Raw genomic sequence first — 72,089 nt, 5'->3', positions numbered from 1 at the left:
CACTATGTAAATACAAGTACTGAGGCTCAGTGCTCAGCAGCACTACCCACTATGTAAATACAAGTACTGAGGCTCGGTGCTCAGCAGCACTACCCACTATGTAAATACAAGTACTGAGGCTCGGTGTTCAGTAGCACTACCCACTATGTAAATACAAGTACTGAGGCTCGGTGCTCAGCAGCACTACCCACTATGTAAATACAGGTATTGAGGCTCAGTGCTCAGCAGCACTGCCCACTATGTAAATACAAGTACTGAGGCTCGGTGCTCAGAAGCACTACCCACTATGTAAATACACGTACTGAGGCTTGGCGCTCAGCAGCACTACCCACTATGTAAGTACAAGTACTGAGGCTCGGTGTTCAGTAGCACTACCCACTATGTAAATACAAGTACTGAGGCTCGGTGCTCAGCAGCACTACCCACTATGTAAATACAAGTACTGAGGCTCGGTGTTCAGTAGCACTACCCACTATGTAAATACAAGTACTGAGGCTTGGTGCTCAGCAGCACTGCCCATTATGTAAATACAAGTACTGAGGCTCTGTGCTCAGTAGCACTACCCACTATGTAAATACAAGTACTGAGGCTCGGTGCTCAGCAGTACTACCCACTATGTAAATACAAGTACTGAGGCTCCGTGCTCAGCAGCACTACCCACTATGTAAATACAAGTACTGAGGCTCGGTGCTCAGTAGCACTACCCACTATGTAAATACAAGTACTGAGGCTCGGTGCTCAGCAGCACTACCCACTATGTAAATACAAGTACTGAGGCTTGGTGCTCAGAAGCACTATCCACTATGTAAATACAAGTACTGAGGCTTGGTGCTCAGAAGCACTACCCACTATGTAAATACAAGTACTGAGGCTCGGTGCTCAGTAGCACTACCCACTATGTAAATACAAGTACTGAGGCTCGGTGCTCAGCAGCACTACCCACTATGTAAATACAAGTACTGAGGCTCGGTGCTCAGTAGCACTACCCACTATGTAAATACATGTACTGAGGCTCCGTGCTCAGCAGCACTACCCACTATGTAAATACAAGTACTGAGGCTCGGTGCTCAGTAGCACTACCCACTATGTAAATACATGTACTGAGGCTCCGTGCTCAGCAGCACTACCCACTATGTAAATAATGTACTGAGGCTCTGTGCGTTGTCAGTCAAGAAAACAAAATAACCAGTGAAAAACCAAATGACATCAGAAGCCAAGATACCAATGACCTGCAGTAGTTTAGCTTTCACTTAGCTCTAACCACTACTAATTAAATCCAGGATGGGCAAACACCATGTCAAACAGATTATATGAAGCAGGTTTACTCACAGCAAAAAATAGAATGCAGAAACATAAAACATAACAGGCATTGAAGAAAGCGGTTTTAAATAACTTTTATCAGTTAGGCAGCTAAGGTGCAGATACAAAATAAGAACATAAATTACTTTCCTGGATTCTTCGATTTCAGAAGGTAGTCAAACACAGAGTGCATGTGTTGCAGGCCTCGAGTCTTGTCAGAATAGAAGGCAGAACTGCACTCTGTGCAGTATCAATCAAGACAACAAAATAAATGAAAAAAACAAGGGAAATCTGAAGCTCAAGTGCTAAAAGCTATGCAAAACCTGGCAGTGTGGAAAATCTTAAAGGAATAATCCATGTGTTGAGTCAGAAGCATTTCATGCTGAACAGCAATCAGTTTGTTGGCTGATATACTTGCTATGTCTTCTAAAGTCTCTGATTTTTATAGTACAATGAATGCAAAACAACCTTATTTGTAAATTCTACCTGCTATGTGGAAATGCTGCTCAAAATACATTTTCTGATGTTTGCACTTGAACAGAATGTTTTGGGTGTGAGTTTATAGCTGAAACTATTTTTAAATTAAATAGCTCATCCAATTTTGCACACATTTTGGAACAATTTTATCAACATTTTCACTAAATCGTCTGGTTCAGAATTTGAAATGTTTTTTTAGGAAGTGAGAAAAAATCTACATGTGCAAATATGCAAATTAGCCTGTGTCTCTACAACACATCTATTATTATTTGTGACAGTCATATAAATATATTTAAAAAAGAGAAATGGGAAACTTAACTCTACAGACCTTGAGCTTGTGTTAGAAATATACTGTTTCTGGTTGCCAACTCTGATTCCAAGGATCAGTGCTATATGCATAAATAACTGTACCTTATGTTTTTATTGTGTGTCTGCATCTCCAGCGTGATTAATCACTGTTTCTGCTGAATTTTATTCTAAGATAACCCCAAATCAATCTCTTCATCTCACTATTTTGTTAATTAAAAAAAAAAAAAAAAAAAAGAGAGAGAGAGAGAGAAAGAAAAATGAGAGAATGCATTCTGTAAAGTGCTCACCTCCTGATGACATTCTGTCTTAAAAGGGCCATGGGAAAAGGAAAGTGGATCATTTTGCTTCCTTTGTTACAGAGGAGGATTCTTCTGTGCCCATATAGTTGGCTCACTGCATTGTCATCACTGCAGCAGAAGGTCTTTGCCTAATGCTGCAAAGGGCAACTTCACTACACCAGAGGAATGATTGTTCTCAGTGCATACTTTAGGAACATATGTGCAGACACCTTTTGTGCGAGTGCCACATGGTCATCCATCCACGCTTTCTCCAAATAGTGGATCCTGGATTTTCATTCCATGAGTAGGATGTTCTTTGAAAGTACCATTTTTCATGGTATTCTAATTCGTCTGTTCCTTAAACTTGTCTGTACTACCTACCTTGACATTTTTTCACTAGGGTTAATCCATTACAAGAAGTCACTGCATGGTAACATATTACAAATATGTTAGTAATCGCCATATCATTTGATTGCCGATTGGACTATCTACACTTGGTATTTTTCCATTCCTTCTGTTTCTCTTTTGTGATGCCTCACCACAGCTATTTCAGCCTTGGATGCAGGAGAGTATAAATCTTAAGTTTATTTAATTTTTGCACTTCCGTTGTATGTGCTCAAGGGAGGGCCAAAGAAGGGAACATTAAGAAGTGCAGACTTCATAGCCCCAAAGTAGAGATGCTGACATTTGATGAAATGCTCACCCCATGGGTAGATCTTGAAAAAAATGTGAATATTCTTAGAGGAAGGATTTTGGAAGAATTAAGCCAAAACAGAGGTTGCTTTCAAAGATCTGAAGACATGGTGACTGCTTGTGTATCTGTTGTCAGAGATCTGAAGACGTGGTGACTACTTGTGTATCTGCTATGTTGGCAGCCATAGCTACAGGAGTTCAGCATAATAGTTTATGATGTTACTTTACGAATAGATAATGCAAAAATTATTTAAATGTGGAGCGGGTGAGTCTTGAAAATGAAAGCAAAATCTCTTTGGTAGAAAGTTTCGGGTCTATATTAGAACACCGAACATTCAAAATTTCGAGTGTTCTAATATCGACCCGTTTTCAGCGAACGCTGAAAATATCGAAGAAACAGAAAACCAAATTTTTTCCTTGGGAAAGAATTCGGTTGTCCGTTTCTGTTGCTTCGGTATTATCAACGCTGTGGTGGAAAGTTACAGGTCGGGTTCAGGTAAGTGTGTGATTGTGTGGATGTGAGGGTTAGGGTGGGTTAGGTGAGTTAGGGTTAGGGCGCGGGTCAGGTAAGTGTGTGATTGTGTGGATGTGAGGGTTAGGGTGGGGTAGGTGAGTTAGGGCTAGAGCGTGGGTGAGGTGACTGTGTGATAGTGACGGACCTTAGGGTTAGGGTTTGGGTTAAATTAAATGGATAGTTAGTGGTGTATGTATAGTTTAGTGTAGGGTTAGGTGTAAGAGTTTAGGTGTATGTGTGTGGATTGCTGTTTGTCTGGTGTGCTTGTGTTGTGTGTATGTGTTTTGGAAAAGCAAATTTTTTTCCCTAGGAAAAAATTTGCTCTTCTGTATGTTCGATGTTTTAAATTTTCGATTGATAGGGTTTGATATTAGAACACTCGAAATTTTGAAAGTTCGGTGTTCTATTATAGACCCGAAAGTTTCATTTGAACTGAAATAAAAGCAAAAATAAATGAAAGTTATCAAACTGCTATGAAAAAATGGTCATATTGTATACATAAGCAGTAATCTGTGAGTGTGAGTAGGAGTATCACCCCCCCCCCCAATCAAATCACAACTGGGGGTATATCCTGATATACCCACAAACAGGAGAGGATTCTTGCTATTATACAATTATATTATTTAAGAAAGAAATTGCTTACCTTTCTTAAATAATCCATTTGCATAAGGGCACTTCTGTCTTCTGTCTTGTCTTTGCTGTCCTGTTGCACTGCACATGCATATGGGACATACTTCATGCTTGCACTGTACATGAGTGCAAGAGAAGTGATGGAGAAAACAGAATCTCTATTGTTGTTTGTTTGTGTATTTATTTTTTATTGTTAAAAATAGACATTTTATAATGAAAGTACCAAAATATGAAGAAAATTAGTTATGTTTCTGGTTTAGCTTTGCAAACTACACCTGACTTTTCTCATATTTTGGTGCATCCTCCATAGCATATGCCAATAGAAAAGTCTGTCCACTCAATGGTACTTCAGTGGCTCAACTTTTTTTCTATTGGTTTATGCTCTATTTACAATGGGCATGCTGGTTGGGCTGTCCAATCAGCGTGGTCATCTTTGAACAGAAATGAAATGTTATTGTATAATTTGGTATAACTATTGAATATTGCTAATGTTACAAAAATGCATTTGTCAAATTAAACAGTTATAACTTCATTTTTTTCTTTTCTTTTTTCTTTTTTTATTAGTGTCATCCCCTAACTTCACCATTGCACTTTTGTTATGTACTTCGTGAATGCAGAGGGCAAACATTTAACACAGAAGGTGGTTTTCCAAAATGAAAGCAGTCTTCTTTTGGAGGTTACAAAAATGTACTTTTTAATACATTTGAGATGAACAGAGGGGAAAATTAACTATATTGCAAAACTTGTTGAGAACATATTAATTATTATCAAAAATACTTAGCCATGTTTATCATATTAAATACAACAGTTTATCTTCAGCAGCTATCATTGTCTTAGCTCATATTTTAGTATGTCCATGAAACATCTTGTCAATTAGAATGCTAGCTACAGTGAATTATTGCCTGGAAGACGATTTTATATATGGGCTATGAAAAAAAAAACTTTTGGGCAGAGTTTCTCAATGGCCATTCTATATTTCATAACATGGGCACCCACAGATGTTAGATTAAAGTGTTAGGCCAAAATATCATGACCAGGTGTGTCCATTTGTTGAAATGCCTGCAACATTATGCTGTTATTGTAGACACAAACCTTAGATTATTTCAGCAGCCAAGAGGTGAATCCCTATACTCAGGAAAGAAAATCCTATAACTTCAGATGTTAAACATTGCCGTTGGCCATATGGGAAGGCAGGTATGCAGTGGGAAGAATTTTCGGTAGGACAGTGTGAGACAACAATGAACTTTTTTTCTTTGCTACAAGGTGAAGAGATTACTTTTTTTTTTTTTTCTTCCCCTTCCAGAGACATACTGGAAATGGGGGGGATACGGGAAGGGATGAGAAGTGGATTAGACACTTTCAGCATAATTGTAAAAAAATCATTGTGTGGGTAGAAAAGTGCCATGTGTGGATGGGGGGGGGGGGGTAATTCTCCTCAGAAAGTTGTTTTTATATCAGGAGCTGATACCAACTTACCTGATGCCTCTAATATCCCTTGAGAAATCATCACTAACACCACAGTACTGGCTGCAAAGGGATGCTGGTAGATGAGAATTTTTCTTTGTTTAAATACTGAACATGCAAATACATACGATGTTTATACCCTACAGGTCTTGACTTGCTCTGAGTAATCTCACTTTACCAGCTGCTGAAATCTCTTTGTTGTATAGTAAGAAGTAATTTGATCATACACGCTGTTACAACTTTATTGCATAATTATTGCATACACAGTATTAAAAGCAACGCTGATGCTAGTTTTATTAAGTTTACTTTGCCTGATTGACCTGGTGATGCCTGAAAAGGGTTCCATTTTCTTGATATTAATATAATGAAGCAGGATAGTGACCTGCAAACTAAGATTTATGTAAAGGAGGTAAAGAAAAACACACATTTGCAGACATCAAGTATGTACCCTATGCATGTATTTGATAATGTAACTAGGGGTCAGATGTTACGTAGAGCTAGAATAAATACAGAAGATGAAGTACTCAAGGAACAGATGGGAAGACCTTATTATAGATTTTAAAGTGAGGGGCTATAATGCATTGGACTTAATAAGAATGAAATTATGAGGGAGCGATCCACTATAAGTAAACTGTTCTTCTCAAGGAAGGGACAGTATACTAGTAATGGAAAAATTAATTCAACTAGTAGAATAAGGTTCCCTATATCTTATTTTACATGCACTGACATGGTTAAAAATGTCATAAACAAGTACTGGCATATTCTTAGAAGTATGGAAAAGTTGCATGAACATATAGGAGACAGACCTGAATTTACCTATAAAAAAGGTATGAATTTAAAGCAAAAGCTATGTTACAAGGAATTAGATCAAATGGATGTAAGATGAATAAGTCAATGAAAAGGGACTTTTCCTTGTAATAATTGTAGTTTTTGCAAATTTATATATAGAAATAATACATTTGTGCATACAGTTACGAAACATACCTATAAAAGTTCTGCTTACTCAGACTGCAATTCTCTGAATTTGGTATACATTGCCTTATGTAATTCCTGTCCAGCTTTCGATATTGGTAAAACTAACAGGAAATTAAAAGAAAGAATTAATGACCATCTATCTGAAATACAGAGAAAGAAGGACAGTAATGCCATTTATAAGCATATAAGTGATTTTGATGATACACATTATTTTAAGTTCATGGTGTTACAATTATATACCATCTAAATTTAGAGGAGGTGATATAATAACCAAAACTGAAGATATAGAATACCACTGGATAAATGAACTAAGGGCAAATAAAAGTCCTGGAGCCAGATTCAATAATGCCTATGCATGTACATATGTATTCAAGAACATCCCTACCACATTTTCACTAGGTATACATGTAGTCTACACTTTGTGGTAACCTTTATGAATCCCTGTGAATATTTAAAGCTGCAAGAAGATCAGTAGGAAAACTAAAATTAGGCGGAAGAAGGTATGAGTTATGCCTGTGTTGTCTGTTCACTCACTTAGTGTATGGTTAGTGTAGGCGTTATTGAATCCTGGAGTTGGATTAAATATTGCTGTGGTGTCCCCACTCTGGGCCAGTAATCAAGGAGCCTGAATCCTCAGCACTGACACTGGAGATGGATGTTCATTTGGAATACAAATGGCTACACTCAGTATTTCCAGATGTAGACCTCTCTGCATCAAGCACAATTTCCCTTAAACGCACACAGGGAACACACTCAGTCCAGGGTCTGGATATGTCTATCTGTCTCCTTCCAGGTCCCCGGTTAGACTACCCACTGGTACAGCTGCAGAGTTAACACCTTGGCCGAGTGCCCAAGCCAAGTCCTTCACCACTATCTCTGTGAAACCAATGCTTCATGTCCCTGCTCCAAGTAGCTGACACACATACTCTTTGAGATTTAATTTTCACACACACACACACACACACACACACACACACACACACACACACACACACACACACACACACACACACACAGCCCTAGGAAAGGCTGCCACAGATTACCCGGTTTACCAACTTTGCCCAGACTATAAGGTAGATTCATTGCCACCAGTCAGTTACTATAAGGCTCCTAAAAGGGTATCCATTTATGCTGAGTGAAGTTAATATTCATACAAATGGTAAAGTTGACCAAACAGCAAGGCTTTCAGGAGTGGTCAGAGCTGTAACCAAATAAATATAGGCAGGTACTCTCAAAACTTAAATATTTTTCTAAAAAGACCAGACACAATGAGAAGTTTAAATATATTTAATAATAAATAATAGAAGTACATGAAAATACTAAATATCTATTATAGTAAACACCAGAATTTCAGTCATAGGGAATATTAAAAATAACACTGATGAAAAGTTTCACGCAGTTTTAGAAAACAGTATTTAACTAATCTCACTATCTATTCCTGATTGACTAAAAAAGTTACTCTTCCTACTTAATGAATAGAGCAAGCCAAGATAATTTGGGTGAATGGTCCTTGTTGTCAGATCCAAGACATAATACAGAATGCTGAGCAATCTAAATATTATTTCTGGCTTTCAGAATGACATCGCACATCTGGTCATCTGTCTCTGTTTCCCATGCTATTACCAACACTAGAAGCTGACAGGATTTTAGCACCTGCTCATCTGCTCAGATCACCTGGAAGTCATAAAACCATATCACTCTTCCTACAGGAGCTACAACCCATTCTCTAGAACAGACATTGTGTCTCTGCCTCCATTCAAAATTGTGGGATGACATCTTTATGGCCTAACCCATAAAGTAATTTAATTTCAGATATATTTTAAAGTTTTCTGCAGTTGGATTGTGATTAACCTCTGCTCTGCCGGTATCCTCTGTTAAAACATATACATTTAATTCAGTTGCAATAATGCATGTACATTTCTTTTCTTTCCAGCAGGGCACACTGTTGATACATTTTAACACAAGCAACTTTACAAATACAATTTAAAAAAAAAGCATTTCTACAAATTGGTTTGCTTCACAAAAATACATAATTCTTTTAAAAAATTCCAGCTAGCTGTGCTGGCATATGTTACAAATTCACTTCCCTATTTCTCCTGGCATGGCTGGCAGTACCTCCTACTGTCACAGCAGTAAACAATGTTAAACCAATTTTAAAGATGAAACATTTTAGTTAGTTAGCTTTAACTATGTGCTTGATTGATTAATTGGTGCACAATTATTGCAAATATTTAAATGAAGAGCTGTTGCACTGATGTTTCTTATAACTCGAAAAAACATTTGCAAAAGCCTGCTGGCTTGTTGTCTTCAATAAAAGTGTTCTGCGTGGTTCTTTAAGCTGTTTTTTTTTTGTTCTAGGATGCCTGAAAAGGGTGCTTGGACTGTTTCATGCATCCAGTAAAATAAATTAATAAAAATAAATTAAACATATTTATGGTTCACAGAGGATGGCTTTATTTCAGGGAGTAGGTACTAACTGTTGTCCTCTTAGGGAAACCTGTATCTTGGTGTTTGAGATCCTCGGGGTTATTCCAGAAGGGTGTGTAAAGATTGAGTTAGACTGTACAGTAGGTGGTAGTATGTGTGTGTAATCTATATGTCTGTGTGTGTTTCAATATGTATTTTGGTGAATTAGCCGGAAGAAGAGTGAAACAGGATGGATTGGTTGTTTGAAGAACAGAGAGGAGGACTCGCATGTCTTTTAAACTAAAATACATTTGCAGATGAAAATGTAAGAAAGGTACTGACATGTTTTTTATGTATCTGTGTTCAGAAAACAGCCAGAGAAGCTGAAATCTAAGATAGAGAAATCTTGTAATTTTCTACATATACATATTTAACTAAAGCAGTTGATTTAAAAAAAAAATCAGTTAACCACATGGAGCTACTTGTAAATTAAAGAAACAGACAGGAACCTACTTCACTTATATGTACTTACAAAGTAGAAAATAGCCACAGACATATATTGTGGATTGCATACTTTTCAACTTCTTTGCTCAACAATAATAGACAAAGCCAAAAATAATGTGAATGGGGGGGGGGGGGTGAAGACCCAAAATTTGGGACACTTTTTAAGCATTACTCCAATTCACTAAAATGTTAATAGAACAGCAGGCTGTGCATCAACATATATTTTCAGGACAATAAAAAGTATGAAATTCTGATGTCTATCATTATTGCCTGATTGTAATCCTTAGTGATGTCTCAGAAAATCAAAACATTTTAAGGGGAACAAGACAGAAATATGAAGCAAAATCAGGAACATTCAAGAGGTATGATGACGTGATTAGGGGATTATCCATCAGGGTGTTAACTGTGTCACACTAATGAGTTTATTTATGTTTCTAGACTATTAGGATAGGGAAAGTGTTTTACTGTGAATCAAAAAGTAAAATGCAATAGATGCACGCATGTCTTATCTACAAATTATTCATCTGGCAAAGAATGAGGACAGCAAACTTTTGCCTTTTATTTCAACTTTACTGTTTGGTTGCCCAGTCTTATCAAAAGTCTCCATCTACTGACTGCAGTTTAGTATTGCACATCCATTGTTAAAACTTCACTGTGGAATATTCTGAATTCACTACATAGTGACACATTAATATTTTATTTTCTAATGATCATTCTGACTCTTGGCTTTGCATTTACAGTTTTTATGTGATCAATAGATTGTCAGTGAAATATCAAAACAGTAAAGCCATATATTATGAACACACAGTCAATTGGCTAACAGATTGGAAGAACTAGAGCCTAACTACTGTACTAAAGTTAAGATTTTAAGCCCTGTAAATCCTGTCGCGAATCTAGGACTAAAGCAGCGGTTGCAGTGTAGATTGTTGAATATATGCAAATAGCAGCATAAAGTTTTTTTTTTAAGAACTAACTTAATGGGTGAACTGGTAAATGCATTAGCAGGCTATAATTCATACCACACCTTTCGGCCACCTAACCTGGAGCGAAACACTAAAGGTGGAGACGTGCCCATATTCATTAAGGATATCCACACCTCCAGGCTAGTTGCTCAGCATAATGCATCCGAGATTATCCAAGTGCAACTAACTCTGGACAAGACTGCAATCCAAATTGTAGCTTGCTACAGATCCCCGACCATGCCCCAGGATTCTCACTCCTCATTTCTTGATACACTGGAAAATATTATGGTACAACCTAACACCCTAATAATGGGCGATTTCAACTATCCCAACATTAAATGGGAAAACTAGTCATGTACCCGCTCTTTTGCTCAATGTTTTCTGGAATTCATAAATTCTAACGCCTTGGATCAACTTATCCAGACGCCCACCAGGGGCAGCAATATCCTAGACCTGGTCATTACCAATATGGGCGAACGGTGTTCCACACCAGAGGTCAATTCCTCGTTGGTCAGATCCGACCACAAGCTAATCACCCTAGACATCCACATCCCACCCTCACCCTGCATTAGGGAAACCACCGTAAGACATTTCTCCAAAGCGAACTTCACACTTCTTAAGACAGCAGTGGCAAACATCACGACACCATTGCAGATGGAGAATAGAGGTATGACTGTTGAATCCTACACAAATGCACTTTATAAGCACTTGCACGAGTGCATGGATTGTGCTATCCCTAACAAAACCAAGATGCTATCCTCCTAAAAAAGGAAGCTAATCTGGTGGTCCCCTGCCATAAACAAACTCTACAACAGAAGAAAGAAACTTTTGCATAAAAGAGTAAAATCCCATGATTGGAGGAACTCCCTGGTCAGCCTCAGTAAGAAGCTGAGATCCCTCATAAAATCCTCCAAAGCTAGTTACAAAAACAAAATCGTCACTGTTTCTAAAGACAACCACAAAGCATTCTATAGCTATGTCAAGAATCTCAGTGGCAACACTCAGATCTGCTCTGAGTTGCAGTACAATAACACTAAATATACAGAACCAACTGATATTGCCAACATCCTGGCAGATAGGTTCTTTGCTAACTTTACCCCCTCTCACCCCCTAAAGGGCCCATCTCTATACCAAAAGAATGCAAAGTTCCTGTAACTATGACTGCACAGATAAAAACCACACTCTCCAAAGCCAAGAACACAGCATCCATGGGACCTGACAACATCCCAGGCTGTGTTCTACACGAACTATGGAATGAACTGGCACCCCACCTAAGTACCCTGTTCAATCATAGCCTCACATCAGGCTTTGGGCACACTTAATGGTGCACAGTGACAGTTATCCCACTCCACAAAGGGGGATCCACCACGAACCCCAAGAACTAACGATCCCTTAGCCTGACGAGCCTGGTCTGCAAGGCCATGGAACATATCATCATGGAACTTATAAACAAGGACAGTGGTAATCTCCAAACTCTGGACCCCACCTAGTTCGGGTTTGTAAAAGGCCGATCATGTCTCCTAAACCTGATAGACTTATTTGAAGCAGTCACCAAAGCCATAGATGAGGGTAAGGTGGTTCACACAACCTATCTAGATCTCACCAAGGCTTTCAACACCATCCACCACTCTGGAATTATAGATAAACTCACTAAACTAAGTATAAATCCCTATGTCACAAGATGGGTTGCCAACTGGCTTACTGACAGAACCCACACTGTGAAAGTAGCAGACTCCAAATCCGACTTCAAACCAGTGTCAAGTGGAGTAACACAGGGTTCAATCCTGGGTCCTCTCCTGTTTGGTATCTACTTCCCTGAAGTACAGGTTAACACAGAAGGTCTTTGGCTAATGAAGTTCACAGATGACTGCAAACTAGGAGCCATAATCAAAACTCCTAATGAAGTGGACATCCTACAAAAGGGCCTCACTGAGACAGATACCTGGTGTCAAAGCCATGGCCTCAAGCTCAATGCCAAAAAGTGCATTGTCAACCCTTTTGGGAAAAACTCTGTACCCATGAACTCCCACATAGGCGGCAGTCTACTTAACACTGAAATTGTGATAAGAGACCTTGGGACACAGGTGGACAGTAGTCTCTCCTTTGATAATCACATCACCACAGTAGTCAGGAAATCCTTCTATGTGGCACACCTCATCACAAAAGCTTTCTCATCCAGGAAAAAAAAGGTAATTGTTCCCCTCTACTCATCACTCATTAGACCCATTATAGAGTACAATGCCCCTTTTGGTCTGTACCTCAAAAGACATCTACAACAACTGGAAAGGCTGCAGAAATACCTCATAAAGAGGATTACCAGCCTCAGACAGATGCCCTACGCAGATTGTCTCAAAAAACTCCAGGTTTACTCTGTCGGATACCGCCTACTCAGAGGTGATCTCTGCCTAACATACAAAGCTATGTCAAACCCAGAACTGTTGGACATGCTCCACTTAAAGAAATTCCAGTCCCTCTGAGCTACACACTCTAGGGACCTAAACCTTGTCACCACAATAAACAGAACATGCTGGAGGGATAGATTCCTGTCCCAGAGACTTCCCATACTCTGGAACAAACTGCCTATCTATATCAAACAAAACTACTCATTAGCACTCTTCAAGAAAAATCTTGATGATTGGATGGGAAATAGAAAATTCACCCCGGGGATCACTTCTGTGGCTCTGCTTGACAGGGGCACAGGAAAATAATTTTCTTGGGTGGCAAAAGCCAGGGTACCTTTTTGGCTAGGCTTATATAGGTCCTAGGGCCAATAGCCTAGTACCTCCCTATGAACCTATATATATTGTATCTTAAAATCCAAATTTGTACAAGCCTGTGATACATCCATTGCTGTTTTTCTTCCTCACATCATTAAAATCTCTGTATAAACTATGATCTTTTCAGAGTTGTGCAACTAAGCATATATTATACTTGAGCTGAAACCTGAGGTCATGAGACTGAACAATGTGATCAAAACACAAAGGCCGGTTTCTCTACTTTGCTAGGCAATATCATTAAAATGACATCAAGGCTTTTATGACAAACACATTGACCTTTGAGCCTCAGCTTAATCTCTGGAAAGGTCACAAGAAATGTGCAGTGCTTTTGTCCCGTACAGACTCCGTAGTAAGAGCCATGAACTATCAGAAACTAACAAATGTTGTCTTTACAGCTCTAACTAAAGCATTTCAGTTCTGCTACCAAGAAACTACTTTTTAGATGCTTCAGTCTTTGACCTGGAGGGCAGATCATTTAAGGTAGTTAAAAACTTTTTATTCATAACATTAAAAATAACTGGTGCCTCAGCTTCATAACTTCATAAGGTTCAAATGCACAAATACACATTTAGAACCTTGTGAAACCATGAAGCTGTGGTGCTAGTTCTTTTTAATGTTATGACTAAAGAGTAAGTTTTTAACAACTATCCGGTCAAATTTGTGTGTGATTGAATTTGGAAGACATTGATTATGGTTGATTTATCCAGTGGTATTGTGCAAAGACAGATCCTTTCAGGTACTAATTGATCAAACCCAATCTTCAGTGTAACCAGTAAGAAGAGGGACTCCATAAGGCTCTTTCCTGGGGCCTGTACTATTATCACTGTTTGCAACTGAACTTCTTGTATGCATTAACAAAATTATAATATTTTGTATGTTGATGATGGCTTGGCCCAGGGGCATGGCTGGGGTGAGGGAAAGGGACAGACAACCTGGGTGTAAGGTGTCAAGTGGCACTATTGGGAGGTAATGCACTACTGGCATTCAGAAATGAATAACAACAGAGTATTATCAGTCAGGGCTGAAGTGCTTCATTGTTCTGTGTATAGTAGTTAGACTGTAGCATAGCACTTGTTACATTTGTAGCACTTGACTTATTACAGTTTAAAGCAAACAACTCCTCTTTTTTATTGTTTGTTCCTTCATTTGAAGGTGAACAAGCTGAAGACTGCTTTGAATTAGGGAGGGGCAGATAAGAAAAATGCACAAGGCATCAAAAAGCTAGGCACAGCTCTGGCATGTCCTCACCATATCCAGAAGAGATCAACACAAAAATTGTCTTACCAGCCATGTAGGTCATGTTTGTCATGCAGCCTGATATTATCATTTAATTTTGTGGAAACAAAGACCATGCTATTTGAAAATCATAAAACACTAGTTGTATTAAGAAAGAATAGTTTCTCTGTGTCAAAAGAGGCTCAAACAGAAGCAATGGAGGCCTAAAAATATCTGGGAGTGTGGTTAGGCAAATCACTCACTGTATCCCTGCATATAAGTAAAGTAGCCTCTGAAGTCTAGGCATTATTGTATAGACTCGAAAGTCTATGTATTTCTGCATAGAGAAGTTTGTGGACTCATTACATATTAAATAGGAATGTGTGGTGGAAAATAAATCCATTGACGTATTCAAAACATATGGGGCAATTGGAGAAATGGTAAGGAGGAAGGTATGGAAAGGAGACAGAATGATAAATGTACTTAAAGGTCAAACTAGACAGGCAGGCATGGTGTCTCTTTCTGCTGTAGAGCAAATACAGTATAATCTCTAATGCAACAAAGAGGATGGAATAGTACTGGCAAAGAAAGTTACCACTACTACCCTGGAGTATGCTCTACCATTCTTGGTACTGGCCAAGAGCGTTACCACTACCACCCTGGAGTATGCTCTACCATTCTTGGTACTGGCAAAGAAAGTTACCACTACTACCCTGGAGTATGCTCTACCATTTTTGGTACTGGCAAAGAAAGTTACCACTACTACCCTGGAGTATGCTCTACCTTTCTTGGTACTGGCAAAGAAAGTTACCACTACTACCCTGGAGTATGCTCTACCATTCTTGGTACTGGCAAAGAAAGTTACCACTACCACCCTGGAGTATGCTCTACCATTCTTGGTACTGGCCAAGAGCGTTACCACTACCACCCTGGAGTATGCTCTACCATTCTTGGTACTGGCAAAGAAAGTTACCACTACCACCCTGGAGTATGCTCTACCATTCTTGGCACTGGCCAAGAGAGTTACCACTACCACCGTGGAGTATGCACTACCATTCTTGGTACTGGCAAAGAAAGTTACCACTACCACCCTGGAGTATGCTCTACCATTCTTGGCACTGGCCAAGAGAGTTACCACTACCACCCTGGAGTATGCTCTACCATTCTTGGTACTGGCCAAGAGAGTTACCACTACCACCCTGGAGTATGCTCTACCATTCTTGGTACTGGCCAAGAGAGTTACCACTACCACCCTGGAGTATGCTCTACCATTTTTGGTACTGGCCAAGAAAGTTACCACTACCACCCTGGAGTATGCTGTACCATTCTTGGTACTGGCCAAGAGAGTTACCACTACCACCCTGGAGTATGCTCTACCATTCTTGGTACTGGCCAAGAGAGTTACCACTACCACCCTGGAGCATGCTCTACCATTCTTGGCACTGGCCAACAGAGTTACCACTGCCACCCTGGAGTATGCTCTACCATTCTTGGTACTGGCCAAGAGAGTTACCACTACCACCCTGGAGTATGCTCTACCATTCTTGGTACTGGCCAAGAGAGTTACCACTACCACCCTGGAGTATGCTCTACCATTCTTGGTACTGGCCAAGAGAGTTACCACTACCACCCTGGAGTATGCTCTACCATTCTTGGTACTGGCCGAGAGAGTTACCACTACCACCCTGGAGTATGCTCTACCATTCTTGGTACTGGCCAAGAGAGTTACTACTACCACCCTGGAGTATGCTCTACCATTCTTGGTACTGGCCAAAAGAGTTACCACTACCACCCTGGAGTATGCTCTACCATTCTTGGTACTGGCCAAGAGAGTTACCACTACCACCCTGGAGTATGCTCTAGCATTCTTGGTACTGGCCAAGAGCGTTACCACTACCACCCTGGAGTATGCTCTACCATTCTTGGTACTGGCCAAGAGAGTTACCACTACCACCCTGGAGTATGCTCTAGCATTCTTGGTACTGGCCAAAAGAGTTACCACTACCACCCTGGTGTATGCGCTACTATTCTTGGTACTGGCCAAAAGATTTACCACTGCCAACCTGGAGTATGCTGTACCATTGTTGGCAGAATACTCTACAAACATTTTAAATAAAATACAGATTACAGGGAATAAAATCCATTATTTCATCATAGTTGGCCATAGACAAGAGCACCACTTCCGCATGATGCCTGGGAGGTCAAGATGGCTTTTAGGCTTGTCACAGTACCAGTAACTTTGTATGCACTCTGATCTGTAGAATCATAAACCGTGATCAGTATAGGCCACCACTTGTGGTTCTGAAAGTAAAAACAATAACCAGAACAGTTGGGCCCAGTAATTCAATGTGTGTGGTGGGGCAGGCCTAAACATCTCCCAGTAACTACTGATGCAAACATTTAAAACTTTCTCTGCCTAAGGAAGTTAAATTTAGAATTATCTTCTCTACAAAGTGTAGTCCTCAGCCATGCTGTATGGCTTTACAATATCAGTGAAAGTATTTCTGAAACGTAGCACAATTGATTGCTTATTTAGACAGCTTGGAAGTGTTGGAGTAGGATGATAAGTATTTTTTTTAGCTGTTGCAAAGGGCATTAAATTATGTCACCTTGCAGTAAGTTAAGTATTCCTAGCACCATATGCACATAACTTTAATATCATAAAGTATGTTTGCTTCTTTTCTTTTCTCTCTCTCTCCCCTTTCTTTTTTCCTTATGTTTTGTAATACTTCAGCACTAAAAAGAAGCCATAGTATTCCATTTCACTTACCTGTACAAATCCATAAATAAATAAAATAAAACTAAATAAACCTTATTTACATTAATTTTGCCAGAAAATTATGTTAAAAAGAGCTGAAAGGTTAGATGAAAGAACATTAGGCTATAATATTGAAAGTAAAACTGTGAAATAGAATCATGCACTTAAAATCTACAAATAATTCACTTTCAGACATTTCTCAGCCTTATGAAGCTGAAAGGCCCTTAGCAAATTCTCAATAACTGACTTTTTCAAACCCCCCCCCCCCCAAACAAACAAACAAAAAAAAATCATATCACTTTCCACTTAGGATGAAGTCCAATTAAAGTCATCATCTTCTGAATGTAAGATTTTTGACGTATTTGATGGGCTAGGAGCATTGTAGTTTTGTTAAACTTTCTGATTTGTGGATATTTTATAGATTGAAGCTCTTAGTAATAAAGACCCATATATTTTTATAAGAAGAGAAGGATGAATGGTGCATACTGATCCAGTGGTCTACCATCACCAAACATTTTAATTTACCCTTCATCAGTTGGTATATTTGTCTTTAGGTGGATGTCTACTCTTTGCCTGTACAAACTGATGTTTGATGAGAAGGAAGAAAAAGTGAGATTATGCAGATGAGATGGGAAGATTAACCACTAAGAGACTGCTTTTGCTTGTTCACATATCTGTGAAATAAATGTATGTAATGTTAATTCAAAATCCCACCTGAATTGTCAGCTGTAATAACAGATACCTATTACTAAAATCACTGCTGAGTACTTTCACACCAGTTCCTAATGTCATGAAAGCATCATTCCAGCAGTAATGACTTCACTGCGGGACTGCAGAGTATAACCCCATTCCTCGTCAGCAGTCAGGATAAGTCGGTCATAAAAAAAAATCCACTGAAACTCTGGGCAACATTAGTTATCAAGCATTTTTTTTGCAGGGGGAGAATCCATCTTACAGTCCCCTGTTAGGGTGGGGGAACTTTGCACAAACACCCTCACTTATATACGCTAATTGTGGTTGTACAACTGCTGGGAAAACAAAAACACCCTGCATGACTGACAAATGTCTCACACAAATGTGATATTGTAATAACACTAATAAATGTAAAAATGTTCTGGAACGTGCAAATTTGGGGAGTTGGGACTGGGGACAGTATGTTTCTGTATTTTAACATTCATTAAGTGACTCCCCCTGAAATAGCCTACAACAAGCAAGAGTTCTTCTGTCCTCACAACCTGTGAACAAAGGCTCCAAGAACTGGATATCATAAGCAAGAACACCAGGTGCCACCAGTCTTCTGAGGTTGGGGGTTTTATATTTACGTTACAGTATAATTATATTGTTCTCATTCTGTTTGTTCATGTGTGGCTTGCACTCCAAGCTGAGTTTGCAATTGATCAGTTTTGATCAGTGCTCTACCCCGCTAAGTAAGTAAGTAAGTAAGTAAATAAATAAATAAACATAAGTTAATGTTTTACCCAGGCTATTAATGGATAGAAGTCTGCTCATGGATGGTAAATAGACTCCAGAGGATTTTATTTATTTTGTATTTATTTATTTATTTTACTGTTTTTGTACTGGGTAAGACCTACTAGATGCAATTATCTGGCTTCAGGATGCCTCTGAGAAATGTGCTCTGATCAAATGACTATTTTAAAGTTGCATACTTCGAATGCTGATGGTGTATGATGTAAGCTGACAGTTGTAGATTGTGTGTTTTTTTCACAGTTCCTTACATTAATCACTAAGCATTCCTAACAACAAAATTGGTTACAGACGTTACCTGTATAGTATTAGACTTGTGAAGCATCAGTTATCGCTTGTCCGGTCAGGATAAAACAGACAAGCGGTTGTGGATTCAGTTCAAGCAGATTTATTACACACAAACACATCAGGAATGAGGCTTTGTAACTAAAACTTAAATAAACTTATAAACAAACTGACTCCCACACTAATACATCTTAACACTCTGGCTGTTCTCTCAAAATGGCACTGCTGCCTGTGCATGCCCACTATTTATATGCATGTGCTTACATTTGGAAATGCTTCTTAAAGGTACATACACACTCTCTGTTCTACAGCCTCCATTTTGAGAAATAGACCATATACTAAATGACAGTATTCAATGACATGCAATATACACAGAAATGATCTTTTGACATGCAGTTTTACAGAACTAATTATTTGACATGCAATCATACAAAATCAGACACACATGAAAAAATCATGTCCAGATTGCTGTCTATTTTACACTAGGTCTAGGAATACGACCTGATCATTTAACATAAAGGTCTGAATTGGATCTAGCAATGGGGACTGTCTTCAAGGAATGTTCAGCTTTGGGGACAACTGGGACATCATCAGGCATGGGAATGGATACTGAGACATGCTCTTTGGTATGACCATTGTCAAAGTTGCTCTGAAATCTAGAGTCTGTATCACAGGTATGATGCTACGATATCATTTCTGCTACAGGAAGAAGATGTCTGCATTTTCTCCTGTATTCTATACCCTCAGATTCCACTAAGTAGGATCTTGGCTTGGCACATATACCTCTCACTTGACCAATTCGATCAAAGCCTTTCACCGTTTGTACCCTCACTGTCTCTCCTTCCTTTAACGGGTGAAGAAATCTGCTCATTTTATCATAGCTGGACTTTTGAGAAGATCGCTTCTTAAAATGTTAGGGTTTGATTTCTCTGTTGTTTTTAACATTAGGCACCAACAAACTATAACTGATAGGCAAGGTTCTGATTTGCCTGGATAGAAGTTTCTGAGAAGACGAACTAAGTAGGTTGTCATGGAGTATATTTCTGAGATTAAGTAAATTCAAGAAGATATCAGTATTGTCACGCTTTGAAGTCTCTAGTAATTGCTTTGCACTCTGTACTGCACGTTCAGCAAGGCCGTTTGACTGTGGGTATTCAGGACTACTAGTTATATGGATAAAGTCTCACTCTTTTGCAAATCTCTGAAACAATTGACTGGTAAACTGAGAACCATCGTCAGAAATAACTGTGTGAATTACCATGGACTGAGAAATGATGTTTCATCTTAGTAATAAAATCATTGGATGTCAGGTTATGTAGTAAATCGATCTCAGTTTGAATAATAATCTACCAAGACTAAGTAATGCGGACTGTTCCACCCAAATATGTCAGTGGCTACTGCTGACCAAGGTAGTTCAAGAATTTGGCTTAGCTGAAGTGGCTCTTTTTGCAAATCGGCTTAGTACTGTTGCACACTGAACAAGAAGAAAGCACTTTATCAATGTCCTTTGATAGAAAAGGCCAAAATACTAGTTGTCTTGCACTTCTTTTGGTAGAATCAGAACCTCAGTGGCCACGATGCAAAATCTGAATGCATTTGTGTTGTAAGGAAGCAGGAACAATAATTTTTGGACCTTTGAAATTGATATGATCTTTGATCAGCATCTCGTCTCTGTATGGAAAATAAGGTTGTACTTCTGGCGGTACACAGGATTGTTTTGAGGGCCAACCTACATTGATGAAGTAGTTGAGCTTTTGCAAAATTGGATCAGTCTTTGTATGATCTCTCAGTTCCCGTGGTAGAAAAATTATGCACTTCCATGACATCAAAGTCAAAATTCTCTGCATCAAGCTGTTCTCTGGTATTTCTGGGAAATTTGGATAAGGCATCAGCTAGATAAAGAAGTTTGCCTTTTGTATAGACCAGTTTGAAATTACACTTTTGCAATTTAAGCATCATTCGTTGTAGTCTTGCTAGAGCTGAATGCATAGGCTTCTTTAAAATAGTGACTAGAGGTTGATGGTCAGTTTCTGGATAGCTCAGTCATAAATATAATCATGGAACTATGAACATGCAAACACAATTGCCAAAAGTTCCTTCTCAATTTGAGCATGCTGCATCTCAGTTTGGGTAAGAGTTCTAGATGCATAGCTAACAGGCCTGCCTTCTTAAAGAATAACTTCACCAAGACCGAAATTTGAAGCATCACAGGAAAGAACTACTGGTTTGTGGACATCATAGTACCTTAATGTAGGCAGGTTGGCAATTTGCTGTTTGAGGTTATCAAATGCTCTCTGTTGTTGTTCTAACCATGACCAGGCAATACTTTTGCATGTCATCTGTCTTAAAGGTGCTGATAACTCACTAAAGTTAGGTATAAATTTGCCCAAATAGTTAATCATACCAAGAAAATGCTGTAAAGCTTGGACATTGTCTGGAGCTGGCATTTCAAGAATGGTTGCTTTTTAGATGGATCTGGTTGTAGGCCTGTACTGGCAAATAAATGACCTACATAAGTAACTTCTGGTAGTCTGAATTTACATTTCAGAGGATTGAGCTTTAAATTCACTTCACACACTTTGTCCAGAACCTTCCTGAGGTTTCTGTCATTCTCTGCTTCACTATTACCTCCAACCAGTAAATCATCAGATATTATTGCACACTGGTAGCCTGAAAAAAATTGCTCCATTGCACGCTGAAAGACTTCACTAGCAGAATTTATTCCAAAAATTATCCTGAGGAATCTGTATCTATCAAATGGGGTACAGAATGTAGTCAGTAGTGAAGATTTACGATCAAGTATTACTTGCCAAAATGAACTCTTTGCATCTAAGACAGAAAAAACAGTGACATTTGGCATGAAGGTGGCAATCTTATTGACCATATGCATAGGATGATGAGGTCTTTTTAATGCCTTGTTCAAGTCTGTTGGGTCAATGCATATTCTGATTTCCTCCGAATTTTTCTTATGAGCAGCAACCATGGAAGACACCCACTCAGTTGGTGCTGGACAAATCACACCTTGCTGAACCATTTTGTCTAACTGGACCTTGACTTTGTCCTGCATAGCTATTAGAACTCTCCTCACTGGTCTGACCACTGGATTGACCTCTGGGACTACTTTCATGGAATACACGACTGGAAGTTTGCCTAGCTTGTCATCGAAAACATCAGCATACTCTGAGAAAATAGCATCAGTAAAGCTAGAACTGGGACATGTGCTTACATGATGAACTTCTTTGGTAAAAGAAAGCAGTTTCATTCTCAAACTGTCTCTGAGACCTAATAATGACCACACAGGTCTTCTGACTACAAAAAATTGCAAGCTGTAACTGTTCCCAGCCAGATAGCATGAAAGCACTACTGAGCCATTGGTTTGAATCTCTTCACCTTCATAAGCAACAAGCTTCGCACAATTGGCCAAATTAAGTTGCTCACCAGCCCTCACTTTAGCAAATATTTCTGCTGACATTACATTACACTTTGAACCATTGTCTGCTTTGAGCTCTGTGGGTTTACCATTGATCAGGACAATACAAAATACTTCATTCTTTGCCATCAAATCTACTGCATTAACCTTTTCACCGACCACTGATACATCACACCATCTACATAGAAAGTAGGGTTGCAGCTCTCTATATGATCAACTTGATTTTTTGAGTGACCTTTCCTAATAAGTGAACGATGCTTGCTTGATTTACAAAACGTTTGAAAGTGATTCCATTTTTTACACTTGTGGCATTGCTGACCAAATGCTAGGCACTTCTCTCTTTTAGACTCAGGACTGGCACCACAGTTACGACAGTTAACAATAGGACTTGACTTGGGTTATGCTGACTCACCCTTATACTGCACTGAGCATGATAGTTCTGAACATTTTGTTTAATTAATAATGCATTTTATGCCTTTCGTTTAATAATACATTTTGTGCTACTCATTTGATTAATAATGAATTTTGTGCCTTACAAATGCTCCATTTCATTTTCTTTGCCAAATAAATAATTTGTGCAAGTTTTGGTTACCTTGATTTTGTTTCTAGCCCTTTTTTGTTTGTCTGAGCTCTTTGCCTTCAACTCTGCACCTCATGGCTTGAAGAAGTTTTTCTCTTAATCCCGGTTCTGGCACCATGTCACTCGTCCGGTCAGGATAAAACAGACAAGTGGTTGAGGGTTTAGTTCAACCAGCTTCATTACATGCAAACACATCAGGAATGAGACTTTGTAACTTAAATAAACTTATAAACAGACTGACTACCACACTCATACATGTTAACACTCTGGCTGTTCTCTCAAAATGGTACTGCTGCCGGCACATGCTCACTATTTATATGCACGTGCTTACATCTGGAAATGCTTCTTAAAGGTACATACACATGCTCTGTTCTACATTAGTTTCATGCAACAATAGGTAATGGTGATCCTATTTCCAAAATGAAGGCACCATTTCTGATGGTAGTTTCCTTGTTTGACTGTAAACTACTGATCTGCCTCATAAGACACTAACTGTACTGACTTTATTTGTGTAATTGTGAGCAGTAGGAAAGTGACTGAATTAAAATGGAAAAAAAAATATATATATATATATATATATATATATATATATATATATATATATATATATAAAGAAAAATCCCGATGAGGCAAGCCAATAAAATCCCAGCAGCAATCAAAATGATAAATCCCAACCTGGAAGGTAAACGCTGACTGCAACTGATATAAAAAATCTATTATTGCAAAATGGGACTGCTCACTTCTGGTTCCATTTTGCAATAAAAGACTTTTTACATCAGTTGCTGTAAGCGTTTACCTTTCTGGTTGGGATTTTTCATATATATATATATATATATATATATTATTTTTTTTTAACATCACCAAAGAAAGTCCCTCTACATCCTGTAAGCCATAAGGAAATAGGAGAATGAGTTGCTACCTCCAACAGTGCTTACTCTGTATCTTTCCATACACATGAGTGTAGACTTTGATGGCAGTTGAAGACATGTATAAAACAAAAAAGAAGCCAGCACCTATGATGAATGAGAAGTAATTTATTGGAACTAGACCGGTTTCAGCAAGTAACTTTCATCAGTAGTGTAATCACAGGCAGCAGGAAAAGACCTCGCAATAAATACCTGTTCCAATCAAAAACTTTGACATCATTTCCTGTTTTGGAATGATAACAAAAACAAGATAATGTTATAGATGTACAATGCCTAAATAATTATTATATTAGGCATAATAAAATAAGCATGTCAATTCATAAATACCATACCCACAAGTGTATGAGGCACAAATACAAAATGAAAGAAATATTACAATTTATCATTGAGTCCAGGGGAAAAAAGACAACCTGGTTGACCTAGCCTGCACATTTCCCTAAGCTGATGTTCCTGGACAGCCAACTGCTTCCTCACCCCTTTCAACAATCATCATGTTTATCGTGGGCATTATTGGGATTCATAGTTGTTTTGACCTCCTTTCCATCCATAAGAACATTGTTCCATCACTAATGCACTGCAAAAAATCTTCCATGTATTATACAAGGTTTCTACTTTTTGTTTTCTGATTTTGCTGTTTTATTCTCATACAACTTCTTAAATTCTTGTGATTTCTCTTGAGGTATTTACAAGGTAATAATTTAATAATTTCTGCCTCTTCAGTCCTATCATATGTGCCCAAGCAAGATCAAAGTCTTTTTGTCTGGCTTCAGTTTGCTTTCCAGCAGTGCCTTCCATGCCCCACCTTATTGCCCCTTAGATACTGACTATCTGACATCTAGTAACCAGCCTGGGAGTTGTGCCTGACATCCAAACTGCATATTGAGTCCTCATTTAGGTTTGCAATTGCAAGCCAACTGAAGGGTGAACATTTGCAGATGGTATTTTATCTGAGAAGCTAGAAATTTTCTGTCCAATGTTTTACTATTGTGGATAACTATAAGTCCTTACTGTGAAAATTATTATATTTATTATTACAAAACTGATTAGTTCCTGTATCATGAGGACTGTTTCAAGTGCAGCTGTTTTTGGGAGAATAGCGGACAGAAAAAGTGCTGAACTGGCAACCTAATTTATCAGACTAAAACATCAGTCATTTCATTGATGTTCATCGTGCATACAGCTGCAGTCATAACAGATGGGTTCTCCTGCCGTCAGGCAGGTCCTTGGTCAGCCGAATTCCAAAGTCTAGGTCCGGCGTTGGTTGTCGTCGCTTTCTTTCCTGACGTCAGTGCGACAGGGGTATATAAGACACAGCCGACGCCATTTTCTTCAGTCTTTTTGCCGCGGTGCAAGCAGAAGCAGTTTGCAAGTGCCGGACGGCCAGCTCCTGAAATTACGAAAATTTGGAAACCGAAGTCTTCTTTAAAGCTAAGTACCCTGTTGGGGAAACTTTTCTTGCCTCAGACCGATGTAAGACAAAGTTAACAATTGTATTTCTTGTGGGAAGCAAATACCGCATAAGGATTTCCATTCCCTCTGTATACCTTGTTTAGGACCAGACCACGACGTCTCGGGCTGTCGCTTTTGTGCTACTTTCAATAAACGCACTATTAAGCATCGGGTGGAGTTCACCCAGCACCTTTTTGGTAAAGCTTTTGATTATAAAATGTCGTCGGAAACTCCGACTACCATTTTGTCCAAAAAACGCAAGGACAAAGACCGACAGGCGAGGTCCGCGGTCTCCACCGACACCACGCCAAAACCGACTACACGTGGTCCGGTTCTCAGCGAGGCGCCTACGCAGCCCCTGACTACCGACGACACTTCTCTGGCGGTGTCTTCTGTAACCGAGACCGCAGGTGCCTTGGCCCATACCCTGACTACAGCTACCAAAGCCACTGTGAGTGTTGAGCAGATGCTCAAAATGGCTGAGGATTTAATTACTCTTATCAGGGGTTCCCAACCCCCTCCGGACAAGAAAACCAGAGTGGAGGAAGATTCTCCCTCTTCTGACCAGGTCTCCATTATTTCAGAACATTCTGATGAAGAGGAACACTCGTACTCCCCTTTTGAAGATTCTGATGCAGAGCAGTCCATTCCTTCTGTATCTCCCCCAGAGGATTTTTCTTTCGGGGAAACCTTGCATACCTTGAGGGAACACTTCCATTGGGAAGGCCAAGATTTTTCGGATTCCAAGAAAAGACTTAGGGAATTTCTTTTGCTACCTCAGCACAGACCTCTGGCGATTCCTCCTGTCTTGGACATACTTGATGATGTTTACTCGGAGGCTTGCCTTAATTCGGATTCCTGCCTCCTGCCCCAGTCAAGCCTGATAGGTACTACAGAGTTCCTAACTCACACCAGTTTCTTTACAAAAGCCATAATGCTGACCCTGAAACCATTTCTCAAGGCCCCAAGGGAATGAAGGCCTCTACTGCTAAGAATCCATTACCTTCTGAAAGAGAGTCTAGATCCTTAGAAAGGTGGGGAAAAAAGGTATATACCTCGGCCACCCTAGCCATGAGGGCCTTAAATTGTCAGTTCCATATGCTTAAATATCAGCAGTTTCTGTTATCACAATTAAGGAATAAAATGTCACAACCTGAACAACCAGATTTGAAGGAGTTGCAGGATATGATGCATAGTGCAGAACAAGTGGGTAAGCACACCTTACAATGTGGCTATGATGCTCTAGAGGCCTCAAGTAGAGCTGCTGTTACAGGATCAGTCATTTGTAGACATGCCTGGCTTAGGGAACAAACCTTGCCGGATCATGTTAAAGCTAAACTACTAGATGCTCCTTTACAAAAGGATGTATTATTTGGTACTAATGCTGAGGAGATACTACGGAAAATGGAAGAAAAAGCTAAATCTATGCAAACAGTCAAAGCTTTTCTACAGGTACAACCACCACGTTTTAGCAGAAATTGGCCTTCAAAAAACTAGTCCTTTCCAGCCACGGACAAGCCCCAAAGAGGTAGATGCAGGCGCACAAGGGGCAGAGGACAATCTCAAGGATCATATAGAGGCAGACAATGGCAAACTCCTGCACCAAGAGGTGGCGAAGATAGTGCACAACAATACAGGAAACAAACCCAATGACTTTCCCCTTTGCATGCCAAGCAAGTCTCAGCTGGCAGCACCCTTGGGAGGAAAGCTGACATTATTTTCAAAAAATTGGCATATTATCACAACAGACAAATGGATCCTGGACATTATAAACAGAGGCTACAGATTTCATTTTCACACTCTTCCAAAATGAGAGGCATGCCGAACCTGCCACACAATCAAAGGGCAGAGGCTACAATACAAATTTCAAAGCTCATGGACATGAAAGCTATTCAAGAGGTACCTACTCACGAACAAGGTCAAGGTTTTTATTCCAGACTATTCCTGGTACCAAGGAAGGGAACTGATTGGAGACCCATTTTGGACTTATCCATCCTAAACACATTTCTACTGTACCAAAATTCAAGATGCTCACCTTACAGCAGCTTCTTCCCATGCTGAGCAAGGAGTCTTGGCTGGTAACATTGGACCTCAAGGAGGCATACCTGCATGTCCCAATCAGACAAAGCTGCAGAAGATACCTCAGATTTCTTGCAGGTTCAATCCACTATCAATTCTCTGCATTGCCCTTTGGCTTATCTACTGCACCCAGAGTATTCACGAAATGCCTGGCATCAGTAATTGCCTACTGCAGACTTCAAGGGATACAAATTTACCCTTATTTGGATGACTGCCTGATCCAAGCGGACAGCAAACACATACTTCTGGAACATCTGGCTTATGTAACACGGTTATTGAATTCTCTGGGATACACAGTCAACAAAGAGAAATCCAGGCTAACACCATCTCAGAAAATAATTTTCCTGGGTGCCAACTTGGACACAAACACCCAGATGGCCTATCTTACGCCAGAAAAACAGGGGCAACTAACTCAGTACTTCAAAATACTAGCAAATTGTACCAGGCTAACTGCAAGGAAAATCCTGCAGGCTCTGGGCTTCATGGCATCTTGCATTCTTCTAATCCCATGTGCAAAGTTGCATATGAGGAAACTTCAATGGTACCTAAAAAACCTATGGTCTCAACACAGCCACAGTTTGGAAACAATAATACCACTAATCCCATGTTTGCAAAAGGAATTTCTATGGTGGGCCCAAGCATGCCAAACAAACACAGGTCTACCATTCTGCAAGCCTCAAGCAAATCAAGTCATCAGAGCAGACGCCTCAGACTACGCCTGGGGAGCACACATGACAGACAGGTGCATTCAGGGAAAATGGTCCCAAAAGAAAAAGCACCTTCACATCAATCAAAAGGAAATGCTAGCAGTGATAAATGCAATTACAGCTTTCAAGGACCTCCTGCATCCAGGGCAATTATTGATAAGAACAGACAACACCACAGTAATGTGGTACATAAACAAACAAGGAGGAACACATTCATACCCCCTGTGTAGGCTGGCCATGTCACTTTGGAACTTGGCTCTGGAATGGCAAATCGAACTTCAAGCACAGTACCTGCCAGGTTTGGAAAACTCACTGGCAGACAATCTAAGCAGAAATATCACAGACCCGCACGAATGGAGGTTGCATCCTCAAGTGTTTACAAATATAATCCAAGCATGGGGAAGGCCAGACATAGATCTCTTTGCCTCCCACAGGAATCATCAATTGACAAAATTCTGCTCAAGGACATTCCACCCAAAGGCCTGGAGAGTGGACGCCCTTTCTTTCAGTTGGGCAGCACGGACAGTTTACGCCTTCCCACCATTGCCTCTTCTGCCCAAGGTGCTCTTGAAAGCAAGAGCAGACAGACCGAAGATGATACTGATTGCTCAAGACTGGCCAAGACAACACTGGTACCCACTCCTGAGGAGCCTAACACATTCTCCTCCCTGGGCCCTACCTCTAATGCCTCTTTTACTGACTCAGCACAGCTACAAAACTCTTCACAGTCAGCTGAAAACACTCAATCTGGCTGCATGGAAAATTCCTTAGCACCACAACAGACCCTACTATCCAAGGAGGTGCAGGATGTCATTTTGGAGGCCAGAAGGCCATCTACTAGAAAGGCTTACTCCGCAAAATGGAAACGGTTTTGCGCTTGGAATGAGAAAAAGGCCAGGATCCTAGAAAACTGAATTTGCCTCAGATATTACAGTATCTAGCTGAGCTGTTGAACAGTGGACTTTCATTTTCCTCCATCAAAATCCATGCCTCAGCCATTTCTGCAGAATACAACACTGATCCACCCTTATTCTCTCACCCACTCTTAAGACAGTTCCTCAGAGGGGCTAAGAATATAAGACCTCCAAGGAAACAACCAATTCCAGCCTGGGATCTTAATTACATTCTAGAAAAATTAACATTGCCTCCCTTTGAACCAGCTGCCTCAACAGATTTGCAATATTTGTCCTGGAAAACAGCTTTCCTTCTGGCCATTACCTCAGCTCGTAGGGTTTCGGAACTACAAGCCCTCATGGCTGTGCAGCCCTTTCTTATCTTCCATCAGGACAGGGTTTCCCTACGAACCAACCCATCATTTATGCCTAAGGTACTATCCAGGGTAGCTTTAAATCAGGCCATACACTTACCTACCTTTACCCCAATCCTCAAAACAAAGGGGAAAGGCTGCTACATTCCTTAGACATCCATAGACAGCTACGTTACTATTTGGACAGAACAAAGCCTTTCAGGAAATCAGAACAACTCTTTGTGTCCTATGCTGTAGGAGCTCAAGGGAAGCCAATTTCCAAACAGACAATTTCAAAATGGATAGGCCACTGCATACGGTTTTGTTACTCCTTTCATGGTAAATCTGTACCTGCAGGCATCAGATCCCACTCCACAAGGGCCACAGCTACCTCTGCAGCCTTCCTTAGAGGAGTCCCTACCAAAGATATTTTGGAGGCAGCCACTTGGAGTTCTGTGCATACCTTCACTAAACACTACCACCTACCTTTATACTCCAAAACTAGAGCAGGCTTTGCCACTGCTGTGTTGCAGGGCATTCTGGCTCCTCCCAGTTCCACCTAGTGCCTACCACCCTGTGCGTAGCTTTGGGATTCTACCCATCTGTTATGACTGCAGCTGTATGCACGATGAACATAGTACAGTTTTGTACCTACCATAAATGTAGATGTTCGAGTGCTAATACAGCTGCAGTCCAGTTTTCCCTCCCACCTTCCCCTCTGGGTACAGACCTAGTGGCTAACACCTTATCTTACATTTTGATTGGGTTATCCTTCTATGATGTATTTGCTTGCAACTACTGTTTTTTGATTATATTGCAATGCATGATTATATATATATATATATATATATATATATATATATATATATATTTATATATATTGTCTTCCTTATGGGGGCACCTGACATCTGGGGCAAGAAAGACTGAAGGAAAATGGCGTCGGCTGTGTCTTATATACCCCTGTCGCACTGACGTCAGGAAAGAAAGCGACGACAACCGACGCCGGACCTAGACTTTGGAATTCGGCCGACCGAGGACCTGCCTGACGGCAGGAGAACCCATCTGTTATGACTGCAGCTGTATTAGCACTCGAACATCTACATTTATGGTAGGTACAAAACTGTACTTTCTGTTTGGTCTTAGGACAGAAGTTGTAGTTAAAATAAAGTTGTGGGACTCTAGTATCTTATATGGAGATACAAAGGGAGTGATTAGAAGGAGTCCTCGAGTTTCAATTGGTTTTGGATAAGTTCTAGACATAGATACTAAAAGAACTTTTAGTCAGAAGGTAGGACTTGAAATTTTTTTTTTATCTGAAACTGTCTTACAAGAAAAATGATTTGAACTTGACAATCTTCTCTAACTGTGATGACAATATGCATATTTAAATATCTCTACCATGTCTGATCTTAATATAAAAAGAAAAATAACTTTCATCATAACTGAAAATGAAGTGGTTTTAGAAGACGTTTTAGCCATGGACTTAGGAAATTTTAATAAGTCTTCCAGGGAATGTACTGAGCAATGCTTTCTTTTTTGAAATGTTGTGTTTTTCATTAAAGGTTAAAAATCAGATAAAATGCAATCTTTAGAAACTTCAGTTTAAGTGCATCTGCCGATGAGGTTCATTTTGGAAAAAAAGCCAGTGAGATTTAGACTTGTAGATTAATTTGGCTGCAATTTCTTCCTTAAAAGGATAGTCCGAAAGACAAAGAAATTCACTGCTTTCCCCTTCTTCGGCAGTTGATTCCAACAATTTTAAAGAAAAAATGTTTTGAAGATGAGGCACTTGGCAATGAGGAAGGAGATGCTGCCCCTCAAGGCCTTAACCTTATTTCTTATAAAATTAATGACTGAGCAATTTAGTCTGGGAAAGAGATGTTATTTGAAAAATTAAGGTGTTTTATGAATTGATTCCTTTACTTCTTTCTTTTGCTTCTGTGGCTTGCCACTTTTTTAAAGGAAGCTTGAAAAGTCCTTAAACATTAAGCATGGCTGTCTTAAATAGTATGATATTACTCCCAGGGTTTTTTTTTACTCTCTTAGAAAGGTTTCATTTTTTATTAAGATAGTTAAAGTCACTGATTTAAATCCCTCTTTCCTGATTTAGGTTAAAATGTTTAAGCTACTAAAAATGAGGAGAAATTCTGTATTCAGTAGTAATGTGTCTCTAGGCAGGTGTAACTACGGTATTTAATATATTGGGACAGAAAAGGTACTGTTTTGTTTCAATGGGGTTAGGGCTGTGAATTTGTTAGCATTCACGAGTGTACCAAAATAACATGGCACATCAATATGATACTATGCCAAAGGATATGTCTAAGTGAAAATGGGAAAAGGTTATTAATACTTTATTAATATTTTGAATAGTGTCTAAAGTGTGCCTTTCCTGTATGTACCTATGCTTATAGTCTGTTTTGATTTAATATTTGCATTTTATGGCATTATATCTAGGATGCTGGTGTTGCTTAGGGGGCAGTGTTACTTTGATAATGTGATTGCAAAATTTTAACAACCTATTTCTTCATGCAGCCTGTTTTTGCCTTTAAATATGGGGTTTATGGCACTGTGTCTGTGATGTTAATATGGTATAAAAGTCAATCTTAATCTGACTATGTGATTGTAAAAGTTGAGAAGCTATTTATTCGGTGATTCTCTTTGAGACAGAAACAAATGTGTCGCTTTCTGAGTGATCATACTTAAAGGAGGCATGCCCTTTGATATTTATTTTCATTTTACTTTGGATATTTCTGCCACAGGAACTCAAGGTAAGAAGTATCCAGTTTATAATAACAGACTGTATTGCCAGCAGTCCTTTTTCAAGGGTCAGTCTTTCCAAGGCATATTGTTTGAGGAGGAAGAGTCTTTCATTACTAGGTAGCAGCTGGTAGCATACCTTGCAACTGTCCAGATATTCACACCCTGTCCAGATTTTTACTTCATATTTTTGGTCTATTTCTCATATCATTATGGTTTTCTGGCAAATCAATGGCTTATCATTGAGGATTAAACTCAGAAAATAATGACAGACATTTGATTTTTAGATTCTGTACCCTTCAGAAATTTGATGTTAATGTAAAACATGTTATTCTATCAACTTTCTAAGTTTGTAAGAGCAATATTAAAAATCGTTCCTGTTTTGGGGCCTTTGTCCCATGATTATTCATGGCTTTGTCCAGATTTCTTGCTCTAAGAGGTTGAAAGATATGACAAGTAGTTGAGGGCTTTCTAGAAACTACACATTCTCTGACTCCAGCACCCCCTTTACAAACTGAGATAATTCCAGTAAATGGTTGTTGAGCCCTTAATTCCTTTAGAATGAGGGACTCCCACTTTCTCTCAACATTTGTCTCCCCATATAAAAATGGTAGCAAAGGAAAGACATAACATTTTTCACCTTCTGTGAAGACAGATCCACATATCTGTTTCTGGAAGAAGTGCTGGGAGGAAACTGCAAGATAGTTTTCATCCAGCCCTCATTCTCAAATTATACAGAAGGCATCCAACATATTCCTTCAAAGGAACAGGCCAACTTATTGTGTTGTTAAAAAGAAAGGTCACAAAAAAGTTCTTATTCTGGATTTGTTTTCATTCTAAAGAAAATAGATTAGTGGATGCTGGGAATAACTTTACAGGTTCACAGACAATTGGATAAAGCGAAGTTTGATTAAAACCTTTTGGACAAATTTAATGTGTATAAATGTTACACTGACTGAAGTTAGGACTTAGGGTCTGTTAAGCTTGGGGGTGTGAGACCTTTGCTTTCCATGTTAAATATTGTGATTAGGTATGTATATTGTAGTTTATGCATTTTGGGAAAGCTGGATTTAGAAAACGTAGTTTCTGAATTTTTGATTTGAAGCTGATTGCACTTGATAACATTAATTCCAATTACCTTCTCTTCAGATAAGTGATGCAGGTCTCTGGAGAACAAGCCTGAATGGCTCTGTCCTTGTCAAGTATATAAAATATAAGGTTCAGGTGCTTGATTCCCTTCCATTAGTGGACATCTAAGATGATCACCCTGGAGCTGGATGTTTTTAGACTTCACAGAAAAATCTTCAAGTTTCAAATTAGGGTAGCAAGATTTTAATTTTGCTCCTCTTTGCAGTAGTCTGCTAACTGTTGCCATGGTCTTTTATGAAGTGTCTAGTATTAGCAGAAGAACATCCTTATGTACCCATATCTGCCTTACCATGTAAAGTTACAGGAGAATTGGATCCATTTGCTGTTGGTCAGAACTTCTATGGTTGCCTTTGAGAATCAAAACTGAAAGTCACTGGATCTGTGTCTCTCCCAAAAGAAAGTATTTTTGAAAGCTCAGCACATTTGGTGAAGCAGAACTTTTTTTTTGTATCTGGACTGGGCACAGGAAACAGTGATCCTGTTTCAGTGCCACGCCAACAACCATAGTCTATTTTGCATACTGGGTCACGTGTCCTCAGAAGTAATGATTGTCTACAACACCAGATTACACATGAGGCACTTTCATTACTATTTGAGATGTTTGTGTAACCAGTCAAAACATACTTGAATGTTCCTGTGATTCATTCATTCTTTCTTTCACTAGGGAATGTCTGTGGTGGGTTTCAGCAGCCCAGGTGACTGTGGACAGGCCCTTTAACTCACTCTTCTCAGCTATCTCCTAATGAATTTTGTGTCAGATATGGGGTGGGGGTGTACCTGGATTCATGGATAATGCAGTATATCTGGTCCTGCTCCATATTGGTGCAAAAAAAAAAAAAAAAAAAAAAAAAGATCTTGACAGTCATCCTTGCCATAACAGCATTCAAGAATTGCCTGAATAAAGGGGCCTTAATGTGATTATAGACAATTCCACCATGCTGTGGTACATAAACAGTGAAGCATTCTCTACTACTAGTCATGCCAGATAGGCATGGAATTATGGGAATTTACTTTCCCCTTCATTCTTTAACTGACAATATTTAATCTGTCAGGGGACTGAATTTTACCAACATACTACTTAAGTCTTTTTTTCCAGGCTCATGAGTGTTTCTAAATCCTGAGATATTTTCTGTTCATACTTTGGTCTGTGGAGTTCTGGGCAGGGACCACTTTACCTCCCAGTGAAATGCCCAGCTCCTTACACTCTGAATGAAAATACAAGACAATTGCCCAAGACTGTGAACATGAAATCTTCTTAGTGTATTCCAAATCCATTCATCTTGTTTAAACAGTTCTCATAAAGACACAAAGAGAAGAAATTGGCTTGATTCTGGGAGACCCTTTGTTGGTCAAGACAGATATGATTCTCTCTTATACTGGGAAGTGTAATCTGAGTTCATCACTTGCCCCGAGTGACATTTTGATAGTTTAGCAACAACACAAGGGCCTGCAGCCTTCCTTTACTCTATCTGATAACTCAGCAGATGATGTTCTAATTCCATACAAGGAATTATATTTCTCAGAGGCCATACACGTTATTAAGGTAGGCTGAAAATCTACCTTTAACAGTATTATTTGTTGAAATGGAAGAGATTTTGTTTTGTCTGGTGCCAAAAGGAAAAGGTGTTCCCACTTCAAGTGGTCCTGTCTCCACTGCTTAACTATAGTGAAAACTTTTATAGGCCTAGGCTTTTCTTATTCATTCAGTATGGCTTATTGCTCTATTTTATTAGCTTCTCTTCCATGAAAGCTTTCCCAAACATTTATGCCTACTGCTCAGGTTTTCGTTAAAGATGGCTTAGATTCTAACATTTCCAGCAAGGTTATTCCTCCTTTATGAGGTTTACATTTTGTGCCATATTAGCTGCCTATGCTGCTTTTTAAGTATGCAGAGTATAAGTCATCCAAACAAAAACATCCAGCCTGAAGTCAAATGGTGTGATATATAAACAATCAAGATAAAACAAATCACACAGCAGTTGTGTGAAAAATATTTCAGCAGAAAATTATTAAATATGGCTTTTCTTTGGCGGTGGTGGTGGCGGGGTTGTCCCTATGTAGAATGGCTGTAGCTCTTACATGGTAATAATTTTGAGGGCACTGCAAACTAGGAAAAAGAAATTTCCCAGATACAGGGGCCTGCCTATCAGAACCTCAGACTACTATACATTAACAACACTTTCCATGTACACATATTATTTGTATAGTATAGCAACAATTATATAGACAATCTTACAATTAAATTAAGTGATCTGCACTGCAAACTTACAGGAAACACAAGTCAGTTATGCCAAAATATCACCTCAAACAATATTCAGCTTTCACATGATGTTTATTTATAGTATTGTTACTGTACTCACACAGTATCTATTTGTGGAAATCATTTGTTTATAAGGCTATCTGTTCTGTTCCTTTCAGGTCTCCTACCTGAAAGATAATTTAAGTGCTGGTAATTACCACAGCCGGTTCAGTTTAGGAATCATAGAGTTTAATGTGTCACCTGCCTCCCAGCACTCACATAGTCTTCCCAAAGGACAGAATGACTTGTGTACTGATGCATCTTTTACACTAAAAATGATGTCTGACACTGTACTCAAACTATTTAGCTATCCTCTTTCAGACTTTATCCTCAAAAACCTATGAAAATGGCAGCTACATTTTATGGCTCCCAGAAGGCAACAGAGATGTTAGGAAATTGTCAGCATTTTGTGCTACTTAGGCCAGCCATTGACGTAGAGGGATAAAGCCCTAACTGTGGCCCAGGCAGCCCAGGTTTGGTTAGCAGCTCATGCTGGGGTCTTGTTGATAGATGACAGCTACTATCATTCCGCCTCAGTAACATATTAGCTATTTGATTGCGGATGTGCAATAACCACACTCAAAGTCATTGTAATTGTTGGATTTTAGAGTATGAGAACTAAACACATTGAAGAGGATGGGCTTTTGAACATGGATAGGAGCCAAAACACTGGGTTGTCAGATATATTTGGACTCATTTTATTCTAAGGTACATCTTAATTCTTTGTCATTCGGCAGCTACCGCAGCTGTGGTTCTAGAGTCTGGTTCTGGATTGAGAGCTAGTAGTTAGGGTACACTAGTTCTAAAGGTAGGATCCCTTCTCAAGGCTGGGTCTGCTTACAAAAGCTATTTGGTGCAGCTTAACGAGAACAACCTTGGAAAAGGGTATCGCTTTCCATCAAGAATCTCAATCTTTTATCTTTTCAAGACATTCTTGTCTACTGTGTTATCTGGAGTTTGTTGGTAACTGGACTCATTTTAAGGACACTTTGTTCAAATGTATGCTCATCCTGTAAGTTTGCTGACACAAGGACTCAGCTCCTCTGTCTATAATGTCCTTTATCAACCCATAGCGAGACATTACTGACTCCACTGTGCAGTCAGTATATTGCATATTTTAATAAGGGTTGAAGAATGGGTCAGTGAAGTGCTGCATAGACATCATAGGTATCTGATTAGTGTGGTACTGATGAGGCAGGTATACAGCTACATGCCATTCACCTGGTAAGGCAGCACAGTATCTTTGTAGGTAACCTCAGTCATTCTGTCATTACCTAATACAAGAGGACATTGACTTGATAGGCTTTAGACACTATAAATAGAACATAGGGAACATTTCAGATAGTTACCAAACAAATAGCTCAAACTCATTTTTTTTTGCCCCCACTGTCCATCATCAACCCCCTCTTGGCCATTTGTCTTATTTGTTCCTCTTCACCAGGGTGAGGACCAACCAGCAGGGACCATCATTCAGACAGACAGTTTTACAGCTGCATAATTTTACTTTGCTAAAATGGATTTTGCATGGAGCTTGATTAAAACTGTCAAGTGAATCATGATTTAATGTGCCTGCTAGCTACCTTCAAGCCTGTTATTGTAATCTCAATTGTATTTTTCCATATCAACAGAATAATGGTAATGATTTGAAATCTAGTTCTACACTGGTGTCTGCTTTTAGTATACCCTTTCCATATCCTTGTAGAAAGTATGTTACTCAGAACTGGTATTGCTGTTTCATTCCTATCAGAAGCACATAAGAACCTTTTATATTCTTTGATTACTTATAGTGGGGTGGTTTCTCATTTCACAAAGTACTAGTTTTTGTGTAGCTGGCCATTACATTCTCTATCACAGTTACTTGGGAAACAGGTACTGCAGCCTTGTCTGTGGCAAGGCACTCTATGGTAAGAGTACAGCAGACAGTTTCTCCTTGACTTAATTTAGTTAAAATTGAAATAAAAGTAGAGCAGCTTCTGTAAGTCTCTAACCAAAAGGTTTGGCTTACTATAGATATGTAGCATTATGACTGGGCCTCTGGTCATAACCAGGTTATTATGCTCTTGTGTGGCAGTGAGGTCCTGCACATTCTAGCCACAATGAACAGCTATAACTGCTCCAGCTTAAAGGTAAGATCCTCCTTGTCCTCCTCTTTCTATAATTAATGAGACTCTAAGCAGACATGGAATCAGCCATTCAGATACACTGGAGGGAATGACCCTGTCTTATGACACCATCTCTCCTCATTAGCTACCTTTGCACAATTATGACCAGGCACTGGCATATAACTCAGTTAACCGGATGTTGGTTTTGTTTAGTTGGAACCTCCAACTGGACTTATTTCCTCGAGACTAGAAGTATCAAGCTCAAAGTAAGGAGAATATACAGGGAAGTGATGAATAATATATTCCTCAGAAAATGAGACTGCTGCGAATTGGATGCTAGCAATAGCAATACTGCTGGTGATATACTTACAAACACGGAAGCAACATCAATAAATGAGTGAAGTGATAACGACTCCATCCAGAGGTATGGTGATGACTATTTTCTAATATGAAACAAGTCTGCAGTGCCTACAGAATTCATTTCACAACTTGTAATTGGGATAGTCTGCGTTCTTTCCATATTGCAAGATCTCCAGCCAGGAAGGTGAAGGCACAAACTGCTGATCTATGAACATCGTATCACTCACTGCCAAACATCAGTATCTTTGATTTCTTTTCTTAGTCCTCATGCTATGCATGACTTGCAACAATTTGCCATCAGTACGCACATTAGGTATGCTGTCTGTGGTTAGTTAATATCCCCTGGAGGACATAAAGTCTCTCTCTACCAGACTATGTCACATATTCTGATTGTATCCTTCTCCAGCATTAAATAAAACAACTTTCCAAGAACCATATCTTAAATAACTGTAGAGCTGGTGCATGTCTGTGTAGCACATATACTGATATTTCTCCAGAGATGAAGTGTTTTACAACTTTTAAAGTTGTTTTGTTTCCCATGCCATTCCTTCTTGACATGGTGTTTGTGGCAGTCTAAAGTTCACTTAGAGAGGTTTATGAACAAGCATCTTGCTGTAACAAACTTGTTATAATGAGGTGCTTAAGAGGGTTATTTTTTCTTGATTAGAGTATAATAAGTGCAGTCCAAGTATTCCAACTAAATTATCTTAGCAGCATCAAAGTCTTTGTACAGTTCACATTACAGACTGACAAACTATTTCCATGGGACCCAGTGATTACCACATTTCTGATGTATGCCACCTGCAGAGTGTCAACATTCCTGACCTTGAGAAATGGCGACTCAGCTGACTAATGCTGCAAATTCGGCTACAGGATGGGGTCAGTGTGAAGGACGTTTTCTCCTTGCCCTGAAGTATGCTGATCAGAGACATGGTTATAATAACTAGTGATGTTGATCATAATAAATATCAGAGGTGTGGCCTGCATCAGTAGTCCATCAGCTGGTTCTAAAACCGCCACAAAAGGCAAGATGGAATGATAGAATTGTTTGTGAAACTGAAACCCACTTAAAAAATGTGCACTCAGCTTAGTGGCCATAAGCAAAGGATCATCCTTAGGTAAAATGAGGAACAGAACCCACCCCTCCTTCCTCATGTATGTGACTTCATCTCCCTGAACTACCTTAACTATATTTTGAGGTTGCACAACTTTGGATAATTATAAAATGAATATGACTGTATTGGTTATCTGAACTGGGTCAAATTAAGTGTGTTTCAATTACACATACTTCGATTTCTCAGTGGAAACTGGAATGATGCTATGTCACATTTGCATACTATACATGTAGTGGTCCCACATGGCTCCATATGAGGGCCTCTGCTGTTTACCATATTCATAAATAGTATGCTCCTGCATCATGGACAAGTGAAACTAATGCTGACAAATCCTCATTGGTATGTTCCACCACTTCAGTCAAAGGAGAAACTTTTCAGTTTCAACCTCTGCTTAAACTTCACCAAAAACAAGTCCATGTTGTTCTCATCTAGTGTCACTAACTCAGAATCTTTTACTGCAATCGAAATCCACAAAAAATATGGTTCATTAGAAATTGTTAGTCTCATTAAACTACTTGGCATTAATAGTGAACATAAAAGCTCAAACAAACGAAAAATGAATTATGTTTACTGCTTTAGGCCTTCTCAACATATCAGATATTGATTATTATAGCTAGGCTACATCGATTATCATAAACCAATTAGTTGGTGCTGGACAAATCACACCTTGCTGAACCATTTTGTCTAACTGGACCTTGACTTTGTCCTGCATAGCTATTAGAACTCTCCTCACTGGTCTGACCACTGGATTGACCTCTGGGACTACTTTCATGGAATACACGACTGGAAGTTTGCCTAGCTTGTCATCGAAAACATCAGCATACTCTGAGAAAATAGCATCAGTAAAGCTAGAACTGGGACATGTGCTTACATGATGAACTTCTTTGGTAAAAGAAAGCAGTTTCATTCTCAAACTGTCTCTGAGACCTAATAATGACCACACAGGTCTTCTGACTACAAAAAATTGCAAGCTGTAACTGTTCCCAGCCAGATAGCATGAAAGCACTACTGAGCCATTGGTTTGAATCTCTTCACCTTCATAAGCAACAAGCTTCGCACAATTGGCCAAATTAAGTTGCTCACCAGCCCTCACTTTAGCAAATATTTCTGCTGACATTACATTACACTTTGAACCATTGTCTGCTTTGAGCTCTGTGGGTTTACCATTGATCAGGACAATACAAAATACTTCATTCTTTGCCATCAAATCTACTGCATTAACCTTTTCACCGACCACTGATACATCACACCATCTACATAGAAAGTAGGGTTGCAGCTCTCTATATGATCAACTTGATTTTTTGAGTGACCTTTCCTAATAAGTGAACGATGCTTGCTTGATTTACAAAACGTTTGAAAGTGATTCCATTTTTTACACTTGTGGCATTGCTGACCAAATGCTAGGCACTTCTCTCTTTTAGACGCAGGACTGGCACCACAGTTACGACAGTTAACAATAGGACTTGACTTGGGTTATGCTGACTCACCCTTATACTGCACTGAGCATGATAGTTCTGAACATTTTGTTTAATTAATAATGCATTTTATGCCTTTCGTTTAATAATACATTTTGTGCTACTCATTTGATTAATAATGAATTTTGTGCCTTACAAATGCTCCATTTCATTTTCTTTGCCAAATAAATAATTTGTGCAAGTTTTGGTTACCTTGATTTTGTTTCTAGCCCTTTTTGTTTGTCTGAGCTCTTTGCCTTCAACTCTGCACCTCATGGCTTGAAGAAGTTTTTCTCTTAATCCCGGTTCTGGCACCATGTCACTCGTCCGGTCAGGATAAAACAGACAAGTGGTTGAGGGTTTAGTTCAACCAGCTTCATTACATGCAAACACATCAGGAATGAGACTTTGTAACTTAAATAAACTTATAAACAGACTGACTACCACACTCATACATGTTAACACTCTGGCTGTTCTCTCAAAATGGTACTGCTGCCGGCACATGCTCACTATTTATATGCACGTGCTTACATCTGGAAATGCTTCTTAAAGGTACATACACATGCTCTGTTCTACATTAGTTTCATGCAACAATAGGTAATGGTGATCCTATTTCCAAAATGAAGGCACCATTTCTGATGGTAGTTTCCTTGTTTGACTGTAAACTACTGATCTGCCTCATAAGACACTAACTGTACTGACTTTATTTGTGTAATTGTGAGCAGTAGGAAAGTGACTGAATTAAAATGGAAAAAAAAATATATATATATATATATATATATATATATATATATATATATATATATAAAGAAAAATCCCGATGAGGCAAGCCAATAAAATCCCAGCAGCAATCAAAATGATAAATCCCAACCTGGAAGGTAAACGCTGACTGCAACTGATATAAAATCTATTATTGCAAAATGGGACTGCTCACTTCTGGTTCCATTTTGCAATAAAAGACTTTTACATCAGTTGCTGTAAGCGTTACCTTCTGGTTGGGATTTTCATATATATATATATATATATTATTTTTTTTTAACATCACCAAAGAAAGTCCCTCTACATCCTGTAAGCCATAAGGAAATAGGAGAATGAGTTGCTACCTCCAACAGTGCTTACTCTGTATCTTTCCATACACATGAGTGTAGACTTTGATGGCAGTTGAAGACATGTATAAAACAAAAAAGAAGCCAGCACCTATGATGAATGAGAAGTAATTTATTGGAACTAGACCGGTTTCAGCAAGTAACTTTCATCAGTAGTGTAATCACAGGCAGCAGGAAAAGACCTCGCAATAAATACCTGTTCCAATCAAAAACTTTGACATCATTTCCTGTTTTGGAATGATAACAAAAACAAGATAATGTTATAGATGTACAATGCCTAAATAATTATTATATTAGGCATAATAAAATAAGCATGTCAATTCATAAATACCATACCCACAAGTGTATGAGGCACAAATACAAAATGAAAGAAATATTACAATTTATCATTGAGTCCAGGGGAAAAAAGACAACCTGGTTGACCTAGCCTGCACATTTCCCTAAGCTGATGTTCCTGGACAGCCAACTGCTTCCTCACCCCTTTCAACAATCATCATGTTTATCGTGGGCATTATTGGGATTCATAGTTGTTTTGACCTCCTTTCCATCCATAAGAACATTGTTCCATCACTAATGCACTGCAAAAAATCTTCCATGTATTATACAAGGTTTCTACTTTTTGTTTTCTGATTTTGCTGTTTTATTCTCATACAACTTCTTAAATTCTTGTGATTTCTCTTGAGGTATTTACAAGGTAATAATTTAATAATTTCTGCCTCTTCAGTCCTATCATATGTGCCCAAGCAAGATCAAAGTCTTTTTGTCTGGCTTCAGTTTGCTTTCCAGCAGTGCCTTCCATGCCCCACCTTATTGCCCCTTAGATACTGACTATCTGACATCTAGTAACCAGCCTGGGAGTTGTGCCTGACATCCAAACTGCATATTGAGTCCTCATTTAGGTTTGCAATTGCAAGCCAACTGAAGGGTGAACATTTGCAGATGGTATTTTATCTGAGAAGCTAGAAATTTTCTGTCCAATGTTTTACTATTGTGGATAACTATAAGTCCTTACTGTGAAAATTATTATATTTATTATTACAAAACTGATTAGTTCCTGTATCATGAGGACTGTTTCAAGTGCAGCTGTTTTTGGGAGAATAGCGGACAGAAAAAGTGCTGAACTGGCAACCTAATTTATCAGACTAAAACATCAGTCATTTCATTGATGTTCATCGTGCATACAGCTGCAGTCATAACAGATGGGTTCTCCTGCCGTCAGGCAGGTCCTTGGTCAGCCGAATTCCAAAGTCTAGGTCCGGCGTTGGTTGTCGTCGCTTTCTTTCCTGACGTCAGTGCGACAGGGGTATATAAGACACAGCCGACGCCATTTTCTTCAGTCTTTTTTGCCGCGCGGTGCCCGAAGCAGAAGCAGTTTGCAAGTGCCGGTCGGCCAGCTCCTGAAATTACGAAAATTTGGAAACCGAAGTCTTCTTTAAAGCTAAGTACCCTGTTGGGGAAACTTTTCTTGCCTCAGACCGATGTAAGACAAAGTTAACAATTGTATTTCTTGTGGGAAGCAAATACCGCATAAGGATTTCCATTCCCTCTGTATACCTTGTTTAGGACCAGACCACGACGTCTCGGGCTGTCGCTTTTGTGCTACTTTCAATAAACGCACTATTAAGCATCGGGTGGAGTTCACCCAGCACCTTTTTGGTAAAGCTTTTGATTATAAAATGTCGTCGGAAACTCCGACTACCATTTTGTCCAAAAAACGCAAGGACAAAGACCGACAGGCGAGGTCCGCGGTCTCCACCGACACCACGCCAAAACCGACTACACGTGGTCCGGTTCTCAGCGAGGCGCCTACGCAGCCCCTGACTACCGACGACACTTCTCTGGCGGTGTCTTCTGTAACCGAGACCGCAGGTGCCTTGGCCCATACCCTGACTACAGCTACCAAAGCCACTGTGAGTGTTGAGCAGATGCTCAAAATGGCTGAGGATTTAATTACTCTTATCAGGGGTTCCCAACCCCCTCCGGACAAGAAAACCAGAGTGGAGGAAGATTCTCCCTCTTCTGACCAGGTCTCCATTATTTCAGAACATTCTGATGAAGAGGAACACTCGTACTCCCCTTTTGAAGATTCTGATGCAGAGCAGTCCATTCCTTCTGTATCTCCCCCAGAGGATTTTTCTTTCGGGGAAACCTTGCATACCTTGAGGGAACACTTCCATTGGGAAGGCCAAGATTTTTCGGATTCCAAGAAAAGACTTAGGGAATTTCTTTTGCTACCTCAGCACAGACCTCTGGCGATTCCTCCTGTCTTGGACATACTTGATGATGTTTACTCGGAGGCTTGCCTTAATTCGGATTCCCTGCCTCCTGCCCCAGTCAAGCCTGATAGGTACTACAGAGTTCCTAACTCACACCAGTTTCTTTACAAAAGCCATAATGCTGACCCTGAAACCATTTCTCAAGGCCCCAAGGGAATGAAGGCCTCTACTGCTAAGAATCCATTACCTTCTGAAAGAGAGTCTAGATCCTTAGAAAGGTGGGGAAAAAAGGTATATACCTCGGCCACCCTAGCCATGAGGGCCTTAAATTGTCAGTTCCATATGCTTAAATATCAGCAGTTTCTGTTATCACAATTAAGGAATAAAATGTCACAACCTGAACAACCAGATTTGAAGGAGTTGCAGGATATGATGCATAGTGCAGAACAAGTGGGTAAGCACACCTTACAATGTGGCTATGATGCTCTAGAGGCCTCAAGTAGAGCTGCTGTTACAGGATCAGTCATTTGTAGACATGCCTGGCTTAGGGAACAAACCTTGCCGGATCATGTTAAAGCTAAACTACTAGATGCTCCTTTACAAAAGGATGTATTATTTGGTACTAATGCTGAGGAGATACTACGGAAAATGGAAGAAAAAGCTAAATCTATGCAAACAGTCAAAGCTTTTCTACAGGTACAACCACCACGTTTTAGCAGAAATTGGCCTTCAAAAAACTAGTCCTTTCCAGCCACGGACAAGCCCCAAAGAGGTAGATGCAGGCGCACAAGGGGCAGAGGACAATCTCAAGGATCATATAGAGGCAGACAATGGCAAACTCCTGCACCAAGAGGTGGCGAAGATAGTGCACAACAATACAGGAAACAAACCCAATGACTTTCCCCTTTGCATGCCAAGCAAGTCTCAGCTGGCAGCACCCTTGGGAGGAAAGCTGACATTATTTTCAAAAAATTGGCATATTATCACAACAGACAAATGGATCCTGGACATTATAAACAGAGGCTACAGATTTCATTTTCACACTCTTCCAAAAATGAGAGGCATGCCGAACCTGCCACACAATCAAAGGGCAGAGGCTACAATACAAATTTCAAAGCTCATGGACATGAAAGCTATTCAAGAGGTACCTACTCACGAACAAGGTCAAGGTTTTTATTCCAGACTATTCCTGGTACCAAGGAAGGGAACTGATTGGAGACCCATTTTGGACTTATCCATCCTAAACACATTTCTACTCGTACCAAAATTCAAGATGCTCACCTTACAGCAGCTTCTTCCCATGCTGAGCAAGGAGTCTTGGCTGGTAACATTGGACCTCAAGGAGGCATACCTGCATGTCCCAATCAGACAAAGCTGCAGAAGATACCTCAGATTTCTTGCAGGTTCAATCCACTATCAATTCTCTGCATTGCCCTTTGGCTTATCTACTGCACCCAGAGTATTCACGAAATGCCTGGCATCAGTAATTGCCTACTGCAGACTTCAAGGGATACAAATTTACCCTTATTTGGATGACTGCCTGATCCAAGCGGACAGCAAACACATACTTCTGGAACATCTGGCTTATGTAACACGGTTATTGAATTCTCTGGGATACACAGTCAACAAAGAGAAATCCAGGCTAACACCATCTCAGAAAATAATTTTCCTGGGTGCCAACTTGGACACAAACACCCAGATGGCCTATCTTACGCCAGAAAAACAGGGGCAACTAACTCAGTACTTCAAAATACTAGCAAATTGTACCAGGCTAACTGCAAGGAAAATCCTGCAGGCTCTGGGCTTCATGGCATCTTGCATTCTTCTAATCCCATGTGCAAAGTTGCATATGAGGAAACTTCAATGGTACCTAAAAACCTATGGTCTCAACACAGCCACAGTTTGGAAACAATAATACCACTAATCCCATGTTTGCAAAAGGAATTTCTATGGTGGGCCCAAGCATGCCAAACAAACACAGGTCTACCATTCTGCAAGCCTCAAGCAAATCAAGTCATCAGAGCAGGCGCCTCAGACTACGCCTGGGGAGCACACATGACAGACAGGTGCATTCAGGGAAAATGGTCCCAAAAGAAAAAGCACCTTCACATCAATCAAAAGGAAATGCTAGCAGTGATAAATGCAATTACAGCTTTCAAGGACCTCCTGCATCCAGGGCAATTATTGATAAGAACAGACAACACCACAGTAATGTGGTACATAAACAAACAAGGAGGAACACATTCATACCCCCTGTGTAGGCTGGCCATGTCACTTTGGAACTTGGCTCTGGAATGGCAAATCGAACTTCAAGCACAGTACCTGCCAGGTTTGGAAAACTCACTGGCAGACAATCTAAGCAGAAATATCACAGACCCGCACGAATGGAGGTTGCATCCTCAAGTGTTTACAAATATAATCCAAGCATGGGGAAGGCCAGACATAGATCTCTTTGCCTCCCACAGGAATCATCAATTGACAAAATTCTGCTCAAGGACATTCCACCCAAAGGCCTGGAGAGTGGGCGCCTTTCTTTCAGTTGGGCAGCACGGACAGTTTACGCCTTCCCACCATTGCCTCTTCTGCCCAAGGTGCTCTTGAAAGCAAGAGCAGACAGACCGAAGATGATACTGATTGCTCAAGACTGGCCAAGACAACACTGGTACCCACTCCTGAGGAGCCTAACACATTCTCCTCCCTGGGCCCTACCTCTAATGCCTCTTTTACTGACTCAGCACAGCTACAAAACTCTTCACAGTCAGCTGAAAACACTCAATCTGGCTGCATGGAAAATTCCTTAGCACCACAACAGACCCTACTATCCAAGGAGGTGCAGGATGTCATTTTGGAGGCCAGAAGGCCATCTACTAGAAAGGCTTACTCCAAAAATGGAAACGGTTTTGCGCTTGGAATGAGAAAAGGCCAGGATCCTAGAAAACTGAATTTGCCTCAGATATTACAGTATCTAGCTGAGCTGTTGAACAGTGGACTTTCATTTTCCTCCATCAAAATCCATGCCTCAGCCATTTCTGCAGAATACAACACTGATCCACCCTTATTCTCTCACCCACTCTTAAGACAGTTCCTCAGAGGGGCTAAGAATATAAGACCTCCAAGGAAACAACCAATTCCAGCCTGGGATCTTAATTACATTCTAGAAAAATTAACATTGCCTCCCTTTGAACCAGCTGCCTCAACAGATTTGCAATATTTGTCCTGGAAAACAGCTTTCCTTCTGGCCATTACCTCAGCTCGTAGGGTTTCGGAACTACAAGCCCTCATGGCTGTGCAGCCCTTTCTTATCTTCCATCAGGACAGGGTTTCCCTACGAACCAACCCATCATTTATGCCTAAGGTACTATCCAGGGTAGCTTTAAATCAGGCCATACACTTACCTACCTTTTACCCCAATCCTCAAAACAAAGGGGAAAGGCTGCTACATTCCTTAGACATCCATAGACAGCTACGTTACTATTTGGACAGAACAAAGCCTTTCAGGAAATCAGAACAACTCTTTGTGTCCTATGCTGTAGGAGCTCAAGGGAAGCCAATTTCCAAGCAGACAATTTCAAAATGGATAGGCCACTGCATACGGTTTTGTTACTCCTTTCATGGTAAATCTGTACCTGCAGGCATCAGATCCCACTCCACAAGGGCCACAGCTACCTCTGCAGCCTTCCTTAGAGGAGTCCCTACCAAAGATATTTTGGAGGCAGCCACTTGGAGTTCTGTGCATACCTTCACTAAACACTACCACCTACCTTTATACTCCAAAACTAGAGCAGGCTTTGCCACTGCTGTGTTGCAGGGCATTCTGGCTCCTCCCAGTTCCACCTAGTGCCTACCACCCTGTGCGTAGCTTTGGGATTCTACCCATCTGTTATGACTGCAGCTGTATGCACGATGAACATAGTACAGTTTTGTACCTACCATAAATGTAGATGTTCGAGTGCTAATACAGCTGCAGTCCAGTTTTCCCTCCCACCTTCCCCTCTGGGTACAGACCTAGTGGCTAACACCTTATCTTACATTTTGATTGGGTTATCCTTCTATGATGTATTTGCTTGCAACTACTGTTTTTTGATTATATTGCAATGCATGATTATATATATATATATATATATATATATATATATATATATATATATATATATTTATATATATTGTCTTCCTTATGGGGGCACCTGACATCTGGGGCAAGAAAGACTGAAGGAAAATGGCGTCGGCTGTGTCTTATATACCCCTGTCGCACTGACGTCAGGAAAGAAAGCGACGACAACCGACGCCGGACCTAGACTTTGGAATTCGGCCGACCGAGGACCTGCCTGACGGCAGGAGAACCCATCTGTTATGACTGCAGCTGTATTAGCACTCGAACATCTACATTTATGGTAGGTACAAAACTGTACTTTCTGTTTGGTCTTAGGACAGAAGTTGTAGTTAAAATAAAGTTGTGGGACTCTAGTATCTTATATGGAGATACAAAGGGAGTGATTAGAAGGAGTCCTCGAGTTTCAATTGGTTTTGGATAAGTTCTAGACATAGATACTAAAAGAACTTTTAGTCAGAAGGTAGGACTTGAAATTTTTTTTTTATCTGAAACTGTCTTACAAGAAAAATGATTTGAACTTGACAATCTTCTCTAACTGTGATGACAATATGCATATTTAAATATCTCTACCATGTCTGATCTTAATATAAAAAGAAAAATAACTTTCATCATAACTGAAAATGAAGTGGTTTTAGAAGACGTTTTAGCCATGGACTTAGGAAATTTTAATAAGTCTTCCAGGGAATGTACTGAGCAATGCTTTCTTTTTTGAAATGTTGTGTTTTTCATTAAAGGTTAAAAATCAGATAAAATGCAATCTTTAGAAACTTCAGTTTAAGTGCATCTGCCGATGAGGTTCATTTTGGAAAAAAAGCCAGTGAGATTTAGACTTGTAGATTAATTTGGCTGCAATTTCTTCCTTAAAAGGATAGTCCGAAAGACAAAGAAATTCACTGCTTTCCCCTTCTTCGGCAGTTGATTCCAACAATTTTAAAGAAAAAATGTTTTGAAGATGAGGCACTTGGCAATGAGGAAGGAGATGCTGCCCCTCAAGGCCTTAACCTTATTTCTTATAAAATTAATGACTGAGCAATTTAGTCTGGGAAAGAGATGTTATTTGAAAAATTAAGGTGTTTTATGAATTGATTCCTTTACTTCTTTCTTTTGCTTCTGTGGCTTGCCACTTTTTTAAAGGAAGCTTGAAAAGTCCTTAAACATTAAGCATGGCTGTCTTAAATAGTATGATATTACTCCCAGGGTTTTTTTTTACTCTCTTAGAAAGGTTTCATTTTTTATTAAGATAGTTAAAGTCACTGATTTAAATCCCTCTTTCCTGATTTAGGTTAAAATGTTTAAGCTACTAAAAATGAGGAGAAATTCTGTATTCAGTAGTAATGTGTCTCTAGGCAGGTGTAACTACGGTATTTAATATATTGGGACAGAAAAGGTACTGTTTTGTTTCAATGGGGGTTAGGGCTGTGAATTTGTTAGCATTCACGAGTGTACCAAAATAACATGGCACATCAATATGATACTATGCCAAAGGATATGTCTAAGTGAAAATGGGAAAAGGTTATTAATACTTTATTAATATTTTGAATAGTGTCTAAAGTGTGCCTTTCCTGTATGTACCTATGCTTATAGTCTGTTTTGATTTAATATTTGCATTTTATGGCATTATATCTAGGATGCTGGTGTTGCTTAGGGGGCAGTGTTACTTTGATAATGTGATTGCAAAATTTTAACAACCTATTTCTTCATGCAGCCTGTTTTGCCTTTAAATATGGGGTTTATGGCACTGTGTCTGTGATGTTAATATGGTATAAAAGTCAATCTTAATCTGACTATGTGATTGTAAAAGTTGAGAAGCTATTTATTCGGTGATTCTCTTTGAGACAGAAACAAATGTGTCGCTTTCTGAGTGATCATACTTAAAGGAGGCATGCCCTTTGATATTTATTTTCATTTTACTTTGGATATTTCTGCCACAGGAACTCAAGGTAAGAAGTATCCAGTTTATAATAACAGACTGTATTGCCAGCAGTCCTTTTTCAAGGGTCAGTCTTTCCAAGGCATATTGTTTGAGGAGGAAGAGTCTTTCATTACTAGGTAGCAGCTGGTAGCATACCTTGCAACTGTCCAGATATTCACACCCTGTCCAGATTTTTACTTCATATTTTTGGTCTATTTCTCATATCATTATGGTTTTCTGGCAAATCAATGGCTTATCATTGAGGATTAAACTCAGAAAATAATGACAGACATTTGATTTTTAGATTCTGTACCCTTCAGAAATTTGATGTTAATGTAAAACATGTTATTCTATCAACTTTCTAAGTTTGTAAGAGCAATATTAAAAATCGTTCCTGTTTTGGGGCCTTTGTCCCATGATTATTCATGGCTTTGTCCAGATTTCTTGCTCTAAGAGGTTGAAAGATATGACAAGTAGTTGAGGGCTTTCTAGAAACTACACATTCTCTGACTCCAGCACCCCCTTTACAAACTGAGATAATTCCAGTAAATGGTTGTTGAGCCCTTAATTCCTTTAGAATGAGGGACTCCCACTTTCTCTCAACATTTGTCTCCCCATATAAAAATGGTAGCAAAGGAAAGACATAACATTTTTCACCTTCTGTGAAGACAGATCCACATATCTGTTTCTGGAAGAAGTGCTGGGAGGAAACTGCAAGATAGTTTTCATCCAGCCCTCATTCTCAAATTATACAGAAGGCATCCAACATATTCCTTCAAAGGAACAGGCCAACTTATTGTGTTGTTAAAAGAAAGGTCACAAAAAAGTTCTTATTCTGGATTTGTTTTCATTCTAAAGAAAATAGATTAGTGGATGCTGGGAATAACTTTACAGGTTCACAGACAATTGGATAAAGCGAAGTTTGATTAAAACCTTTTGGACAAATTTAATGTGTATAAATGTTACACTGACTGAAGTTAGGACTTAGGGTCTGTTAAGCTTGGGGGTGTGAGACCTTTGCTTTCCATGTTAAATATTGTGATTAGGTATGTATATTGTAGTTTATGCATTTTGGGAAAGCTGGATTTAGAAAACGTAGTTTCTGAATTTTTGATTTGAAGCTGATTGCACTTGATAACATTAATTCCAATTACCTTCTCTTCAGATAAGTGATGCAGGTCTCTGGAGAACAAGCCTGAATGGCTCTGTCCTTGTCAAGTATATAAAATATAAGGTTCAGGTGCTTGATTCCCTTCCATTAGTGGACATCTAAGATGATCACCCTGGAGCTGGATGTTTTTAGACTTCACAGAAAAATCTTCAAGTTTCAAATTAGGGTAGCAAGATTTTAATTTTGCTCCTCTTTGCAGTAGTCTGCTAACTGTTGCCATGGTCTTTTATGAAGTGTCTAGTATTAGCAGAAGAACATCCTTATGTACCCATATCTGCCTTACCATGTAAAGTTACAGGAGAATTGGATCCATTTGCTGTTGGTCAGAACTTCTATGGTTGCCTTTGAGAATCAAAACTGAAAGTCACTGGATCTGTGTCTCTCCCAAAAGAAAGTATTTTTGAAAGCTCAGCACATTTGGTGAAGCAGAACTTTTTTTTTTTTGTAATCTGGACTGGGCACAGGAAACAGTGATCCTGTTTCAGTGCCACGGCCAACAACCATAGTCTATTTTTGCATACTGGGTCACGTGTCCTCAGAAGTAATGATTGTCTACAACACCAGATTACACATGAGGCACTTTCATTACTATTTGAGATGTTTGTGTAACCAGTCAAAACATACTTGAATGTTCCTGTGATTCATTCATTCTTTCTTTCACTAGGGAATGTCTGTGGTGGGTTTCAGCAGCCCAGGTGACTGTGGACAGGCCCTTTAACTCACTCTTCTCAGCTATCTCCTAATGAATTTTGTGTCAGATATGGGGTGGGGGTGTACCTGGATTCATGGATAATGCAGTATATCTGGTCCTGCTCCATATTGGTGCAAAAAAAAAAAAAAAAAAAAAAAAGATCTTGACAGTCATCCTTGCCATAACAGCATTCAAGAATTGCCTGAATAAAGGGGCCTTAATGTGATTATAGACAATTCCACCATGCTGTGGTACATAAACAGTGAAGCATTCTCTACTACTAGTCATGCCAGATAGGCATGGAATTATGGAATTTACTTTCCCCTTCATTCTTTAACTGACAATATTTAATCTGTCAGGGGACTGAATTTTACCAACATACTACTTAAGTCTTTTTTTCCAGGCTCATGAGTGTTTCTAAATCCTGAGATATTTTCTGTTCATACTTTGGTCTGTGGAGTTCTGGGCAGGGACCACTTTACCTCCCAGTGAAATGCCCAGCTCCTTACACTCTGAATGAAAATACAAGACAATTGCCCAAGACTGTGAACATGAAATCTTCTTAGTGTATTCCAAATCCATTCATCTTGTTTAAACAGTTCTCATAAAGACACAAAGAGAAGAAATTGGCTTGATTCTGGGAGACCCTTTGTTGGTCAAGACAGATATGATTCTCTCTTATACTGGGAAGTGTAATCTGAGTTCATCACTTGCCCCGAGTGACATTTTGATAGTTTAGCAACAACACAAGGGCCTGCAGCCTTCCTTTACTCTATCTGATAACTCAGCAGATGATGTTCTAATTCCATACAAGGAATTATATTTCTCAGAGGCCATACACGTTATTAAGGTAGGCTGAAAATCTACCTTTTAACAGTATTATTTGTTGAAATGGAAGAGATTTTGTTTTGTCTGGTGCCAAAAGGAAAAGGTGTTCCCACTTCAAGTGGTCCTGTCTCCACTGCTTAACTATAGTGAAAACTTTTATAGGCCTAGGCTTTTCTTATTCATTCAGTATGGCTTATTGCTCTATTTTATTAGCTTCTCTTCCATGAAAGCTTTCCCAAACATTTATGCCTACTGCTCAGGTTTTCGTTAAAGATGGCTTAGATTCTAACATTTCCAGCAAGGTTATTCCTCCTTTATGAGGTTTACATTTTGTGCCATATTAGCTGCCTATGCTGCTTTTTAAGTATGCAGAGTATAAGTCATCCAAACAAAAACATCCAGCCTGAAGTCAAATGGTGTGATATATAAACAATCAAGATAAAACAAATCACACAGCAGTTGTGTGAAAAATATTTCAGCAGAAAATTATTAAATATGGCTTTTCTTTGGCGGTGGTGGTGGCGGGGTTGTCCCTATGTAGAATGGCTGTAGCTCTTACATGGTAATAATTTTGAGGGCACTGCAAACTAGGAAAAAGAAATTTCCCAGATACAGGGGCCTGCCTATCAGAACCTCAGACTACTATACATTAACAACACTTTCCATGTACACATATTATTTGTATAGTATAGCAACAATTATATAGACAATCTTACAATTAAATTAAGTGATCTGCACTGCAAACTTACAGGAAACACAAGTCAGTTATGCCAAAATATCACCTCAAACAATATTCAGCTTTCACATGATGTTTATTTATAGTATTGTTACTGTACTCACACAGTATCTATTTGTGGAAATCATTTGTTTATAAGGCTATCTGTTCTGTTCCTTTCAGGTCTCCTACCTGAAAGATAATTTAAGTGCTGGTAATTACCACAGCCGGTTCAGTTTAGGAATCATAGAGTTTAATGTGTCACCTGCCTCCCAGCACTCACATAGTCTTCCCAAAGGACAGAATGACTTGTGTACTGATGCATCTTTACACTAAAAATGATGTCTGACACTGTACTCAAACTATTTAGCTATCCTCTTTCAGACTTTATCCTCAAAACCTATGAAAATGGCAGCTACATTTTATGGCTCCCAGAAGGCAACAGAGATGTTAGGAAATTGTCAGCATTTTGTGCTACTTAGGCCAGCCATTGACGTAGAGGGATAAAGCCCTAACTGTGGCCCAGGCAGCCCAGGTTTGGTTAGCAGCTCATGCTGGGGTCTTGTTGATAGATGACAGCTACTATCATTCCGCCTCAGTAACATATTAGCTATTTGATTGCGGATGTGCAATAACCACACTCAAAGTCATTGTAATTGTTGGATTTTAGAGTATGAGAACTAAACACATTGAAGAGGATGGGCTTTTGAACATGGATAGGAGCCAAAACACTGGGTTGTCAGATATATTTGGACTCATTTTATTCTAAGGTACATCTTAATTCTTTGTCATTCGGCAGCTACCGCAGCTGTGGTTCTAGAGTCTGGTTCTGGATTGAGAGCTAGTAGTTAGGGTACACTAGTTCTAAAGGTAGGATCCCCTTCTCAAGGCTGGGTCTGCTTACAAAAGCTATTTGGTGCAGCGAACGCAGAACAACCTTGGAAAAGGGTATCGCTTTCCATCAAGAATCTCAATCTTTTTATCTTTTCAAGACATTCTTGTCTACTGTGTTATCTGGAGTTTGTTGGTAACTGGACTCATTTTAAGGACACTTTGTTCAAATGTATGCTCATCCTGTAAGTTTGCTGACACAAGGACTCAGCTCCTCTGTCTATAATGTCCTTTATCAACCCATAGCGAGACATTACTGACTCCACTGTGCAGTCAGTATATTGCATATTTTAATAAGGGTTGAAGAATGGGTCAGTGAAGTGCTGCATAGACATCATAGGTATCTGATTAGTGTGGTACTGATGAGGCAGGTATACAGCTACATGCCATTCACCTGGTAAGGCAGCACAGTATCTTTGTAGGTAACCTCAGTCATTCTGTCATTACCTAATACAAGAGGACATTGACTTGATAGGCTTTAGACACTATAAATAGAACATAGGGAACATTTCAGATAGTTACCAAACAAATAGCTCAAACTCATTTTTTTTTGCCCCCACTGTCCATCATCAACCCCCTCTTGGCCATTTGTCTTATTTGTTCCTCTTCACCAGGGTGAGGACCAACCAGCAGGGACCATCATTCAGACAGACAGTTTTACAGCTGCATAATTTTACTTTGCTAAAATGGATTTTGCATGGAGCTTGATTAAAACTGTCAAGTGAATCATGATTTAATGTGCCTGCTAGCTACCTTCAAGCCTGTTATTGTAATCTCAATTGTATTTTTTCCATATCAACAGAATAATGGTAATGATTTGAAATCTAGTTCTACACTGGTGTCTGCTTTTAGTATACCCTTTCCATATCCTTGTAGAAAGTATGTTACTCAGAACTGGTATTGCTGTTTCATTCCTATCAGAAGCACATAAGAACCTTTTATATTCTTTGATTACTTATAGTGGGGTGGTTTCTCATTTCACAAAGTACTAGTTTTTGTGTAGCTGGCCATTACATTCTCTATCACAGTTACTTGGGAAACAGGTACTGCAGCCTTGTCTGTGGCAAGGCACTCTATGGTAAGAGTACAGCAGACAGTTTCTCCTTGACTTAATTTAGTTAAAATTGAAATAAAAGTAGAGCAGCTTCTGTAAGTCTCTAACCAAAAGGTTTGGCTTACTATAGATATGTAGCATTATGACTGGGCCTCTGGTCATAACCAGGTTATTATGCGCTCTTGTGTGGCAGTGAGGTCCTGCACATTCTAGCCACAATGAACAGCTATAACTGCTCCAGCTTAAAGGTAAGATCCTCCTTGTCCTCCTCTTTCTATAATTAATGAGACTCTAAGCAGACATGGAATCAGCCATTCAGATACACTGGAGGGAATGACCCTGTCTTATGACACCATCTCTCCTCATTAGCTACCTTTGCACAATTATGACCAGGCACTGGCATATAACTCAGTTAACCGGATGTTGGTTTTGTTTAGTTGGAACCTCCAACTGGACTTATTTCCTCGAGACTAGAAGTATCAAGCTCAAAGTAAGGAGAATATACAGGGAAGTGATGAATAATATATTCCTCAGAAAATCAGACTGCTGCTTGGATGCTAGCAATAGCAATACTGCTGGTGATATACTTACAAACACGGAAGCAACATCAATAAATGAGTGAAGTGATAACGACTCCATCCAGAGGTATGGTGATGACTATTTTCTAATATGAAACAAGTCTGCAGTGCCTACAGAATTCATTTCACAACTTGTAATTGGGATAGTCTGCGTTCTTTCCATATTGCAAGATCTCCAGCCAGGAAGGTGAAGGCACAAACTGCTGATCTATGAACATCGTATCACTCACTGCCAAACATCAGTATCTTTGATTTCTTTTCTTAGTCCTCATGCTATGCATGACTTGCAACAATTTGCCATCAGTACGTACATTAGGTATGCTGTCTGTGGTTAGTTAATATCCCCTGGAGGACATAAAGTCTCTCTCTACCAGACTATGTCACATATTCTGATTGTATCCTTCTCCAGCATTAAATAAAACAACTTTCCAAGAACCATATCTTAAATAACTGTAGAGCTGGTGCATGTCTGTGTAGCACATATACTGATATTTCTCCAGAGATGAAGTGTTTTACAACTTTTAAAGCTGTTTTGTTTCCCATGCCATTCCTTCTTGACATGGTGTTTGTGGCAGTCTAAAGTTCACTTAGAGAGGTTTATGAACAAGCATCTTGCTGTAACAAACTTGTTATAATGAGGTGCTTAAGAGGGTTATTTTTTCTTGATTAGAGTATAATAAGTGCAGTCCAAGTATTCCAACTAAATTATCTTAGCAGCATCAAAGTCTTTGTACAGTTCACATTACAGACTGACAAACTATTTCCATGGGACCCAGTGATTACCACATTTCTGATGTATGCCACCTGCAGAGTGTCAACATTCCTGACCTTGAGAAATGGCGACTCAGCTGACTAATGCTGCAAATTCGGCTACAGGATGGGGTCAGTGTGAAGGACGTTTTCTCCTTGCCCTGAAGTATGCTGATCAGAGACATGGTTATAATAACTAGTGATGTTGATCATAATAAATATCAGAGGTGTGGCCTGCATCAGTAGTCCATCAGCTGGTTCTAAAACCGCCACAAAAGGCAAGATGGAATGATAGAATTGTTTGTGAAACTGAAACCCACTTAAAAAATGTGCACTCAGCTTAGTGGCCATAAGCAAAGGATCATCCTTAGGTAAAATGAGGAACAGAACCCACCCCTCCTTCCTCATGTATGTGACTTCATCTCCCTGAACTACCTTAACTATATTTTGAGGTTGCACAACTTTGGATAATTATAAAATGAATATGACTGTATTGGTTATCTGAACTGGGTCAAATTAAGTGTGTTTCAATTACACATACTTCGATTTCTCAGTGGAAACTGGAATGATGCTATGTCACATTTGCATACTATACATGTAGTGGTCCCACATGGCTCCATATGAGGGCCTCTGCTGTTTACCATATTCATAAATAGTATGCTCCTGCATCATGGACAAGTGAAACTAATGCTGACAAATCCTCATTGGTATGTTCCACCACTTCAGTCAAAGGAGAAACTTTTCAGTTTCAACCTCTGCTTAAACTTCACCAAAAACAAGTCCATGTTGTTCTCATCTAGTGTCACTAACTCAGAATCTTTTACTGCAATCGAAATCCACAAAAAATATGGTTCATTAGAAATTGTTAGTCTCATTAAACTACTTGGCATTAATAGTGAACATAAAAGCTCAAACAAACGAAAAATGAATTATGTTTACTGCTTTAGGCCTTCTCAACATATCAGATATTGATTATTATAGCTAGGCTACATCGATTATCATAAACCAATTACTTAAGTCACAGAATCTGGTAGAAATTACTTACTGCTTTTAATAAAACATATGCTAAAAAAGGAGAACAATTTAATCAGATTAATGAAGCCCCTAAATTGCTGTGTATGAATAACAACAGCTCATGGCAACTATACTAATGTTGTCACATAAGAAAAAAAGTCTAGAGAAAATTCATGTGGCATACGACACATTCACTTATTTTTATTTTCCAATACCGACGTTATCAGCAAAGTATAAATATATAACTGCATTAAACAATTGCTGTGATCACCAGAACTGCTCAATCCCATCACTTCACACTATAATACTATATTTAATGATTTACTGAACTGGGGATGTGTGTATTGTGAACATTTTTTCTCATTTACATATCATACACTGTGTGATACTAACACACAAATAGACCTTCACAGTCCATCTACACCTTCCACTTTAAGGTGTCTTACAGTAAGTATCAAGCTAAAAAAAAAAAACTGTAGATTATGAGCATGAATGGATACCTCAAGCTTCTTCTACCACTGAAGAGTTTTTTTTTAATTTTCTCCAGTGACAACGTTCTTTCATGTCATTTATAGAAGGTGCTGCTGTCTCAACATCACACAGCCACAACAGCTCCCAGCTTCTCACATTCTTTTTTCTTTCTTTTTTCAGAAAAAAAAAACACAACAGTTTAAATGTGTAAGACATACATCACTCTTTATAACATCCTGTAAGCACTGGACATACATTTATTTACAATCCTGGCTTTCCTTCAATTTTATAAAAGTACTGCTATTTTATCAATATAGTTTAGCAGCATACACAGAAACATTTTAAATGTCATATTCAAGGTCTATCATAAAAAATAGCATAAGTGTGCATTATTTCTTCTTTAAAAGATAAAAAACCCAAAAATTGTTTAAAAAATAGTGGCTCCAAGGCAGATAGTTTACTGGAGACAGTATTAGCACAGGATTTGAAATAATCAGAGTAAACAAACTTCACATTCTGCAATGAACATTTACACATACCTCAACTGCTGCCTAAATCTGCTGGGACTCTGGGTGGCCTGAATATCAACACAGAAAAAAGACTGTGAGTAATAACAGCGTCAAATGAACTATTTTATTCAGCCCCAGTTACTGAATTATATTGTAATGTTGATATTTTAATAATACACTTTGCACATCATGATTTACATACTGCAGACATATTAATACACTCTACATACCATTTCCAATATTCATAACACAGAACTTACAAATGCATTAAATCAGTTAAAGATGTTGGTTTTATGTGATAACCACATGCCTTGGTACACAAGGATATTTAAGTTTTAGCCTTATGCCGTATCACACACCTAAACATTTTATCACATAGCAATCAAAAAGCAGCTCACAAGTTAATGCTGACAAATCGCCTTAGAATTGTTTATAACAATAATACTAACAACCTGCTGGTTTAAGCAATGAACATAACTCAAATTCTTAATGACACTAACAACCTGCTGGTTTAAGCAATGAAATGAATACAACAGTGTTCCACCTCTGGGTTTGACTAAATTAAACAAATGAAAACAAGAGGATGACATAATGGCTTTTGCAAATCCTTGTGTTGCTCTGGTTGATGGATTTGAGCTACACCCATGGGCACTGGGTTAAGATCTCGATTACCTGAACTGACATCTTCCTTCAACACCAGGAAGTAAGACTTTATTGTGCTTGTTTTCATTTAAAATCCAAAAGCACTTGTGAAGCAGTATGACCAGTGCAAAAAATCAATGCTTTAACTGAATCACCGTGTTTTTGTTGCAAGACTTCTTCAGATAAAATTCCCCATGAAACGATTACATTTATATATCAAAAACACCACCTGTCAATTACGCACCATCCAATAATAGTCAAATACTCATTAAAACAAGTTACAAATTAAACAAAAAATTCACAGTACTACTAATATATGAGATGATATAAAAAATAAATAATGCGTCCTACATATATATATATATATATATATATATATATATATATGATAAAAAACTTATACATTTACAAATATTAGAAGTTGGTGCATATAAAAATTATTAGGTATAAAAAATGTTATAAGTTAAAAACTTAAAACTTTTCTGCATTTAAAACAGCAAAATATTAATCTCTCTTTACTGACGGATCCAAGCTTAATTGGACAGAATACAAGAACATGGCAAAAAAATGTAATAGCTAAGAAGCTGTATACCCAAAAGTCAAAAGAACCAGGCATATTATCAGAACTACTGTAAAGCTTTAATTGATATTTTATCATGAAGGGCAAAGTATGAGAATATACATAAAGTTATTAAACACTCTCTTTAGTTAAAAGTAGTAACAGCATCAACTAAGGTGACATTTTTGTAAATATGTATATAATGTATAGAAGGCTCCCTATTACGCTGTCTCAGATGCAGGTTGTCGAATGTGTCTGTCAAAATGAAAAGCACGAAAAGGCAAAATAATGAAGCAGATTTTCAGCGAATTCTTTCCCTGGGAAAGAATTAGTTTGGCTGTTTTCGCTACTTTGCCTTTTTGGCACTGTAGTGTGATCTCAGAGTTGGTATATTTAAGTGGGGGGGGGGTGTGAGGGGCACAGTCCCCCACATTATGTAGTATTTTACATTTTTTTTTTCAGAACAGCAATTTTTTTCCCTTGGAAAAAAATTGCTGTTCTGAAGTTTCAACATTGTAAGCTTTCGCTTACATGGGGTCATTTATGTGTCGTTTGCTCTTCTGAGTGTGCAATATCATAATATAGACCCTGTATAATAGTTTAGATTTTTTGTGTATCATTAGGTTGGTGTTCTGCTTCAAGATATACTCTTATTGTATAAACATACTGTATAGGTCAATTGCTTTACTATATTCATGCCTCATGACTGAATCATAACACAATCATAACTTCATGGTAATCCTTTGTTGTCAACTTCAGCTAATTTGAAATTGTTTTTTTTTTCTTTTTATCACAGTGTGAACACACAGATTAATAACTTGCTAGTGTTATATAAATTGTAACATCAACAACTTCTATTGTACTGTATATCATTTTTGATTTCAAATTATGAAAAAAAAAATTTAATAAAAAGATATTTGAGAAAAAAATAATCTATCTTTGCCACCACCTAGTGGCCAAAGTACAAAAGTGCAGGTGGACATAAATAGAAAAAATAAAGTACAAAAATGTTACCATATAACAAATAATTCACAATCTAGCTGCTCTCATTTTTAACATTGAACTTATACTTAAATTCTCATTAAGCCCTGGGCTTCTGTTAGCTTCCAGGATTAGTTAAAAAGTAAAGTTCATTTTGCTTTCTAAAGAACCCCCGTTGAAATCAAAAGAAACTAATTCTATCACAAAAAAATGTATATTTTGCATTGGTGCAACCTTTTAAATGCTTATATAAAATATTCTTCTCCTCCTCCTTGTTTTTTATATCATAGTCTTCTTCTTCTGGCTTTTCCCGGTTGGGGGTCACCACAGCGGATCACCTGTCCGCTCATGATTGGCAGTGGAGTTTTACGGTGTCGAGTTGCCAGCCTGGTGCCCAACCTTCCACAGAAGGCTCACACACACACACAAGCACTCATGCCTAGAGGCCAATTTAGAGTGCCAATCCACCTGCAGAATGTCTTTGGGATGTGGGAGGAAACCGGAGCACCCGGAGGAAACCCACGCGACCACAGGGAGGACATGAAGACTTTGCACAGAAGGTACCCCAGCCAAGGATTGAACCAGAGAACCTCTTGCTGTGAGGCGACAATGCTAACCACTGCACCACTGTGGCCACCCTTGTTTTTTATATCATAGTAATGTTCATATAGTCTTCTCTTCAGGGTCCTTTTTGTTTTACCAACATAGAATGCATTGCAGCATTCACAAGTAGACAAATATACTAACCCCTGACTATTGCAATTAGAAAAGGAAGTCCCTTTAATAACTTTGTTCTAAAGATATATTCAAGGAAACAGGAACCTTAGAGTGTTGAAGCTGGACAAGGGGGTGGGACATTGCTTATGAATAGCATTATTTATACTGGTAAAATGATCGAAATTCTTAATGATGCTCATAAGTACACTATAGTATCTAAAAATGAGATTCATTTAGCGTATAAGACCTATTAAATAGTCTTAAAAGTGAGGTTTATAGAAATGAGATTATTTTTGTAACTATAGATGTGGTGGATTTATTCACCAGTATACCCCATAATGAATGTATGGTTTGGCTTGAAGAAGAGTTAAGGGAAAGGAAATGTATGATAGAGAATGATATTCAGGTTTGTGTAGACCTTATGAATTTAATGTTAAAAAATAATTTTCTCCATTTTCAAGGAGAATTTTACCAACAGACGTCTGGAGTAGCTATGGGGGCTAGTTGTGCCCCTACCTTTGCAAACCTAATACTTTATGTATGGGAAAAGAAATATATTTAGAATTCAAATTATACTCGATGCTGGACCTTATATAACAGATTCCTGGATGATATTTGTATTTTGTGGGTGGATTCCAAAGAAAAGTTAATGGAATTTATTAAATATATTAATGGAACTACCCGTTTTTTTGTAAGATTCACCCACAAAATAAATGAAGAAGTCATAAATGATTGGGATGTGTCTATTACTAAAATTGTTAAGGACAAGAGGTTTAAGTCTAAGATCTATAGGAAGAACACTTTCTTTAAATTTTATTTATATTGTACAAGTGACCATCCCTTTAGGAAACAAGGAATATAGTAAAAGGACAGTATGTCTGTATAAGTAGAATGATATCGGATGACGATGATTTTGTCCAGAAAAGTAGATATTTGAAGAGTATGTTTCTTGAAAAGAAATACCCAGAGAATTTAATATCAGGTACAGGAAGAAGTTACTGTGGGTAGAAAAGATAAATATTGACCTATACTAGGTCTGGGTGAAGCTGATGAAATTGTTAGCAAGGCTAAAAATAGTGATGAGAAGGGTGGCAGTATGGATGGTGCCTTTGTCATAGATTATAATGGGGATGCCAAAGCAATTACTGAGATCATTAGGGACGAATGGAGGAAATTTTCTTAGTTTTCTGATTTAAATATGCTTTTTAAGAATCCCTTCAATATAACTTATAGGAGGGCCTAGAGTATAAATGACCTGATGGAATGTAAGGTTATGACTAAGGGCAATAAAAGGATGGGTACGTTTAAGTGTGGTGATTGTGCCTAGTGTACCTATAATGCCCACAAAGAAAGTGTTTCTTTTTTTGACAAGTAGGAACAAAGTTATTAAAGGGACTTCCTTTTCTAATTGCAATAGTCAGGGGTTAGTGTAATTGGCTACTTGTGAATGCTGTAATGCATTCTATGTTGGTAAAACAAAAATGACCCATAGGAGATGAATATATGAATATCACTATGATCATACCTCTCAACTGTCCTGAATTACTCAGTTTATACCGAGTTTTGGGGTCCAAATAATGGGGTGCCATGATTCCTGAGTGGCACCCCTTCATTTCCGATTTATTTGCACTTTGTTTTTTTATTTTTTTTAATTTTTGCGCTTCATGAGCTGATGTCATCATGTGCATGATGACGTCAGCTCCACCAGCCTGTTGGAATGCTCACACATGTACATAGCACATATTTCTGGCTCTGGTTCAAATGCTTTTGCGAGCGGCAAGTCACCAGAGCCGGAAAGGATGGATTAATTTAGCTTGAATTAGAAAGGATTTTGCTGGCTGTGGATTTTATTTAGAAGATGCTCCGCTCGCTGTGGATTTTATGAAGAGAAGACGCTAGTTGGATTTATTTCGCTGGCTGGATGTGGAGTTTATTTAGAAAAATCTCGCTGTTTCTGGATGTATTCAGAGCTAAGGGGTGATTAAAATAAAAAAAAGGATGTCAACAATTTCAAATCTTCTCTGCATTAACCCAGACATCCTTGAGGTTCCTTAGCTTAAATAACATAACACACTACTTGAGAGATGATCATTCAACTTTGCTTACATATAAAGGTTATGTTTTTTTCCACTTAACGGCCATAACATTGCAGAACACAGCTGTGTAAGCAATGGCAAAAACTGCAATGTATCATGTTATTTTTTCCTAGTGTGACTGTCACTTTTATCTAATCTGTCAATATTCAAAAAAGTAATAAAAATAAATATTTTTTCCAACAAATATCTATAACATTGTAATGCATTAAACAGTCATTGTCACCTCCATTAATAAGTGACTAATATCGCGATAACACCATGGTTCTAATTTTCAGAGATGTTCATATGTAGGAAGCTCACATTAAACAACTCTTGACAGCCTGTTCTAATTAAAAAGTGCTCAAAAGAACTTCAAAAGGGGTAATGTCCCCACAGAAAAGACCAAACTTTGAAATACTAAAACCAGTTTCATATAAAAAGGAAGATGAGTGACAACCAATAAAATAACTTATTTTATAGTATATAATATATAATAGTAATGCTTTTTTTCAAATGGCAGACCAGTTTTCTTTTTTGAAAAACAAGATTTCTTCTGACTAGAAGAGGAAGGCATCAAAGATAAAACAGGAAAGGTCATGCTTGTGATTTCATCCTACATAATCATGTCATAATTAATGCTTTCAGTTTCCCAGATGTCAAAACTGTCATATTTTTCACTAAAATCTGATATTCTCCAGGACAAACTATTCTTTTAAGTAAGAAAAATAATTTGTTCACTACTTGTCACAGAAACAAAGACAGTTTTATATATATATATATAATACATTATTGTACAACATACTAAAGTGTTTCACATATAGTAACACACTTTTCTATAATATTTTCATGTTAGGTCAGAAGATATTTATCTGCTAAAATAACAAGACATTTGTCATTTTTCTGTTCTTTTTTCAGGCTATTACAAAATGCATAATGTGTGTGTGTGTGTGTGTGTGCGTGTGTCTTTTTGTGCTAAGAGGTTGAGAGCTGTGGTGAGAAATGAATTCATTAAATGATTACCATTAAGTTTCAGTCTTCCTATTTTTCAGAAAGCTGCTGATTTGGCATAGTAGTATGTAGCTCTAGCAACTTTACAAAATTATACAAGCAATGTTTAAAATGTGTCCCTGGTAAGTCCCTAGCCACCACCACTTGTGAGCTTTGTCCAGGTTTTTTGTGCTAAGAGTAGAGCGCTATGGTGAGAAGTGAGAACTGAATTTGTATTCCCCCATTATTGGCTTTGTTTGTCCAGGATTTTTGTGCTAAGAGGTTGAGAGCTATGGTGAGATGTGAGCTGCTGATTTGGCATATTGGTATGTTGCTCTGACTGTAGTGCATAGGGTCCTGGGTTCAAAACTTGCCAGTGAAATGAATAATGGTAACACAACATTTTATTCTAGCAGCTTTACAAAATTATACAAGCAATGTTTAAAATGTGTCCCTGATTTTTGACCTTTTGCCCCCTTCAAAAAATGAAATTGAAAATAAGTGCGAGAAGCTGTGCAAGATGCCTATTGCTTACACTACTGTCATTCTAATTATAGTGTGGATGTGGAAGTAGAATTTTATGATGGAAATGTTCTGAATTGGGTAGTTTTGTCATTACTGGTTCATGCATTTTGTTTCATTGCCTACAGTACAGCCTACTGGAAAAATGTTCAAACAGTAAATTTAAAATGCATTCTGTCTAACAAGTGTGTTGCATTATACAAGGAATATAATTTAATAAAGTCAGGAAGGTGTATCAAAGAAAAGAACACATGTATGTTTCTTGTTTTGTGTGCAAGGGGCCAATGATTTGAAAACAGCCCGAAGGTAATTTTTTTATCCACCACTAGCCAGATGCATTTTTCTTTGGATGTGGTGTGGGTTTCAATGCTGTTTCAATGAATGTGAGTTTCAAGGGCAGAGAAGTTTTAATGCCAAGTCTGTTTTCATTGTGAGATAGTATTGCTTTGTTTACCAGATATCTATTAGTGTTTGTGCATTGTTGTGCTGTAAAATGTAAAAATAAAATACAAATAATCATTGTAGAAGTGAAGCAGTATGCACACATTAGTGTTTATGGTAAATGGGGCAAAAGCCAGGTAATGGGACATTGGAATGGCTGCAGGGGGACTCTGGTGCCATATTTTGGTTGTCTGTTCTTCAGTTTGTGTTTGAAAGTTGGTATCTGACAATTCCATTGGAGTGGGTGGGTTTACGTTATTATGTATGCAAATTAGATGTTAATCAGAGTACAGATTTGTACCTATTTTTCATGGGCCTTGTTCAGATTTTTGATGTTTTCTGGTTGAGAGGTATGACTATGATATAAAAACTAAGGATAAGAAGAATAGTTTATATAAACATTTGAAAGGTTGCCCTAATGCAAAATATAAGATTTTTGTGATAGAATTAGTTCCTTTTGATTTTAGTGGGGGTTCTTGGGAAATCAAAATTGAGTATTATGAAATTTATGTCCACCTGCACTTTTGTACTATGGCCACTACATGGCACTAAACAGAGACTAATATTTTGCTGTTATAAAAGCAGAAAAGTTAAGTTTTAAACTTACTTAAATAACATTTTATATGTAAAATTTTTTTATATGCACCGACTTCTAATATTTATAAATTTATATGTTTTTCATCTCATATATAGGATGCATTATTTATTTTTTTATAGCATCTCATATATAAAAAGTACTGTGAATATTTTTAAAATTTGAAACTTGTAATGAGTGTTTGACTGTTCATGGTGTGTAATTGATAGGTGGAGTTTTTGATATACAAATATAGTTTTAGGTGGAATTTTATCTGAAGACGTCTTGAAATGAAAACGCGGTGATTCAGTTAAAGTGTTACATTTTTTGCTGGCTTTTTAATAAATTGCTTATTTCGCACTGGACATACTGTTTCACAAGTGATTTTAGATTTTACTGGTTTCCTTTTTGGGTTGCATTTATTTTTTGGTCTAGTTTTCATTTAGCAATTTTAAGCTACTGAAACTATTTATGGAGGATTTAAACTTAAACTGCATTTTTTATAAGAGCAGGTTATTAAGTCACATGTTGGAGGCCATCTTTAAATATATGGTAGTTACTTTTGTGAAAAAAGTTAATTGCTATCAATGTCTGATTTCCCTTATCTGTCCAAGAGTCATTTTCTGGTTGGTTCATTTATTTCTTTTGTTTTGCTTAATTTTTTATTTATTGCATAACCATGCATGCCACTGATTTTCTTTTGACAGGACTGCTCTGAGCTGTGCCTATGTGCACTGGATTAAGGCACTTTTTTTTATCTGAACTGCCAATTTTTCTAGTCTCTTCTAAACCAGGAAAGTAAAACTGTACTGTACTTGAGTTTGTTTACCACTTTAAGCTAGTGACTCTGTTTTTAGAGCATTTGAATGGAAACTGCATTTTTATAAGAATGAGCTTCTTTAGCCAACTGTTGGGGGCCATCTTGGAGACCATTGTAGTTATTCTTATGAGAGATAAAAAGCCAGTTGTATTCCACTGTGAATGAAGCAGTAACTGTTCTCCAGCCTGAACCTCACACTATGTGAATAGCAGGATTAACAAATTTGAAGAAGAACAGGATAACATTGCAGCCTCAGGACCTCTGGTGCTCCTGATCATTATCTAGAGGACATTTTAAAAAAGTCAGTCTTTCTCCTGGAGAAATAAGGCATCAGTACTTAGTATTAACAGTTTTATTTGCTGGATTAATGTTCTTGTCAAAAAACTATTTGATAGTACAGAATTTTCTTAGTATTAAGATTAACATGAGAGGGAATGGACAGTATGTGAGTGGCTAGCTTAAAAACGCTCAACGTAGCAAATTCATCTAACCCTAAATTGGACCACATTAAGGTGGCTCGCCTCAACATCAGGAGTCTCAATAACAAATTGTGTGATCTTTAGGTGCTCTTTTATCTGTAACATATGCATAAATGTGCTGTTACAGAGACTTTGTTTAAATGTAAAGAAAGCACTCACTCCATACCTAGGCTTTCAGGCTACCATACCTTCAGGTTTGATGAAAACCGTGGAGGTGTCTCTGTATCTGTCAAGGACCATATCTCATCTAGACTGATACCTAAAGACCCACAAACTGAGGTCCTAGAACTTCAGTTTACTAAAAGCAAGACAAGTTTCAAACTTATACCATGGTACAGAACCCCCTCCATGTCCTCAAATAATCATGCTAAGTGCCTAGAAGTTTAAACTTAGCATGATCGTATTACATCTAGGCAATTCAGATGATCTGTGCCAGCTCAAAATAATTAGTTGCAGCCATTTGCTTCCACAACATTTCTGACAAAGTACTCTGTAGGGAATTTTGGAACCTTAGAAAAAGGAAGGTAAAATACTGATTTTTGATTGGTTAATGAGTATTTTAAATATCTGGCTTTGTTAGGTATGCACTATCTGATGAAAGGCTTGTTAGCTTGAAAGCGCTTAGCAGTGCACTTTTTATTTTATTTTATTGTTTTAATAAATATTCACTGTTTTCTACATGTTTTGGCGTGGTGTCTCCTGCCTTTTGGATTTATATCTTGTTTACTGGCAGAGTGACTTTGGTGCAGGTGACTTTTTTTGTGGTTTTACTGTTGAATTTTTAAATCTGCCAACTCATTTCACCCCCACCCAAAAAAAAAAAAAAAAAAACGTTCTCAATTAACTCTCTCTTTCTCATCACACTCCAGCATTTCCATCTACCTGAGGCATAATTCTCTAATGTCTATTTGGAGCATAAAAACACTAATGCATACACTTCAAGAAAAAAATCTTAAACCTTCTGGACTTTGTTGCATACTTGGGAATCACACAGATGTCCTCCCTTGTTCCCTTGTAAATTATTTTCAAGTCTCTCTTCCCATTCTGTTCTAACCTCTTCTGACTGAATCTTATAGTTATCATGATGTATTTTATATGCCCTACTATTTATCCATTTTTTAATGGCTGCTTCTATTCTAGACTCCAGTAAAGACTCTACCATAGCTGATTTTTTCACTTAGCTATTCCCAATCCCTTTTGCTTTTCATATACTTTATCAATCCCTGGTAGGGAAGGCAGTCTCTAAATGCAGTTTAAAGTTCTGCTTAGCCATATCCCACTCTATTACATTTCCTTCTATAGTTATTTGCCATCAAAACAGTGGTTCCTTTGCCAATTCAAGTCCCCTCTTGCCTATTTTATACCATTACTTGCAGTCATCCCTACTGGTAAAATCTCCTTTTTCTATTCCCATGCTGGCTTAGTTCTTATAATACTTTCTGCTGCTTTATGAATGGTTGTTGTTATTCTCCATAAGGATCTGCTCCCATAACCCCACTCTATCCTTATTTTTGAACCCTCCCTTCATCATCATCATCATCATCATCATCATCATCCTTTTCCACTTTATAACTTTTTGCTTGTGTTATGTACATGAGCCTTTATTGCCTAGTTCTAAAGTATCCCTTCAGATCAGGTAATCCTAAATCTTTACTTATTTATTTTACTTATTTATTTATTTATATAACATTATAACATTTTTTACCAGGAAAGTCTGACTTGGAACGAGGCAATTTTCAGCGGAAGCCCAGGGAGAAATGCTCCAGATGTATGTCTTTGTCACATGGGAAGAAACCGGAGCACCCGGAGGAAACCCACATGAACACAGGGAGGACATGCAGACTCCACACAGAAGGCACCCCAGCTGAAAATCGAACCAGAGAACCTCTTGCTGTGAGACAACACTGTAAACTGCTGTACTACTGTGCTGTCTAATCACCTTATTCCACTTAACTCTTGCCTTCTTTTCCTCCCAAATAAAATATTTCAACTTGTGAAGAAATTAGACACTGTCATTTGTGCTAGCATGTCTGGCTGAAGGTTTTGTACATAAAGTTTAGATTAACTTGTATATTATATACCAGCATGACTAGATATGATACTGTAAATAAGTTATAACATGTTGGTTTATAATTTGTTTGTATAGAATGTTTTAAAGACTTGAACAGTGTTCCTTTACATTTCTAACTGCACATATTTATGAAGAAGATTCTAAATGCAGACTGTCTCAGAATCAGCTGATCTGCAGATGGTGTCATCAGAATGTTGACAATTGCTAAGAGTTACTGTCAGAGGCTGAAAGACAGGAAGGAACTTTAGTAAACAGCTATTGGATTATTTTCAAAATATGAAATGAAAATTAGAACTGGAACAGTTGTGACCGTTAAGCTAGTCTATAAAAGAGCCTGCTGAAGTCAGTTAACAGTCAGTTGTTCCAGTTGTCACTTGTTCACAGTTGTACTGTGCAGTGGATATCCAAAAGGACTCACCAAAAACTGTAAGCCTGCCTTTGCTCTATTGTAATAATAATTTAGTTTAGATCAGGGACAGTGTTCTTTAGTCATATAGGAAAATTGTAACTAATCAGTTCGTGTTTTTCTAAATGATGGATTTCAGTCTTACAGTACTAATCCTATTTTCCTGGTGAATGAGTTCTGTTTGTTTATTGGAAATTACTGTTTTATATTTTTAATCATTTTGCTCATTTTTAAATATTTTTATTAACTTACATTGTGGCTGGTCAATCAGTGTTTTCTTTAGTGATTTGAGCATGCTTATACCTGCTTTGATAACTTCCTGGGCCACTCTGAATGTCTGGCTGCTTTAGGTCATTTGCTACTATTTGTTTTAATATCTAATTTTCAGAATTGGACATCCCTTTGAAAGGGCATGCAGGCTTTCTGATTGGTGGCAGCATGTTGCCATATTATTTTGGGGAAGGAACACATCTGGAAATCTGTGTCAGGCTTTCCCAGAAGTGTTTTGGATGTGTGAGATTTAATGTATTTAAGTGTGAGTGTATCAGAGGTCTTAAACTGGGACACAGTAATAAGGAGTTATATTTAGTGTAGACAGAAGTATACAGTCCAGTCCTAGATTATAGAGCATATTCCTGTTGTACTCTTAGGGGGAAATTGTGAAATATTACTCCTGTTTAAGTGACGGTCTTACATTGCAGTTAGTAGTGAGGATTGAAGCTCTTTACTTACTGGCCAGGATAGTGGGGAATGTCACCTTATTGTTGGTGGTCCAGTGGGGTATTATCAGGATGTCACACAGCTCTTCATTAATTATTGCCCACAACTTTTCCTCTGGTTGATAAAAATATGTTTAACATGTATATAAAACTAAAGGCACTAAAACATTTTCACTTATAATATCTTACTATTCATATGTTAATCAAGAACTTCCAGTTTCTCAACATTTGTATTACAGTGTGCTTAGGTTCTTCCCACATATCCTTAACTGCCATAACAGAATCATTTTAATCCATAGACCTAAACACTTCATGCTATCATGTTATCATAAATATGGGTATTGCTGAAGCAATTAATGTGTGGGTACACAGTTAACAGCTATAGCCTTTATTTTATATTCATTACTTGCATATCCCCAAAATCCGCGGTGGTGGTGCTGCGGTAGCATTGTCGCCTCACAGTAAGACGCTGACCGGTTCGACTATGAGCTAGAGCGTCTTCTGCGTGGAGACATGCGTGAATGGGCGTACCTTCATTGTAGGTTGTGCGTCAGGGCTGGCAACTCAGCACGTAAAAATCAACTGCCAATCATTAGCGGACTGGAGTTCCGCTGTGGCAGCCCCTAACCGGGAAAAGCCGAAAGACATAACAACAATAACAACAACTTGCATATCCCCAAAAGACTTGAAACTATCTGAAAAGGTTCTACATTACTGGAATGTCCTTCTCTGGATTTAAGTAGAGAATAATATCTACAAATAAAGCTAACTTTTCTTGATTACCTTACCATTTATATCCTTGAATTTGTGATTCCTTTATTTTCTTTGCAGCAGGCTGTAAATATAAAACAAGTAACAAAGGGAAAGATGATACCCAACTGATTCCTCTGTTTGAACAAAGCTTGTCAGAAAGGAACTCTTCTACCATAGTTCCTATCTCTGACTTTTCATGTATCCTCCCAAGTAACCCTGTTAAATCAGGGAATGCAAATGCTACAATTGCCCCACTCATAAAATCCAAGATGAATCTGTCAGATGCTTTCTCTATATCAAGACCCACAAACAGTAGCAGAATATTGTTACATTTTGTTTTCATGTGGATCATCATTGTTCTATTAATGTTGTTTGATTTTTGTCTTCCCTCCACAAAACAACATTGATCCAAATCTGGCAATTTTAACAACACCTTTGCCATTCATTTGGCTAGTGTATACATAAACAGTTTATAATTATGGTTTAAAATTGAAATGGGTCTGTATGAAGCTGGGTCTGAGGGGTCTTTACTCTCTTTTGGTAATGCAGCCACCACAGTTGTCTTCCAAGATATCGGTATCCCCCCTTTTAAAATACTCTTAAAAACTAGATATTTATCATTCTTTCCTCCAAACTTCCACA

The sequence above is a fragment of the Protopterus annectens genome, chromosome 13.part0, assembly GCF_019279795.1.
Source record: "Protopterus annectens isolate FY-2018-M chromosome 13.part0, PAN1.0, whole genome shotgun sequence".
Taxonomy (NCBI): Eukaryota; Metazoa; Chordata; order Ceratodontiformes; family Protopteridae; genus Protopterus; species Protopterus annectens.
The sequence above is the reverse complement of the archived record's forward strand: the minus strand, read 5'-3'. Positions refer to the sequence as shown.